The sequence below is a fragment of the Acomys russatus genome, chromosome 23 (assembly GCF_903995435.1).
Source record: "Acomys russatus chromosome 23, mAcoRus1.1, whole genome shotgun sequence".
Taxonomy (NCBI): Eukaryota; Metazoa; Chordata; class Mammalia; order Rodentia; family Muridae; genus Acomys; species Acomys russatus.
The window spans coordinates 6,894,516-6,965,803 of record NC_067159.1 but is presented as its reverse complement, the minus strand read 5'-3'; the positions used below and the strand labels follow the sequence as shown (position 1 = coordinate 6,965,803).

Below are 71,288 nucleotides of genomic sequence, written 5' to 3'. Positions count from 1 at the left end.
TGTGTAGCCTTGGCTGTCCTGGACTCACTTTGTAGACCAGGCTGGCCTCAAACTCACAGCGATCCACCTGCCTCTGCCTCCCGAGTGCTGGGATTAAAGGCATGCGCCACCACGCCCGGCTTGGTTTTGATTTTTGAAAGGCGCTCTTTGGGCAGTACGCCACAGATAAGGATTACACATTGGGTAATCAGCTTGTTCAATCTTCACTGTGTCCTTCAGAGTGGCTTTTTCTTCTGTTGCCCCTGGAGTCACCTGACTGATGGCAAAGCCTGGAGTCACCTGACTAATGGCAGAGGAGGGGACTCAGCCAAACACAACACAGGAAATATCTACAGAACTGTTAAGAAGTGTGAAAGACTTTAATGTTTTTTCTGACATTTACCTGTGGTCAGACCACCTAGAACCCTTCTCTTAAGTCTTCTTATCTTCCTGCTAACCCTGAGGCTCTCAGGCCCTAGCAGAGAACATAACAGGCAGCAGAGAGGGCAAAACAAACAAACAAACAAACAAACAAAAAACCATGATAAACTACAACGGAAACAAGGGAACTCTGAAGAAGGAAGCAAAGCATATAGGATTAAAAACATGACTACTAGTGGCAGATTGAGGTTTAGGAAGAAAAGAATAGTTCGGAGGGTCAAAGTATTTCTCTGGCAGCCACAAGGTAGGGGCATTGGTTCCCCAGAAGAGGCATTCTCACGAGAAATTGATGAAAGAGACTCTTGGAGAACGAGGTGAGGAAGCCGTCGGCTGACGGATGCCGAGCTCGGGCGGGGAATGTGCTAAACTAGACTCTGCACATTTTCTAACAGCAAGCTCCTGTTGTCCGTGTATGCTCGCGTCCATCTCCTTCCCAGAAATGAGAACAGAATGGAGATCTTGCTCACAGAGCCTGAGTGAAGACCAAGTGTCATGCAAGTGCTTTCTCAGATGCTGATAAATCAGTCACTTCCAAAAGGGAACAAAGAAAGTAAAATAGAAATCGCAAGGCTGTTGTATCTTTGGCTTGAAACAGGATGCTACGGTACAAAACAGAACACACTGGACTCTTTCCACCCACAACTCCTTTTTCGGAAATTCTATCCTAATCTAAAAAAAAGAAAAAAGAAAAGAAAAGAAAAGAAAAAAACCATTAATGAATATTCCTAATGAAGCCCAACCAGCAACCCAAACCTCAGCTTCTTAAATCAAACATTCTAACATGATGTACAATCCAGAGATGTGCTCATGTGATCCTCATGCCAGGATAATGGTAAAAAATACTGTCGTTGTTTTTCCATAATTAACCATCATGGTCCTAAGAATCTAAACTATGTGTGCACAACTTTTTTTTAAATGTAGCTGGGTGGTGGTGAACACCTTTAATCCCAGTACTCAGGAGGTAGAGGGGGGTGGAGCTCTGTGAGTTTGAGGCCAGCCTGGTCTACAAAGTGAGTTCCAGGACAGCCAGGCCTACATAGAGAAACCCTGTCTCAAAAAACAAAAACAAACATTTGTACACACATATTAAATGTACATACAAATGAGATGAAATTCATTTAGCAATAGTCAAATCCAAGCACAGGAGTTTCGCACAGTGTTTATTGGCATTGTGTGGCTCACTGGCAGGTTAAGTACAAACCAAGCATTGTATATATTCCGAATTGAGGCCGCAGTGGCACCATACACTGGTATGTACTTGAATTTGAATCAAATTTTGCCTGTTTGGCATTTGGAATCCTACTCTTGCCAATTTTTTTTCGTGACTCAGTTCAGTTACATGAGCCACAATTTAAGAAGCTCATATATAGAATGCATAGCAGAGGTTATTTTGGGGGGAGAGAGGAAAAAAAAAACTAAGATGAGAACGGAACCAAAGTTTGTTTGACTTGCTGCAGACCTCTGCGAGGTTGCTTCCTGAAGCCTTGTGAATGCAGATGGTTTGTCAAGCTTCTGATGAGTTGAGAAAGCACATGTGCAAAGGAACAGATTCAGGAGCACAGAGCTCTACAGCTAGTGGACAGGACTGTGACATTAGGAGTGGACCAAGAGGCTGGCCCTGAGGAGACACAACGGCCAAGGGTGCACCATAGCACTGGTTAAGGAAGTAGCTAGGCAGGCAACAGCTAAACTGGAGCCAAATAAACCAAGACATTTAAATTAGGTATGAAAATAAGAAGAAATGGCAATGATATGTCAAAACTATCCTGAAAATAACTGAAGACATAGGACTAGATGGTCCCAAGCAAAGGGCTGGAGATGGAGTTAGGGGAACACTCATTCTGGTGGCAGTAAAAAAACAAAAAACCCACTTGCACCTTAATAAATACAGCATTTGGTTCAATAAAGGCTTATTGGTGGGCTCATATGACAGGCTCATTTTTATGAGTTGTCTCAATTCAACAAAAGTTTGAGTACTTGGGGTGTGTGTGTGTGTGTGTGTGTGTGTGTGTGTGTGTGTGTGTGTGTGTGTGCTCAAAACCATTTGCTTAGTATCATTACTGTACATGCATATAGAGCCAAGATGCTTCCTGACTGTTTATGATAGGTAAAATCTTGACTTTGGCAACATTAGCACTTGAATCCAGCCATTAGAAACAGGTTTCTCTTACTAGAGCTCAATGGATCCTTCATATTTAAGGACTGGGATATTCATATTTTATATAAAAAATATCTCACCTCCAAAAAACAAAGTTCACGTTCTCTTGTTTAAATTGTACTCAACAGTTTTAAGGATTGTTTTTTTAACTAAATTTTTTTTCCTGTATAGACTTTAAAATAAAAATGAATAATATGGCAAAAGCTTGGAGTACGCAGAGAGTGGCTAGGTTGTGGGTGTAGCTTAAGGCCTAAGTAGTAGAATCTTTGCCTAGCAAAGGCAAGGTCCTGGATTTACAATCTGTGTGCAATAAAGATAGAATCTCAGCCAGACCAGGAGGCACAAGCCTATAATTCAGCTACTTTTGAGGCTGAGGCAGGGGGATGGCAAGGTCTGCCTGGGCAACTTAATGATACCCTGTCTCAATTTTTAAAAAGAAAAGAAATGAAGAAGGAAAGAAAAGAAATGAAAGGAAAGCGAGGGTAAGCAGTAATAAAACTACATTTTGAGACCAGCAAAGCTAAAAACCGCTGTGGTGATCCAAATGGGTGGTACCTAGCTGTGTTGGTTGGTTTTGTCAACTTAATACAAGTTAAAGTCATCTGGGAAGAGGAAGTCTTAATTGAGAAAACACCTCCACCAGGTCAGCTTGCAGGCAAATCTGAAGGTCATTTTCTTGATTAATGATTGGAGTGGAAGGGTCTAGTGCAGTACAGGCAGTGCCACTACTGGGCAGGTCCTGAGTATGTCCTCCCTGGCCTCTGGGAAGGTCCTGAGTATGTCCTCCCTGGCCTCTGGGCAGGTCCTGAGTGAGTATGTCCTCCCTGGCCTCTGGGCAGGTCCCGAGTGAGTACATCCTCCCTGGCCTCTGGGCAGGTCCTGAGTGAGTATGTCCTCCCTGGCCTCTGTTTCGGTTCTGCCTTGAATTCCTGACCTGCCTTCCCTGAATGATGACTGTGACATAGGCATTTAATCTAGACAAACCCTTTCTGTCCCAAGTTGTTTTTGGTCAGTGTTTTATTTTGGAGGCAGGAAAGCAAACTAAAACGCCCAGTGAGTACTGGACACCGTCCAATGCTATGTCCATGGTCACAAGAAGAATCGCATCTACGGAGCCTTGACAGAATTCACAGCAATGACTAGGGTAAAAAAAAAACTGAGATACAGCTACAGGCAGCAAAATCAACTAACTCTTCAAATAAGACACAAGACATTTGACACAATTACATGTACATACAGTGCAAAAGCAGATTTTAAAAGTATTGTTTAGTGAAATAAAGCAATGCAGAAAACCCAAAATGTATTGAGATAATGTGGTCTTCTGTCTTTTGGGGGGAGTTAGGGCGTTATTGGTAGGAAGGACACAAGGGCTTTCTGTGCAGTTGGCGTGTGTGTGTGTGTGTGTGTGTGTGTGTGTGTGTGTGTGTGTGTGTGTGTCCAGACAGGGTCGCATGTAGAACAGCTGAGGGTAAGCTTGAATTCCTGATCCTCTGCCTCCCAGGTGCTGGGAATATAGGCATACACCCCTAGGCCTGTTGTATAGGGGCCTGGGGATTAGCTCACAGCTTCCTGCATGCTATGCAGTCATTGGACCATCTGAAACATATCTAGAGCCCAGCAATCTTACTTCTTGATCTGAGGGGTACATCTATCAGTGCCTCTTTTATTACTAATTGTGAAGTTGGTGCCTATGTTTAAAACATTTATTGTATATATGTTATCTTTTACAATTTTCTTTCTTTTTGTTTGTTTGTTTTTTTGGTTTTTCGAGACAAGGTCTCTCTGTGTTAGCCTTGGCTGTCCTGGACTCACTTTGTAGACTAGCCTGGCCTCGAACTCACAGTGATCCACCTGCCTCTGCTTCCCGAGTGCTGGGATTAAAGGTGTGCACCACTGTGCCCGACTCCAATTTTCAAAAGTTTAAAGCATTAAGGTCAGTGGATCACTTGGAGGCAGGAGTTGACAAGTAACAAGGGCACAGACTGCAATATTTGCCGGTATGTTGTTTGAACTTTCAGTTCTACAACTGTGTGCTGTGTGGCTTTCCTTTTTTTGTGAGTATGTGGTGCTGAGGAGTTGGACTTGGGGCCTCAAGTGTGCTAAGCAGGCAGTCTGTTGCTAAGCCAACAACTGAACTGTGCATCTTCAAAATTTTGTAAGTTACATCTATGTATTTGTTAAGTCAGTGGGAGGTGGGAATGTGTGGCATGGCAGGCAGGAGCATGGAGGTCAGAGGGCAACTTGCCGGAGTCAGTTCCCTCCTCCCATCGGGATTCCAGACATCCAACTTAGGTCATCAGGCTCGTCAGCGAGTGACTCTACCTACTGAGCTGTCTTGTCACCTCAGAACTGTATGTCTTTTGGTAAACTGTTTTACTGCCTATGCCTTAGCATTTACTGTATGTTAAACATTGTACAAATTATGGAGGGTACCAATATGACCAGAACAAAATATGAACATTGCCTTTGCGAAGTTTCAATTGGAAAAGAAGCCATAAATAAGTTACAAATTGGCATTGTGGTGAGTGCTATACAAAGTGGAAATCATACTAATGAGTAATTATCCCCAATGATTTAATCTATTCAGGTAGATAAAGAAGGCTTGTTGGGGCTGGAGAGATGGCTCAGCAGTTAAGAGCACTAGATGTTCTTCCAGAGGACCTAGGTTTGATTCCCAGCACCATAGCACCTTACAACCATCTGTTAATTCTAGTTATAGGGACCCAACATTGTATTCCAGCCTCCATGGGCACCAGGTGCTCTTATATACATATAGACAAAATACTCATACATACATTTTAAATAAAATAATATTTTAAAAGGAAGAAAGAAAGTGTTCCATGGCTGAGGACACAGCTCAGTGGTAGGGCATTTGCCTGGTATGTGGCGGACTCTGGATTCAATCTGCACCATCAAGAAAGGAGGAGGAGAAAGGAGAGAGAGGAAAGGATACAAAAAAAGCCAGGTTGAGATAGAAACAGTCATTAAATGCTAGCCAGGTTAAGAGGACCACAGGGCATGTCTAACGTATGAGAAAATGAACAGCACACATACGAAAGACACTACATTTAGCACTGGCATTAGAAAAAGACACAAGCAGCGCTGCACTTGCATCTGCTGTCACAGCAGGTCTGCCACAGCAGGTATGAGCATTGTGCTCTTCCTCACAAAGTTACCTGACCAAACCAGAAACCAGACCCGAGGGCCACAGAGACATCACAGTAGACAAGGATATGTCACCAAGCCTGAGGTCCTGAGTCCAATCCCCAGGACCCACATGGTGGAAAAAGGAAACCCACTCCCCCAAGTTGATCTCTGACTTCCATACTCTTGCTGTGATACGTGCATGTGTGTGAACACACACACAAACACACACACACACATATATACATAGACACACATACAGACACACACACATATACATACAGACACACACACATATACACATAGACACACATGCATACACACGTACCACACAAACACTCATACACAGATACAAACACACACACACACACACACACACACACACACACAATGTAAAGATGTAAAAAGATAACAGACTCTGGAAAGATGGCTCATAGATGGCTCCCTTGCTGCTTTTGTCGAGGACCCGGATTCAGTTCTTGTCACCCACACAGTGGCTCATGACCCCCTGTGACTCCAGCTCCAAGGGATCCAACTCCCTCTTCTGGCCTCCGAAGGCATTAGGCACCAAATGAATATATGCACATGTAGGCAAAACAATATTCATACACATAAAACATAGATATTTCTTTAAGGAGTAGGGTGTGCTTGGTGGCGCATACCTTTGATCCCATCACTTGGGAGGCAGAGGAAGGTGGATTTCTGTGAGTTTGAGGCCAGCCCGGTCTATAGAGTGAGTCCAGGGCAGCTAAGGCTACAAAATCACAATAAAAATTCAACAACAAAACAAAAGAAGTCAGGACTGAAATCAGAGCTAAGAAACTGGGTTTTGTTTTGTTTTGTTTTGTTTGTAAGGGGCGGTTGTCACACAGGAAATCTACATGTAAGTATAAATGCCATTTGTTAATTGCCACTAAGGCAGTTAGCAGTGGCTTTGTGTTGTAGAGTTAGTTCTGAACTCGCAGGAACATCAAGTCCTGAGAAAACATCGAGAACTGAAGGTGGACTGTGGCAGTGTCAAGTGGAAAACCTTCCAGCTGAGTGGCAACTCTCTGGGCCGAACTGGTAATCTGGCCACACTCGCCGACACCTCCTCTCCCAAAGCTGTTTTTCTGGTGTCTCAGCTGAACCTTTAGGTGGGGCTGAGAGTGAAGCTTTTATTTTTCCACTGGAGGACATGAGTCAGTGAACAGTGAGGTTCCACTTAATCACCACCCCAAAACAGGGTTCTTAAAAGTCAGGAGCTAGAAGAGCAAGATGATTAATATAGAAGCCGGACAGTGATTTACCCTGGAGTGGGGTGAGGGGTGGAGAGCCTGTGGGGAAGGGACAGTCGGGGACCTTTTGGAGTCTGACAATATTATATTTCTTGATCTGGTTGTGACTGCATTGGCGACATATTTATAATTATATTCACACATTTTGCGTCGTTTTCTAAATACCTGTTATGGTTCATAACTACAAGCAGCAAAAGAATACAAGCTATGAAAAAATTCTTAAGCTGAGAAAAACATAACCAGATTTATGTTGTTATTATTAACAGAGCCCTTGGGGCCCCTGGCACAGTGGTGCAGGTCTGTCTGGTCCACATAGTGAGTTCCAGGCCAGCTGGAGCTACATAGACATACCTTGTCTAAGAAAATTAACTGAAGGTGGGACAAGGCTGGAAACAGAAAAAGCATTTAGGAGGTGGCTGCCTCAGTTTGGTGGGAGATTATAATGACTTCTACGAAAGGTTAACTATTAGAGATGTAGTCTGCTTTGTTTCGAAAAATACAACCATAATGAGACAAAGTTGGCGGTGCCTCTCAGCTCACCTTTCCCTCTATCTCTTCATGAATTGGCTCAAGCACACAAAAGGCAGGCATGTATCTAAGCAGACACGTGGACAAGTGTCTCTACCCTGTGCCAAGTCTACCCTGAGGACTTGTGGCAGAAAGAATACATATTTATGACACCGTGACCTTATGCAAGTCAAGCTGGCATAATATCTTAGCATCAAAGTTGAACTGCTATGAGCTAGCCCACTGTGATGGTTAATCATGATGCCTGTTCGGTGAACACTTCACAGTGTTTTCCCTTCTTATGTCTGGTGCTAGAATGCTAGCTCTGGAGGACAAAGATGTTTTGTTTACTGTTGTATCCTAGGATGAAGACACAAAGTTGGTACACCATAAGCGCTCAATAAATATTTCTGAATGATCTCTTTTTTGAGACATGGTCCCTTTAAATTGCCTGAGCTAGCCTTGAACTTGAGATTCAACCCACTTCAGCCTTTCAAGTAACTGGGACTCTAGGCACCTCCACAGCACCTTGTTCTCATTTAATTACTATAATTATCAATGTATAATCATCACAATAATCCCATGAGGATAGATAGGACACAAATTATTATTCTCAGCTTGTAAGTTACAAAACAAAGATTTAGGGTGATTTTGGAACATATTAAATACTTAATAATTTGGATGATGACCAAATCCATTTTCTTCATTTTTCTTAATTCAGAGCTGAAGGGCTAAGGCTTAGCATTCTTATAATTCTGAAACATCAACTAGAGACATTTCAAAACACAACAGGCTGGCATGGTAGTACACACATGCCTTTGATCCCAGCACTCAGGAGGCAGGGCAGGAGGATCTCTGTGAGTTCGAGGCCAAGCCTGATCTACCTAGTGAGTTCTAGGCCAGACAGAGCTACTCATTGACACAAGCAAAAAACAAGCAAAACAAACAGAAAATCAAAACCATGACAGGGGTGTCAGATACCACATCACCTGATGTGCCTGGCACGGAGCGAACATGGCTCCCTCGGAGGAGACTCTTTGCTCTTCTGGATCATCAAGGCTCCCTGCTCCCATTCCATGTTCCTCACTCGTCTCTACTCCCTAGTCTACCCCGTCTGCTTCTCCAGACTGGGTTAAAGTTAAAGAAACATGGTTATTATTTTTTAAAAAAAGGGGTGGTGGTGGTGGTGGAGGGAATGCTTGTTCCAATCATCAACTTGCTGTTACAAAGAGGAAAGGAGAAAAAGATGGCAAACGATCATGTTGGCGTTCTTCAAAAACCTGTCATCTAAAAGTACCACCCTACACGAAAAGTTACTCTTAGTCTCTTTATTTATTTATTGGTATCAATCAAAATTAGTAATTTGAAGCATAAATCATAATGCAAATGCTTTATCCAGGTGCTCAAAAAGCATTAATATTCCTAAGTCTGCCTGCACCTTCTATAGGATTGTTAGGCTCAAAGGAACCAGCGAGCCCAACGTTAGAAACCAGCCTATCTGGAGAAAACTCTGAACACAGAGATACAACAAAACTCAGAGAAGTTCTGCTCTTAAGGTTGTCTTCCCTTCCTCTGCCCCGAGCTCTGATGCTCCCATTGTGCCTACAGCGGTTGAGTCTAGGCAGGCTGGACCACAAGAGAGCGAGAACACTTTAACTACAAACTCACCAGGAATTCATTGGCGAACTCCTCATTGTTAATTTTCTTTTTCTGGCCCACATTCAGCAACTGCTGCAGAATTTCTCTTTGGTCCATGCCGCAGAGCGAGAGTCTGTGAGTGGATTATGGGAGGGCATGTCAAATATGTGTCACGGCCAAGACACCACCAAGAAGCCGCCGCCGCCGCTGCTGCTGCCTGAGCACAGCACGCTGGAGGCTGCGGTTTTACTGACTTCATCACAAGCCCTAGAGGAAATTAGTACGAAACTGGCTTCTGTGGTCACACAACAAAGCCATCACCTCCCTGCAGGGCCCTAGCGCCTTCCTTTCTCAACAAAGAACCCTGGCTACAGTTTAAATGTACCAAACAAGAGGCTAACCAGAACATAAAAACTGTGGTCTGCTTAGCTCAGAGACTGTTCCACTCTGTCACCTTCAGACAGTGCTCACCTCTCTTTTGCTTCCCAGAGAGCAGACAGAGAGTACAGCTCTAACCAGGGAGTTCAGCTTTCCACATTCCCCCAGTGAGCACAGAGGCCTGAGTGACACCTGGCACCCCCACTGCAGGAACGAGACAGGCACTGGCAGCCACCTAACTTCTACCTGGACTCTTCTCCTGCTAAGACTCCTGTAGCTATCAACGCAGCAAACCTTTGCCGGCCAAGCAGAGGTTGCAGTTCAGAACGTGTTGAGCCTCCCACTTAGGCCTCACGTTTTCTTTTTGAGGAAGCAAAGTCCGTTGCATTTGGGCCTGCAATCTCTCCCAGGGCTGGGGAAGTGCTGGGCCCCCGGTTGAGGGAAGTGTGGGTCTCTGTACCTCTTCGGACCTCCGGTAGCTCTGTAAACACAGAGAGCACCACTGTATGTAGGATGAGACACACCTGGTAGGCGGTTAGCACAGTATCCCCAGCATGCAATGGTAGTGCACAGCATACAGGAACAAAACGGAACTAAAACTAAAATCCCCCTTGCTGAGAGTAATATAGATTCTAGGTCGGAATGTCCCGTGGGACTTGAGCATAGCTACTTAGCAGGGTCCCAGCTGAAGGAACTTGAGTCTAGGAGTTTGAGAAGAGACGCCTGAGCAACAAAGTGAGCGCTCTCTCTCTCTCTCTCTCTCTCTCTCTCTCTCTCTCTCTCTCTCTCTCTCTCTCTCTCTCTCTCTCCCTCTCTCTCCCTCTCTCTCTTCCTCCTCCTCCTCCTCCTCTTCCTCCTCCTCCTCTTCTTCTTCTTCTTCTTCCTCTCTCTCTCTCTCTCAAACTGAAAGACAGAGGGGGTGGAAGGAAAAAGGAAAGAAGGAGAGGAAGCCTAAAGAACGGATTCTCTTGAAGACGTTTTGACATTTTTATCCTCCAGCCACGATCTTGGAAAAGATCCCGTGTCAGCGAGCCAGCCATATTTATGGCGTGTGTGCCTTGACAGGCAGGCTGTTCCAGAAAATGCTTCCACGTCTCCATTTGCATAAAGTATCTCTTCAATGGGTACAACTCCACCCAAGATCGAATTCAGTGTGAAAACACCCCTAAAGGAATATATAATCTTTAAAGGAGGAAGTTCAACAAACAATATGGCGCAAAATTAGTTTCAAGTAAGAAAACTGGGAAAGATGTAGTCTAGACTCCCTCTGTTTAAGATATTAGCAATCCTTTCTGGATTGTTCCAGAAAAATCATGATTTTGAACACAAAACATGCTGCATCCTCTTCACTGAGCCCTTGGTAGGCAAGCTGAAGTTCATATTCCAACTAAAGAATTACAGTTACAGTTCACATAAATTCAAATTAACCATAATTCTTCAGCAATATTTCCTGAGAATAGGACAGTATCTCTAAGATTACGCTCATCTAGAATTACAAGGAGATTTCTTGCTAGTGTAAATAATGCCGTATTTGACTTGTTTTATTTTGTTTTGTGTTGTTTTGTTTTTCGAGATAGGGTTTCACTGTGTTAGCCTTGGCTGTCCTGGACTTGCTTTGTAGACCAGGCTGGCCTTGAACTCATAGCGACCTGCCTGCCTCTGCCTCCCAAGTGCTGGGATTAAAGGCTATTTTAAAACATCAGAATATGGGAAACTTCAAAAAGAATACAAAATTCTTCAGGGCGTAGTGCAATATACTTGTAATACCAGCACACGGGAGGTGAAGACAGGCGAATTGCTACAAATTCCAGGCCTATCTGGACTATATACCAAGACACTGTCTGAAAAATAAAATAAAGTAATTTTCAAATCCCGAGTTAACTATAGATAAAAATATGAAATTTAGGGGCTGGAGAGATGGCCCAACCCATTAAAGGCTAGGCTCACAATCAAAACAAAAACAAAAATAAAAAAGAAAGAAAGAAAGAAAGAAAGACAAGTATTAACATGGTTTGTTTTTTTCCTCAGGTGGGGAATCTAGGTTTAAATACATGTGTATCTTTATGTAGATCATAAAAATAGAAAGAGGAAGAGATCTTTTAAAAGTCTGTTATTATTGTATCTCAATAATACATAACGGGTTGCATCATGACATTTTCATACCGTGCTTCATGTATTTTGACCCCATGCTCTGCCCACTCACCCTGTTCTCCTCTTCTCCCAATCCTTTATTCTTCCCAGCTATACCCTGTTTCCACTTCCACGTCTTTTTTTATTTTTTAATCCCAGTGAGTTTTATCAGGGTTTGCTTACAGGAGCACGCACAGCTTAGCAGGGTCTGCACACTGGAAAAAAAAAATGTCTCTCCCTCCCCCATCAACCATGAACTGCATACAAATCTTCAGGCTGGGGTGGGGCCGCACGAATCCCTTAGCCTTCTGGGACAGAGTGTTGGCATGTGCGGTTCTGTGTAGATCCTGTGCAGGCAGCAGAGCGTCTATGCGGTCGAGAGTACAACACCCAAAGCAGAAATCGGCATTCCCCACCCTTTCGACCCCTTCCCTGGGCTCTTACATTTCTTCTGTCCTTTTTTTTGGCCAGACTTATAGTTCCACTCATATGGCAAGGGCATCAAACCCAATGAGGAAGCTGCTGGTGACCCACTTAACGGATGTGCCGCTATTGTACCAGTAGGCCCGTAATGTCCTGCCAGTAGGTACTATGGCACACAATGTCCACAGCTGAATAGCAATGTTGGTGACAAGTCTCCCCTAGCAGCCTGCGGAATGCTGTTCAGCACTGTGAGGTTTAGCCAACAGGAAGGATGCTTCTTAGTACCAGCCTGATTACAGTGTGTCCTGCAACCAAAGCCTGTGGCAGCGAGGTCTTAGTTCTGGTGCAAACCCAGCAGCAGTGGCAATTGCTTGGTGTGTGTGTGTGTGTGTGTGTGCGTGTGCGCGTGCACATGTGCATGCTTGTGTGTGCAGTGAGGATCAGAGGCCTCCCTGTCCAGCAACTCATAGGGAGTAGCCTGCCTCTGACCATGGATTTTCATTTTATAATCTATGGTTTCAGGGGCAACTTTACTCGCCTAGGTAGTCATATCTGTTAAAACTGCTTTATCTTATTACTTGGTTTCTTTATGGCGTTTTTTATACATTGTTGGTTTTAAAAATGTTTATTTTTGAAGTATGGTGATGTGCGCCTTTAATCCCAGCACTCAGGAGATAGAGGCAGGCAGATTTCTGTGAGTTTGAGGCCAGCCTGGTCTACATAGTAAAATTCTGTCCCCACCCCCCAAAAAATAAATAAATAAAACTAAATAAGTTTGCTGATGGTAAAAGTAATATATATATATATGTATATATATACATTTATGGGTGTTTGCTTGCAAAGATATGTCTATGTGTACACTATATGCATGCCTGATACCCAAAAAAGTCAGAGATGGCATTGGAGCAAGAATTACAGATGGGCTGGGCAGTGGTGAAACATGCCTTTAATCCCAGCACTCAGGAATATCTATGTGAGTTCAAGGCCAGCCTGGTCTATAGAGTGAGTTCCAGGACAACCTGGGCTACACAAAGAAACCGGGTCTCTAAAAAAACAAACCAACCAAACAATAATTACAGATGGCTTCAGGGAATTGAAGCTGAGTCTTCTGGAAAAACAGTCAGTGCTCCTGGCTGCTGAGCCACCTCTCCAGCACATACTCTGCTACCTCTGGGTGGTTCTCTCCCCCCCCCCAACCTCACCCCCACCCCGTTCCTTCCCCCTCCCCCCCCCACAGCTCCCTCCCCTGCCCAACCCTGCTTAAGTGGTCCCACCTCATGCATTCTACTCCTTCCTACTTCTCAGAGAATCTTTTCGCCCTTCTCACAGCCCCGGTCTAGTTTCCTGGGCTCCAAACACTCGTTCCTGCACACGTAATAGCTAAAAGCCGGGGAATTTGCATATGACAGAGAACATGTGATACTCACCTTTCTGTGTTTGAATTACCTCACTTAATAAAATATTTCCCGGTTCCATTTTCCTGCACATTTCACACTTTCACTTTTCTTTGTAGCTGAACAGAACTCCAATGTGTAGATAGCCGTGCTACGTTTTCATTACCCATCCATCAGCTGATGGGCATCTAGGCCGGTCTCATTTCCTCGCTATTATGAATACAGCAGCATTAAACACAGGTGTGCAAATGTCTGTGTGGCAGGATGTCCAGTCTTCTGGGCATATGACAGGGAGCAGGATAGCTGGATCATAAACAAGTTCTATTTTTAATATTTTGAAAAATCTCTACGGAGTTGAGAGATGGCTCGATGGTTAAGAGCACTGTCATCTGCTCTTCCAGAGGTCCTGAGTTCAAGTCCCAGCAACCACATGGTGGCTCACAACTGCTGTGCCGAGATCGTGAGACCCCCCAAAAAAAGACCACCAGGACTCAGTACCGATGCAACATACACGAGGACCTTCAATTTTTTTCCCAACTCGAGCCGGACTCTGACAGTCACCAACACAGTGGTACCCAGAAAGAGCCCCATCTCTGAGCTGATAGCTTCCCACTCCTCCCAGTGCCCCTAAGCGGGGGAGTTCCGGCCTGGCAAGCACCTATTGGGTGAGTAGCATAAAGGGGTTTAATGTCTAAAGGTGACAGGCTACAGAAAAAGGCTCCAAGACCACCCTTGGCTTAACTTTCTTTGTTCTCTCTGTCTCCTGCCTTGCCCAGGGACGGGTCTGGTTTCTTATTAACCCTATCTCCGGTGGGCAGGAAGGAATGTGGCCATAAAACCGGGTCTTTTATGAACTCTATTCTCTGGTGGGACCCTTCAGGTCAGTACTAGGCAACGCTTTCTCTGATGGGACTCTTCTTTGCAGCTGGTGAGATTATCTCCTGTAGACCTGTTTCTTAACCTTTGCCCCAGTAACCCTAAAATCCAATTTTATTTCCTCTGGTCTCTCAGCAACCATCTGTAATGTGATCTGATGCCCTCTTCTGGCCTACAGGTCTGCATGAAGATAGAGCACTCAAATTCAAAGAAAATCTTTTTTAAAAAAGAAAGAAAGAGAAAAAAAAAAAAAAAAAAAGGAAGGAGGAAGGGAGGAAGGAAGGAAGAAAGGAAAGAAGGAAGGAAGGAAGAAAAAGCCTTTATACTGATGTCCACAATGGCTGCACCGGTTTACACTCCAACAAATGAGTTTCCCATCCCCCACATCCTTGACAGCATCCCCACATCCTTGACAGCACCCCCACATCCTCCCCGGCACTTGTTGTTTTCTAAATAATAGACCTTCTAACTGGTATGAGACAGAATTGCAAAGCAGTTTTAATTTACATTTTCTTGGTGCCTAAGGATGTTGAACATGTTTTAAAATATTTATTGTCCATTTGTATGTCTTTTAAGAGCACTCTGTTCAATTCTTTAGTGGATTTTTGACTGGGCTGTTTCATCACTGTTTAGTGTTTTAGGTTCTTTGTATATTCTGAATATTATGTATTCTTCAGATGTATGGCTGATAAAGATTTTCTCCCATCCTGTAGGCTGTCTCATCACTTGATTAACTGTTTCCTTTGCTGTACAGAAGTGTTTAATCCCATGACATCTCATTTATCGACTGTTGGCTTTATTTCCTGAGCAACTAGAGTCCTACTCAGAAATAATTTTCCTATGTGTCTGTCTTTCTAAACCTTTGTATTTATTATTATTGTTGCATGTGCCATGGTGTGTGTGTGCAAGGGTAAGAATGCCACATTAGGCATGTGGAGGTCAGAGGACAACTTTTTTGGAGTTGGTTTTCTCTTGGGATCAAACTTAGGTCACCAGGTTTGTGAGGGCAAGCACCTTTACCAGCGTGTCATCTCACCAGCCTCTGACACCTATACTTTGAAGTGTTTTTCCTATTTTTTTTTAATCTGATAATTTCATATTTTCATGTCTTGTGGATTCTACTGCTTTCCAAGCCCCAACGAATCCTTTCTCCCTTCTCATTTTCCCTGTCAGGCACCTGTACTCTACTCACTCACTCACTCCCACATAAATGTAAATATTATAGTTAAAAGCTGAGATCCGCATATGAGAGAGCACATGGTATTTGTCTTTCTGAGCTTGAAATACCTCACATATTATAAAGCCTTTGACTCATTTGGAGTTGATTTTTATGTAGGGTGAGAGATAAGGATCTGGTTTCATTTTTCTACATGTAGGTATTCAATTTTCCCAGCACTCTTTGTAAATATGCATATACTGGTATCTTTGCAAAAAAAAAAAAATAGTAACAACAACAAAACAAACAAACAAACAAACAGGTGGGATTGTGTCTGGATCCTCTATTTTACTCTATCAGTCTATGTGTCTGTTTTTGTGCCAGTCCCATGCTGTTTTGTTTACTATGGCTCTATGGTATAACTTGAATTCTGATACCTCCAGTATGACTTTTTTTGTTAAGGATGGCTTGGTGTACTGAGATCTTTTGTGCATGAAAACAGAACAGAAGATTATTTGGGGAGAGGAAATAGACAAACAAAAGGGGAGATGGGGGTGGGAAAGGCAACAGGAAAGGATGGATGAGAACAAAGTAGAATGGCATGGGTATAAAAATGCCACAGTGAAACCCATCACTATGTACACTAACTTAAGATACTAACTTAAAAAATGAAGTATAAAAGAAAAGAGTCAATTGTGTGTGACAGGATTAATGATGCTAAAATTATATTATTTTAACTAGAAAAAAAAAATAACAACAACAAAGTCCAATAATTTGCTCGACAGTTTTACCTACTACCTGCAGAGTGCAAAGGAGTAGGCTGGGGGTTGGGTTTACCACATAAGGAAGCCAGAATATGGCACAAAACCTGCAGCAGCATCTCACAACTAAACAGATAGGCATGAATTTTGGTTTAAAAATATATATATTCTAAACTAACTTGCTTAGTGTGGAGTAACAAAACAAAGTTCTCAGAGGGAAATTATTTTCTGTTTGGGTCAGTAAGAGATAATGTTGGCATAATGTTCTTGTGGACTGTGTGTAGTTTACCCTTGTTCATTCAAATGCTGATTTCTCTACCCCAAAATCTGGACATTGCATTCTGATGTTTATTCTAAGTATCTCCTGTTTCAAGTTTGTGTAAACATGTCACCATTTGTTCTCTGTGTTGTCAATAAAAACAAACTGACCAATGCTGAGCAGTAACAGAGAATAGGGTGGGGCATCCTGGGCCAGTGAGGGGAGGAGAAAAGAGCAGGAGGGGGAGGATGAAGCCAGGAGGGTAAGACAGGAAAGCACCAGGAGGAATGAGCCAGACCTAGGGTATGAGTAAAAAGCAAGTATAAAGTGGGAAATCAGAACAGGAAGAAGCTATACTAGCCTAAAGGTTTAGAATAGAGTAATTATAGCACAGCATTGTGCTCTAGGCTAATTAAATAGATCCTAGCCTCTCAGTGTGGTTATTTGAGCATAAAGCTGGTTGAGGAGTAACCACTGATTTCACTAAAATAATAATTCAATATTAAATATTAATAATCCTTTAACATGATAAGGTTTAAAAATGTCTCTGTTCTTTTATAATGCCCTTACTCTATCAAAATAAAATATTTGTTAGTTTATCTACTGCCTAAAAAAGAATCTCACGACACCTTAATTTTATCTCACCATGATTTTTCTCTTATTCTAAGTCCCTAAAATACAAGTTTTTGGCTTAAAGCTCTTTTCCTCAAACAAAGAATATATCTTATTAACTTTTTCATCCCTTCCTAGGAAAGAAGCTAGATGCAAGTAAGATAAAGCTGGACTGGAGAGATGGCTTAGCAGTCAGCAGAGTTCAGTTCCTGTCACTCACATAGGTTGGCTCACAACTGCCTGTTAACTCCAGCTCCAAGGGGCTCTGAAGCCTCTGGCCTCCATGGACACCTGCACTCACTTGCACACACACACACACACACACACACACACACACACACACACACACAGATGTATTAATACAACTGACTGAGTCCATTTAGTGTTGCTTGTATGCGTGATTTCAGGGCTGACTACTTGGTATTGAATAACCAGTTAGGAGGCCTGTCCTCAGCAGGAAGACTACTTCTCCAGCCCATAATTCTTCCCTAAGGGTAGCACCCAGAGAGATTTCACTTTTCCATGTTAGTATGCCTGTCGGTGTTGTCCCTCCTCAGGTCTTGTTTAGGGAACCATACTGTTGAGGTATTATGGGCACACCTCCTCCCTTGCCATTTCCTGGAGACTCCATCTCACAGCAGGTCCTTTAGCTCTTACAGTCTTTCTCTCCTCCTTCCATGATGTTTCCTGAACCTTAGGTGCAAGGCTTGTTTTGTAGATGTACGCACTGGGGCTGGGCATCCCATGATCAACTGTACAGATTGTTTTTTTTTTCTTAAAGCATGCGTCAATTCTCAAGTTTCCTATCCCATAGAAGCTAAAGGTGTAGAAACACTGTGAGAAAATGAAACCTCAAGCCCTGCTCAGCTATAAGCCATTTCCTGAGGAGACCATTGAAGCAAGCAGAAATCAAACGGAAGGAGAAAGCAAACAAACAAACAAAAAAAAACTTGTTTAATTTTAACAGATCTACTTAATTTCCAGAGATGTATCGATACTGAACAGCAACAGGGCTATAATGCTACTGGATCAAAGCAGTGCTGATTCACGTCTATTTTGTAGGAAGGTTATGAGCTGCAGAAGGGAGCAAAGGTCACACAGAAAATGTCAACAAGTATCTAAAAGAGTTTATGAATTTGCCACAAAATACTTAACCCAGTGCAGCCTAAGCTGTAACAATTCCCGAGCAATACAAGACTCACTGTGAAAACCAACTCACCACTGCCCCCTGCCTCATGCTCAAAGGAAGAATTCAACAGAGTGACTTCCCTCACAGGCACTTGTCCCAAGAGAGGACTCTGTCAGTTTAAAGGGAAACTTCAGTGTCATGGAGATTAGGAAGTGCATTACACACACACACACACACACACACACACACACACACACACACCCCTCTCAGGGATGAAGATTAGGACAGGATAAAACAGTCTGTAAGAAAAACAAGTACCCCAGTACCTCAGAGCAACCTTCTCTCTCTCTCTGAGGGGGGGGGGTGGAAAATTCACTCATTCAGTTTTAGCTTTCGTTTTGCTCTTCGTGTCTTTCCCTGCGCCCCGATGCAGCACGGGCTGCGTGTTGCGTTGCACAGCCCTGGGTAAGCATTCTTTTGGCCATCAGGCTCTATTGCTCCTCTCTCCTTAATGTCTTCTTCATTCCTGTGTTAACCACCACCCCCAGTTTCACATCTGTTTACTTGCTCTTACGTTATCTTCTTACCTGCGTTATCTCTCCCGTTCCAGCATCTAGTAGTGACTGCTGGGTTGAAACGATTTAAATGCCACTTTAATGCTACAGAACCAAAGTATAGGCCGGGGAGATGACTTAGGTGGTAAAGTGTTTGCCCCGCAGGCCTGAGGAAGACCTGTGTTTCGATCCCCAGCACCTGTATAAACACTGGATACTGTGCCATGTGTCTGCAGTCCTAGCACCAGGGAGATGGAACAGATGAATAATAGATCCTGCCTGGTTGAGAGCTGAGGTGGCGAGAAACCCTGTCTCAAAGAACAGATTGGATGGTAATGGCGGAGGATGGCTGATGCCAACTTCTGTGCAGTCATGCACACCTGCACAATCACATACGTGTGCAATCACCACACACACACACACACACACACACACACACTTCTTTAAAGAATGAAAATGATTAGGAGGCAATGGGAACAAATGTGCTTAGCTTGTCAGTATCAGCTGCCCTCCTCAACAGGCCTCACCCAACCTACCCAACCACAGCACCCACAGACTGTTCCATTCCACCGCCACTTTTCTTCTTGTTTTTTACCCATACCCCCCAATTTTCACCAGTAAAAAAAATAATAAAGCCATCACGCCTACTTACTCTTTCTTCCGAACTCTTTCCTGCCCCATCTCAGCACCGTCTTCTCAGTCTGGATCCCTGTAATAAGACTGCCTTCCAGCTACATACATTTTCCAATTTCATATTTCTTATTCCTCGTAAGTTTGAGAGTTTACTCCAAAGAGAACATGTGAAACATGCCCTGTACTTCTAGCTTACCAAAGGCAAGGACACTGTCTTCTGTGCATTTGTGAAACGCAGTGTTTAGCATGGTTTGGGGTATGCCTACAAGTCTGGAGGATAAAGTGTGTTCTACTATGTGGCACGGAATCCACCCTGACATGAGCATCTCCTGAGCCAGTGTCCCAGCTCTGCTGCCTGGCACGGGCCACACTTGCACCTTCTGGGTGGGCATTTTCACTGTGCCAGGAGCAGATGGACCTTCCCTGCAGGGAGGCCCTGGGAACCAGGCAGACAGTAACTTCCTCCCCAGGAGCAGCTGCTCAAGCAGCAAGGCTGCTACTGTGAAGGGAACCACGCCCTTACTAAAGCTCGGAGTCAGGCTCAAAAAGGCCACAGTAGACACACGGTCTTTTTACCTCCAGGACAGACTAGTTTCTCCGTTTATAAACAGACGCAGAAGACGGTTCTAAAATCCCTTAGATGAAGCTTCTCCGACTTGTCATGTTTTCACATTGTTTGTGCTGGGAAAACCCCTTAATCTGTTTCTTGTTTCTGAGAGTGCATCAAGCTCTCCAGCTACCACTGCAGACAATCACCTGCCCCACGCACTCCAGAGAGTCACGCTTTGCCTCGGTTTCAGAATACCAACAGGCAAAGGTCAGCTGATAAGTCTTTGTAGTTGAAGTAATTCACCTTTTCTTTTCTTTCTTTCTTTCTTTCTTTCTTTCTTTCTTTTTTCTTTTCTTATTTATTTATTTATTTATTTATTTATCTTTGGTTTTTCAAGACAGGGTTTCTCTGTGTAGCCCTGGCTGTTCTGATCTCGCTTTGTAGATCAAGCTGGCCTTGAACTCACAGCGATCCGCCTGCCTCTGCCTCCCCAATGCTGGGATTAAAGGCGTGCACTTACCACTCCCATTCTTAAGAGAAAGTGTTCTTCTTGGGGCTTGAGGCAAAGAATATTTGAGCGAGAAATCTCATCTCGATCACTAATTCATTCGATAAACATTCATATTCTCCTTATACGTGCAGAAAAATTCAGAGGGAACTGAGGGGCATGAACAACCACTGGAGTTAAGGGCCCTTTCAACTAGCAGTGATGAGCACACTGGTAGCTATGACTTAAGAGTACTCGTGGAAAGAAACACAAAAGGAAGAGAAACAAAAGTTTCTAGGAAAGCCTTTAGAAGCTGGCTATGGTGGTAAATCCTCTTAGAACACTTAGGAGGCTGGAGCACAAGGGTCATGGGTTCAAGGCCACCCCTGCCTACATAGGGAGTTCAAGGCCAGCCTTGCTTGCATAGGGAGTTCAAGGCCAGCCTTGCTTGCATAGGGAGTTCAAGGCCACCCCTGCCTGCATAGGGAGTTTCAGGCCACCTCTGCCTGCATAGGGAGTTCAAGGCCACCCCTGCCTACATAGGGAGCTCAAGGCCACCCCTGCCTGCATAGGGAGTTCAAGGCCAGCCTAAGCTGGGTAGCAAGATCCTGTCTTAAAAAAAAAAAAAAAAGGTTTGAGGCAGCAAAATGCATGTGGAGCTAGGTGATGAGGGAGGACACCTTTAATCCCAGCACTCATAGAGATCTGCCTGCCTCTGCCCCACTCACTGAGTACTGGGACTTAAGGCCTGCGCCACCATCTCCTGGCTACTGTTCATCTCCTTTGAGATAGGGTTTCTTGTGGTTTGACCACCTGGTTAGGCTAGACCAGCGAACCCCAGGGACCCTCCAATCTTTGCTTCCCCTGTGCTAGGATTCCACTTAAGCATCAGGTTCCTCATGCTTGCAAGGTATGCATGTACTGATTGAGCCATAGCCCACGCCCCCAAATCACCATTTAATAATGAATGTATCACTTATCCCCATCACCTTTTGTTTTGGTTTGGTTTTTTGAGACAGGGTTTCTCTGTGTAGCCTTGGCTGTCCTGGACTCTCTTTGTAGACCAGGCTGGCCTCGAATTCAAAGATCTGCCTGTGTCTGTCTCTCAAGTGCTGTGCTGGGATTAAAGGCGTGTGCCACCAATTTTTTAACAATGAATTTTGCAATTTTTAATTATGTGTATGTATGTGCACATATAAATGCAGATACCCACAGAGGCCAGAAGCATTGGACCCCTGTGCTGCAAACTGATTTCAGGTTCTCTTAACCACTGAGTCACATCCCTAGACACTTATGCCCTCTCCTACCCACCCAACCCTATACAGATGGCACTGAAAAAAAAAAAGAATTAAATTCATTGGGTTTGTTGAGGAGAATCATGATTTATAAGGCTAGAAAAGACAACTTAAATCCAGCCTGAGGAAACATTTGGTATGTAGTAGGATAGCAACGAAAATTTCTTTAAAAACAATTTTACTGAAGTAGTATTGGCACACATCAAACCACTGTACAATCAAGATAATGAACACAACCACCATGCTCCAAAATTGCTCTGAAGGATTTTTAAAGAGCATGGCAATCAAAACAATGATTTTAAGAAGTGTTTTCTGATTTCCTTTTAAAGAGTAAATGTTGGGTCAAGAGTGATGTCACAGTGGACAGAGGCACTCGCCACTAAGGCAGGTGGCCAGTATCCAATTCCTGGAACCCACAGGATGGAAGGAGAGAACTTGTTCCTTCAAGTGTCTTTCTGAGTCCCACAGGTAGGTGATGGTACACGTGTAGACACACACACACACACACACACACACACACACACACACACATTAAAAAACGAGTAAACGTTCCTTTTGATAACTTTTTTCAAAGGTCTCATAATCATCAGTATTATGCTAGACTTTAAAGTGAATTGATTAATTGATTAATTAATTAAATGTCTAGAGAGATGGCTAGGTAGTTAAGAGTACTTGCTGCTCTCTTCCAGGGGAGAGCCGGAGTTCAGTTCCCAGGCCCCTCATCTGCTGGCTCCAGCTACAGGAAATCCAACGCCCTTTTCTAGCTTTGGTTGGTGCTCACACGATACATGACTCATAGACATAAACAGAAATACAAGTAAATCTTTCAAGTGAATTACAGTCCGAACACTTAGAAGACTGAAGTAAAGGGGTTGCATATGAAGCTAGCTTTATCCACAGAAATCCTTTTCCAAAGAAAGAAGAGGGAAAAAATATTGTAATGTGTGTAAAAATGGAACAACGGATACAGAAACTCAAAGTTTCTTTGGCAGTAGATAAGACAAGGGACAGATATGACCAAGTCTGGTGGCAACAGATGGGACACGGAATAGGACAGGGCTGCAAAAAAGCAATCAACCAGGGACAAGGAACTCTACCAATAGTCTAGACGGGTGCCAATAAAACCTAGGGAGTTGCTGGGCATGGTGGTAGCACATGTCTTTAATCCTGTCACCTGGGAGGCAGTGGCAGTTGGATCTCTGGGAGTTCAAAGCCAGCTTAGTTTACACAGAGAACCCCTGTCTGGAAAAACCAAACAACCAAACAACAACAATAAAAAACCTCTAGGAAACATTGAGACAAAAAGGGAAGAACTGGGCTGGAGAGATGGCTCAGAGGTTAAGAGCACTGTCTGCTTTTCCAGAGGCCCTGAGTTCAATTCCCAGCAACCACATGGTGGCTCCTAACCTTCTATAGTGAGATCTGGTGCCCTCTTCTGGTGGGCAGGTTCACATGCAGGAAGAACATTGTATACATAATAATCTTTAAAAAGAGGGGCTGAAGAGATGGCTCACAGGTTAAGAGCCAGAGGTCCTGAGTTCAATTCCCAGCAACCACATGGTGGCTCATAACCATCTATAATGAGATCTGGTGCCCTCTTCTGGCCTGAAGGCACAGATGCAGACAGAACACTGTATACATAATAAATAAATCTTAATTTTAAAAAAGAGGAAGAACTAAATGAAATGATTAATTGGGTGATTTAGAGGGCCATGGTTTTGCTGTGTGGATGGCAATCTGGGAGATTAAGAGATAAAGCAGCATACAGAGATGAGCAGTAGGCGCCATGAGATGTCTCAGCAGCTTGCTGCCGTGTGTAACAACCTGAGTACCTCCAAGGTATAATGCTTCATTTCTGGTTTTCAACAATTCTATAGCTACTAAATAATCTATTGTACAGAAATGGAAATCACAGAGGAATTAGGTCATTTGCCCAACATCACACCAGTAACCTTTAGTAAAACCAGACAGTTCAGATCAGGCGGTCTGAGTGATTTCTGCCTAAGGGGTAAAAATATCACAGAATTCACCATCTTGAATCCATAGTAAAGTAAAAGACAAAGAAGCAAAAGAGTTAACCTTACTACAGAGTAACAAGAATCTTATTTCTGAATTACTAAACTATTGCAATTTGTCTAGGGGTATAGGAAATCAACATAATTTTATAGAGTAAAACTATTCTAACAGCAGTACGTCCCCTGCACTTGGCTAATCAAACGAGGGGACGTGGTCAGCCTTGTTCATCTTCTGCCAAAAGTCCCCAGGGCTCTACTTGATGTTCAGTTGAACGTGCTTTTTGGAATCGGCCTTGATTATTGTCCTCTGACTTGAGAGATAATTAAGGACGCGGTGAAACACACACACACACACACAGATGCTAGAAATCATAAGCTTTGCTTTCTGTCACTCTTCCTTGTAAGGCCAGTAAAACACACACTGTCTGCCAACTGTCTGGGAGTCACAGAGGTTTCTGATTGGCTAAAGACCACCGAGGCAGTATGCACTGTACAAGGAACGACTCTGTAAAACTAAGCTCTGCTAGAAGGAGTTAAGTGTGAGAGGGCTCGGTGGGTAGAGATGCTGGCCTCACCTCCAAGCATGACCACTTGAGTTCAGTACCTGGAACTTGCCTGGTAGGAGAGAGAGCGCCCACGCCTACACAAGTTGTCCTCTGATTTCCACATGTGTGCCCTGGCATGGGCCCACACCCCATACTTAAATATATTAAAACTTTGTAAAGGCTTGAGTATCTTAAACCTATTACTGTTTTTGCAGGAATTGTCAACACTATAATAGAGTGTTAAATGCTCAGTTTTGCTTTGGAACAGGGGTCAGCAAACTGTGTCCACAAAAGGCCAGCTAGCAGATATTAGCGACTCGGTGGGCCATGTGCCGTGTCCTGTACTGATGGTGAGCTGTGCCACAGCAGCATGAAGGCAGCAGTGGATAGCTGAGCATTGCTACACTCCAGGAAATTTGTATTTACAGAAACAGAAAGCAGGGGCTAAAGAGATGGTAAAGGTCCTTGATGTGAAAGAATAGGACCTGAGTTCAAATCCCAAGAGCCATCTAAAAGGCAGGCAGTAGACATACGTGCCTGTAACCCCAGCCTGGGGGAGGTTGCATACTAGTCAGCCTAAACGAAACCACAAGCTTCAGGTTGAGTGAACTGACACTTGAGAGACATTTTCCTGTCTTAAAAAAATAAGGTGAGGAATGATAAAATATGCTCAACCTCTCCTTCCAATCTCCACTTGTGTGTTTGGGAGTACATCCTCAGTGCACCTATCACACACATCAAATGGACAACAGGCCAGATGTAGTCTGTGGTGCGGGATGCATCAACCCCTGCTCTGAAGAGAGGTTCTCACACTGCCTGTATCAGACTCAGCTGTGCAGTTGAAAATGTAGGCCCTAGTCACCCTTAGGAAACCAGACGGTAATGGCAGGTTCTTGTGATGAGCAGTTGACTGAGGTCCATGAGTGCTATGCAACCCATACCACGGAAAGCTCAGTAGTGTTATTGTTGGGTGTCCACCAAAGAGGAATATGAGTTACAGCTAATAGAAAGTCTTAATTAGCTGGCCAGTCTTAATTATACTGAGTGTTCAGATGTTCAGGAATCAGGAAGCCTGATCTAACTGCCTCAAGAGGCATGTGTCCATCGGTCTGTCAGGTTAGAGTCCATGGCTCCTGGGGCACTGTGAGCCTTTCAGTTCCTGGGAAACTGAGGCACTCCCTCAGGCAATGAACTGTTCAGCCCCACCTGTGTTTCTCTGCATTCCCTAGAAGTCAGCAAAGCATATAGAGGCTTGACAGGACGATTAGTCTCAGAGATTAATCTTGTTTAGCCTGGCATAGCTTGCAAATGTCATAGCCTCCCGGCAACTACGATCGTATTGATCCCGGCAGCCTACATTGTATTCTGTTTCTGAAAAAGGGATAAGACATCTGATCGCTTGCAATAAAATTGTCTCAGCCTCAGTCTTGCTATAAGACTCCTCCATCCTGGACTGGTTTCCATTTCTCACTGATCACATGGGGAGACACTGGCTTGGTAAGTTAAGTGCTGGGACTTACATTCACCATTCCAGTGTGGCAACCAGCCTTCTCGGGGTGAGCTTTTAAGCACAAAACATATTCTGGGCTGATATATGTACTGTCTGGTTTTATGTCAACTTGACAGAAGCTAGACTCAGCAGAGGAGGGAGCCTCAACTGAGGAAATGCCTCCATAAGATCCTGCTGTAAGGCGTTTCCTTAATGAATGATCAATGGGGCAGGGCCCAGTTCGTTATGGGTGATGCCTTCCCTGGGCTGGTGGTCCTGGGTTCTATAGGAAAGCAGGCTGAGCAAGCCAGGGGAAGCAAGGCAGCAAATGGCACCCCTCCATGGCCTCTGCATTAGATCCTGCCTGCTGGTTCCTGCTGTCACTGCTTTTGATAACGAAATGTTATATGTGACCCTGAGAGAAACACCCTTTCCTCCCCCAGGTTGCTTTGGTAATGGTGTTCCATCACAGGAATGGTGACCCTAAGACAACATTCTTCAGTTAACAAGAACCATGTAGCCAGAAGTAGAGCTCCCAAAGCCAAAAAGCAAGGTTAGTACACTAAGACTTTCCCTGAACTAAGGACTTCGATGTTTTCATTTTGGCAGGTGGTGCTACCTACATGCTGAGTTTTATGGCCTGAGTGGTACATCCATCATGGAGTCAATTGTGCTAAGATCTGGGGGCCTACAAAGGTCTTGGGGGTCCTCCTACATTCTCCACTGGCCTTAGGGAATGAGTCAAACTGTGGACTCATCCTACTTTAAAGAGGTGTAGTTGGCCCCAAGGACCTAATTTACTGAACTGATACATAATTGGCCATATAGTTTAAGATGCAGGGCCCTGCTATTAATCCAGCCAGAATGAGAATTAAAAACCCAGCCAGTGGTGATAACAGAGCAGCTAGCTGGGGGGCAAGGAGTGACCAAGAGAATAGAGATTTGTATCAATTGTTTGATTAATGTCTTTGTCTCATTCTCTTTTTGAAGTTTTCTCTGACCATGACAAGATGTTCTCTAATTGCTCCTGATCAATTAGCTCAGAAACAGGTTTCTTCCAAAGCCAGACACAGTCCCCTTTGTCTCATGAGAAGTCTAACCTCTCCAGTTTTGCAGGACCATTTCTGTAAAGGAATCTAACTGTTATTTTAATTCAGAAATAAAAAACTTTTAATACCTCTTGGGTTGGAAGGCATCAGAAGAGGCGTAGTCAAGCCATTAGTATGTGCCCACCAAAGAGTCTCAGTAATATTGCCGTAACTCAGATGAATTAACCCACAGGCAGAATAGCAGGCATCAGAATAAGGGGAAGTGTGTGGGCTGTTAGACAGGTTCAGGCCACTGTAGGTCCGCCAATGTGAATTTGGGCTGCCCCCGGTTACAGTGGGTTTTGTCAATCAGTGGGCTGACAGTCTGGTTAATTCCTACCCCTATGTAGTTCAGGGGACGGGGGGGGGGGGGAGGGGGATGGGGGATGAGGGATGGGGGTAGGGGTGGAGGATGGGTGGGGGATGTGGGGGATAGGGGTGGGGGGGGGGGGATGGGGTCTAAGCAAAACCGACCATCCTGGCCAATGTATGGCTACGAATGATTGATTAACTAAGCAGTGGAACTTGTCAAGAATTTAAAATAGGCATGGGATTTCTCAGCATCCTGGACGGCAGGAGGTCGGACTCTGACCCTCTGTGTGTTTAGAACTTGGGTTATCTTAGGGGACCTGAGCAGGGTTAGTTTCAAGTAGATTTATCCCCAGGGTCCCTTCCTGTAGCCTAGAATCTGATTCTCCAGGTTTTCCCTGTTTCTCAAATGGAGGAAAAACTTAACAGGAAGCATGAGTCCCACAACCTCAACTATTGCAATAGAAACCTCTTTGCTCCTAATAACTAGGGGGCCAAGCAACAGAGTATGCACATAGCTGTAAACTCTGAATTCCTATCTCAAAGAGATAAACTCCTGTGTCTTTCTTTCTCCAGTACAACCAGACACTTAAAATAAACATCAGTGAGCAAAGGTCAAGATGAATATGGATTGCTCATCTGTGGTCACGCTAGCTAATGCTTTCTCTGCATCTGTTTTCCTCAGTTCCCAGGTCCAGGCCTGAGGGTAGTGGTGGGTAGACCATAACCCTGTATTCATACCAAACACAAGTCTCATGAGGAGGCCGAGGGGCAGGGAGTAGAAGGGCCTGGTGCCCGAGGAAACCTTAATTGTAATGGGTCCCCTAGTCTTGGAGGCAGCCCATTTGGCAGCAGCGTCTATGGCTTCTCCAGCTTCTGCTTTCTTGACCTGGGTGTGACAGATGACCTGGGTGTGATGGACGACCTGGGTGTGATAAGCCCATGGATCCAGCTACCTTCACAGCTGTCAGAGTGAAGAGAATCACCATGTGGTGCCCTTTCCAAGTTGGTTCCAGTGCCCTTTTGGCTTCCCACTTAACCCAGATGCTATCGCTGGACTTGACCAAGGAGAAACTGGTGGTGGACTTGGAGGCCAGCTGGGTCTCTAGGGTAATCCAGTGAACAGCCCGTATGGAGAACTGGAGGGCCTGTAGTGACTCGAGAAAGGGATGTTTAGAGAGTTCTGCCAACTGCTGCTATGAGCCTGGGAAGCAGTTGGAGAAGTCTTCCAAACACAATCTCATAGTGAGTTATTTCCCTCCCTACACAACAAACGAAGGTGGTCTACTCACCCTTTACTGGACTCTAAGGAGAATTTTGTTAGGTTTTTTTTTTTTTTTTTTGTCCTATTTTTGTTGTTGTTATTGTAATGTTGATTGTTGTTTGGTTGGTTTTGACCTGCCCAGAATTCTGAGGTCTATATGCACAATGAAGTTTTTAATCCATGTCTAAAGCTGTAGCTATTAATGGAAAGGTTTTGGCTATGGAAATTGGACCCCACTACTAGGGGAGGCCAAATCAGGGGACTGGCTATTTGAGCAGTTTCAGTCCAGGTGCAGAAAAGCATCTATAAAGACTAGCAAGTATTTTTATCCCCTGGGGCAGGCCAGGTCTTGGTAAAGCCAGTGTTCCCAAAGTTCACTGAGTGTTAGTCTCGCATCTGGACTCCTTCCTGGGTAGATGCTCTCTGCTTTGGATTTACCTGAGCACCAACCTGGCATCTAGCTGAGACACCCCATTTTAGGCCGTGTAACATAGGCATAACACTGATCTCTCTATTTAGGCCAGGCAGGCTACAACATACTTTGGTCTGAGCAATCAGAAAGTAGCCTGGTGAAGGTCAGCTCCCAGCGTCCTACCAGCAGTTTCTAGGAGAATGATCTTCCCTCTGGTGTCCACCAACCTGTAGGCTGGAGCTGTCCACTCCTTCTCTTGGTTATGCCATGCAGTCTTGGGCAGCAGCAGGCTGGGATATGCCATCAGAATATCAATAGGTCCTGCTAGTCTTAGGGCCTTTTGCCAGGCAGCTAGGCCAGAGCTCTTGCCTCAAGGGAGTTACCTTTTTTATGTTCTTGAAGTAGACCAGTGGAGGATAGCAATTCATAGGAGCAGCCAAATAGCCTAGAGGGGACCAAGACTTCTGTCTTTGTTTTTAATGTTCTTTCCCCCAGTGGTGATCTTTCTCTATTGATTTTACTGTGGACATGCACAGTGGTAAAAGCATAGTGACCGTGTCTGTGCAAGTGATGCACTTTGCTTTCCTCTCCTGAGAGCCTAGATCAGATCACCCTGTTCTCCCCGCTAGGCTGAGGCACCTGTGGAAGTGACTACCGTAGCTTCTGCGTACCTCAGGACAGTCATGGATGAGCATCTGCAGGTCTTCACCAGAGAAGAGTCAACAGTCAGTAAAAAAAACAGCACTGGCTAAGTTGAAGAAAGCATATTTTAATTGTCAAAAATCAGCCACCCAGTCTGCCAGAACAAGTGATGTGTAGTCTGGGAACAATCCCGCTTCTTCAGCTCTCCACATTTTCCTAGGAGGAAAAGGGAGAAGCTTAATCCAGAGGCCGGTCCTTAGGAGCTGTCTAAGAACCGGGAGCATCTGTGGATACCTCCAGGGACTACCACGACTACAATTTCTGTTGATCCCAGAAATGGGAAGGGTACTCTAAGATAGTGGAAACCCTACAAATTATTAATATATAGGCTTAGTGTTTGTTTCCTAATGAGAGAAAATGAGAAAGGATGAGAATTTGGGTGGGTGGAAGGTGCAGAGATCTTAGAGGAGTTGGAGGAGGAGAAACTGGAATCAGAATGTAGTGTATGGAAAAAAATCTATTTTCAATAAGAAAAATAATTTTAAGAAAGATAAAGGCGCTGGGTAGTGGTGGCACATGTCTTTAATCCTAGCGTTTAGGAGGCAGAGCAGGCAGATCTCTGAGTTTGAGGCCAGCCTGGTCTATAGAGCAAGTGCCCAGAGAGCCAAGCCGATGTAGAGAAACCCTGCCTCAAAAGACAGAGAGAGAGAGGTGGAGGTGGGGTGGGCTTAGAATACCCCCTACAGCCAATTCTACAATAGATGAGACAAGCTGGTCTTTTGTTTTTATTTTTGTTTTCTATTAAGAACATTTGGGGGGGGGGCAGGCGAGGTAGCTTTAATTCCAGCACTCGGGAGGCAGAGGCAGGTGGATTGCTGTGAGTTGGAGGCCAGCCTGGTCTACAAAGTGAGTCTAGGACAGCCAAGGCTACACAGAGAAACCCTGTCTCAAAAAAACAAGACAAAACAAAACAAATTTTCATACAATGCATTTGGATGACATTTTTCCCTTCCCCTAACTCCTTCCAGACCCTCCCTACCTCCCTAACCACCCAGCTTATGTTCTTTCTCTCTTTCTCTCTCTTTAAAAAACAGGTAAAAACCAAGAAACACATACACACAAACACAAAAATAGAAAGCAAAACATAAGTAAAAGACCAATAAGGGAAGAAAAATGCCTAAGCAAAGCAAAATGAGACAAACCATCGGGTTTGTTTTGTGTTGGCCATCTTCTCCTGGGCATGGGGCTTTCCCTGAAATATAGTTAATATACCCAGAGAGACTTCACTGGAAAAAACTAATTTTTCCTTTGCCAGCAGGTGTCATTTGCAGTTAGCTTCCTGCTTAGGTATGGGAGCCTGTTCCACTGTCTCCTCTCAATGCTGGGGTCACAGGTGGCTTAAACCTATGTATGCTGCCATAGACTCTGTGCGTTTATATATGCATCAGTCCTGTTGTGTCTGAATGATGCTGTTTTACAAACTGCTTTTTCTTTTAAAGATTTACTTATTTATTATTTATAAAGTAGTCTGTACACATGCACACCTGCATGCAGAAGAGGGCACCAGATCTCATTACAGATGGTTCTGAGCCACCATGTGGTTGCTGGGAATTGAACTCAGGACCTTTGGTGCTCTTAACCTCTGAGCCATCTCTCCAGGCCCCTACACATTGTTTTTTGCTAGGTAATATTGATTATTCTGGAGGCTGGGAAACGACTCAGTAGGTAGAGTGCTGGCACAAGCATGAAGATATGAGTTTAAATCCTTAGAGCACACACACGTGAAGAGGGATGTGGCAATGCACATTGGTAATCCCAGTGCCCAGCACAGCAGGATGAGAGGCAGAGGCAAAATTCCCATGAGCTCATGGGCCAGCTAGCCTCCTAGATGCAGTGGAACTACAAGAAGACTTTGAAGCAAACAGAGTGAAAGGCAAGGACTGACATCCAGGATTGTTCTCTGGCCTCCATACATGAGCTGTGCCATGCACATGCCTGAACTCAGGAGCACACACACACATATCACAGATATACCACACACACACACACACACACACACACACACACCACACTACACACACACACACACACCACACACACACACACCACACATACACACACACATATCACAGATATACCACACACACACACACACACACACATACCACACACACACACACATATCACAGATATACCACACACACACACACACACACACACCACACTACACACATACCACACATACACCACACAGCACACACACACCACACACACACACACATACACACACACACATATTACAGATATACCACACACACACACACACACACACACACACACCACACTACACACATACCACACATACACCACACAGCACACACACACCACACACACACACACATACACACACACACATATTACAGATATACCACACACACACACACACACACACACACACACCACACTACACACATACCACACACACACACACACACACACCACACTACACTACACACACACACACACACACACACCACACATACACACACACCACACACACACACACATACACACACACACATATTACAGATATACCACACACACACACACCACACACACACACACCACACACACACACTACACACATACCACACACACACACACACACACATATCACAGATATACCACATACTCACACACACACACACACACACACACACACACACACCACACTACACACACACACACACACACATATCACAGATATACCACATACTCACACACACACACACACACACACCACACTACACACATACCACACACACACACACCACACATACACACACCACACACACACCACACATACACACACACCACACACACACCACATACACACACACACCACACACACACCACACATACACACACCACACACACCACACACACACACACCACACACACATACACTACACACACACACACCACACTACACACATACCACACACACACACCACACACACCACACATACATACACACACACCACATACACACACACAGCACACACACACACACACCACACACACAGACCACACACACACACACACCACACACACAGACCACACATACACACACCACACATACACACACACACACAGACCACACATACACACACACACCACACACACACCACACATACACACACATGACACACACACCACAAATACACACACACCACACATACACACACATGACACACACACCACAAATACACACACACCACACATACACACACATGACACACACACCACACACACACCACACACACACCACAAATACACACACACCACACATACACACACACACATACCACACACACAAAGATTATTCTAAGTTTCCTTAAACATATTAAAGATGTCAAGGAACAAAGACTCAGAAATTTACCAGGAAGCAGAGTAAAGCCAGCCTGAGATTCCAACTCCACCACCAATGTGCTTTAAGGCTGATTATGTATAGATATAGAGATAAAAGCTTCATAGCCAGTAGCCAATATTTCAGGCAGCACTGTCCAACCCCCACAGGCTGAGCTTGTTTCCTTTTTTTCATGGCAACTTACAAAACGGTTCATAAGTACTTATTTTTTTATTTCTTTTTTTAAAAAAAATATATTTTATTAATTTATTCATATTACATCTCAATTGTTATCCCATCCCTTGTATCCCCCCATTCCTCCCTCCCTCCCATTTTCCCCTTACTCCCCTCCCCTATGACTGTGACTAAGGGGGACCTCTTCCCCCTAAGAGTCCTACGTATTAAAACCAAAACAGCGCAGCCCAGTGAGGGCTTCCCAGGACTCACCCATCCACCCTGGCTCTGGATGAACTCTCGGATGTCTGTGTGCCCGTTGATCATGGCGATCATGAAGCTAGTCACCTTTCCTGCCACTTCAGGAGACTTACGGGTCACATACTGAAGAAGTTTCACTGTCACTGCCAGAAAGGCTCTTCCAAGACCTATGGTGGGATTCTGATCACACCAGGCCTGGCTGAGCGACTGTACTGTGCCCTGGAGGATGTCTGCCTGAGGAGGGAAACAGGTTCTGTCAGTATGACGCCAACAGTACTGGAGTCTGCAAGAAGTGCTTGAAGTGGCGAATGCAACACTGGTAGCGTGAGGTAATACTAGAGGGCAGATGGACAGATTTCATTGTAATATTTTGCTATTTTAATAGTAGAAAAACATTAAATAACCCATCAAGCTCATAATTTCAGATATCATTGGGTAGGGTGAACAAAATAGTTTGAAAGAAAGCTATTAATCACATGATAGTGAACAGCTCAGACTGTAAAGGCATTATTTCCAGGATTAGAAAATGCATAACAGGGGCTGGAGAGATGCCTCAGTGGTTAAGAGCACCGCCTGCTCTTCCAAAGGTCCTGAGTTCAATTCCCAGCAACCACATGGTGGCTCATAACCATCTGTAATGTGATATGGCGCCCTCTTCTGGCTTGCAGGAGTACATGCAAGCAGAGCACTGTATACATGATAATAAAAGATTAATCTTTTTAAAAATGCATAACAATAACAAAAAAAAGAAAACGCATAACAAAGTCTAAAGTTAAAACAAACAACAAAAAAGTATTCTTTCTCCCCTCCCAAATAAATTGGTACAAAAGCTATAGGCCAAGGTAGATCTTTGGGTTATAAAAGGGCCCAGTACTGGTCAGAACAGAATGTCAAACTCTAAAACACAAAAGTAAACAAAAACTCAAGAATAAGCTTTGGAAGATACCTATATTGAGGGGCTTTGTTTGGTTGGGTCTTTTTGTTTGTTTGTTTTGTTTTTTTTCTCTGTGTAACAGCCTGGCTGTCCTGGACTCCCTTTGTAGACCAGGCTGGCCTTGAACTCACAGAGATCCATCTGCCTCTGCCTCCCAAGTGCTGATATTAAAGGCCTGTGCCACCATACCCAGCTTGTTTGTTTGTTTTTACATTACATTTATGTATTTACTCAGTTAGTGTGTGTGTGTGTGTGTGTGTGTGTGTGTGTGTGTGTGTGTGTGTGTACATGCCATAGTGCGTATGTGTTAGTCAGAGGACAATGTGCAGGAGTTAACTCTTTCCTTCCACATGTGTATCCCGGGGAGCAAACAGCAGCCCGCAATATTACCCATGGAGTCATCTCTTACTGGACCTATGTCTTAGTTTCTAGGTATCAGTTTTCACTGAGAGAAACCAGAGTTCCCTGGAGAATAACTGACTCCCAGCTAGTATAAGACCTTCTGCTGGAAAGCAAGAAAATTTGAAACATGACAAAGAGACAAGTCACACAGTTCTGTCAACAAGACAGGACAAACTCAAGTTTATTCAGGGATATTCAGCATTTCCCATAAGCTTCAAATATCAAGGTCTAAAATATAAGAAAAGACTGAGGGACCAATACAGACCACAGGAGACTAGAAAAGATAACTAAATGCCACACATGAATCTGGCTTGGATATTTTGCTCTAAATTTTATTGTTGGGACAAGTGACAAAAGTTGAGTGAACTCTAAGGATCCAATACTACTGTTGTGGTTCTATTTAAAAAAAAAAAAAATAGAAGGAAGTATGAAAGTATAAAGAGTCCTATTAACTCTTCTCAAACGGCTGGAAACATATTCTCTATACCATACTGCCAACTGGAGTTTGAAACAGTTTCAGATGTCTTCTCCCCCTGGTTGTTGGCTTGCTGTTGTTGTGTTTTGTTTGTTATTATCCAAAATATAGAAAAGGGGGGGGGGGGAGTAGAGCCAGCTCCCAGCCATCTGTGCGATCCTCAGGGCCAGCAGCTGGAAGGAAGCTTCTGTCTGAACGTAAGGTGCCCAATAGGAAGAATAAAGCATGCCTCTGAGATCAGTCTGGGTCCAAATCCTAGCTTCGACATTTACAGAGTAAATGTCTTACTTGTTTCTTTGTGCCCCCCTTTCTTTATGTGCTGAAGTGGTATCAAGTCAGGAAGTACATGTTGCAGGCCTATTGTGCATAAGGCACAACTCAAAATTATATGAATACAGCAAGGAGGAAAGCAGGTTTGATATTTGCTCTTATGGTGTTATGTGCTGATTCAGAGAGGTTGTTTTAACAGTATCGGTTTCTATAATAATTCACACACACGTGTAATGATTAAACAGTGAAATGCAGTCACGTGAAGTAATGGCTGTGTGCTGTTGTGACATGATCAGCAGCAGCTACTGGAACACCATCTCATGGGCTTTACATGGAGTCCGAGTGCTACTGCCAGTACTCAGAGTTTTGATGAAAAGCCATCAGTCTTCTTTAAGAATTTATCTCAAATTGCATCCCATGTCTAAACTATCTAATATTTCTGAGTCTCACTACTGGACCCTGGGATATAAAAGGAGAAGCCTACTCTTACAACATTAAACTTTAAAAAATATGAATAATGGGGCTGTTGAGATAGCTCAGCACTTAAAAAATACTTGCCATACTAGCCTAGTGGCCTGAATTCAGCCCCTGAAACCTACACAAAGGCGGAAGGGCAGAACTCCACAAAATTGTCCTCTGGCCTCCACAGATATGCAGTAATACATATATCCCCCTCCTCACATCATAGGTACAATACAGTAATAATAATAATAATAATAATAATAATAATAATAATAATAATAATAATGATAATGATAATATAATAGTAATAATTTCTAAGAATAATGAACTATGAACATGATCTATGCTCACTAAGGGCAGCTCTGACACAGCCTATGAGTTCCTTCTATAGTACTGGGTTTTTAGTTAATGTCTAAAGAATTAGCAATCAGGGGACTGGAGAGATGACTCTGCAGTTAGGAGCATTGGCTGCTCTTCCAAAGGACCCAGGTTCAAATCCCAGCACCCACATGGCAGTTTACAACAGTTCCAGGGGATCTGATGTCCTCACACAGAAATACATGGAGGCAGAACACCAATGTAAATAAAATAAAATAATAATTTAAAGAGAATTAGCAATCACACTTCCTTCTATAGCTTACTGAACAAACATAAAACCTCGAAATCTTCACAGAACATTTCTATTCCTAGTATACAGAAGTAGAAAAGGAAGGAAGGGAGGGAGGGAAGGAGAGAGAGAGGGAGACAATTAAAGTTTGAAATAGAACAGAACAGCATCAGTATTTTTAAAAGGCAAAAATCTGACCTGTCCTTGAATGGCTTGTGCAATTACACTATTGGCAGATGCTTCCAGCTCTTCATTGAACTGGTCCCCCAGCATTCGAAGGCGGCCAGCAATAATAGCCACATCAAAAGAGCAAGCCTCTCCTGCAACACAGGAAACAATCTCACCATGCTTAAAGGAATGGCTAAGGTCCTAAATCTGGGCAAAAGAGAAATCTTCTCAAGTGTCATTTTTTGGGTTTTCAAGACAGGGTTTCTCCGTGTAGCCCTGGCTGTCCTGGAACTCCTCGCTCTACAGACCGCACTGGCCTGGACTATATTCTCAAATCTTTTCAACAGTTTTGGCATTGTTTGTTCTCAGTAATATAGGTCAGACAATCTTCTTTATTGATAAGCTCTTTCCTGTCCAACGTTGTGGAAAATTTAGGACTTGTGTTTTTAAAACTTAAAAGGAAATAGAGGAAGCCGACTGTGATTCTATTCCCACCTACACTCACCACCTCAGACTAAGGGGCCTTACCTGAACATGGTTCCTCTGGTTCGTCTGCATCCAGTAGGCTCCTGTTAGCAGCCTGCAATGTTGGGGTCAAGAAGTCCTCGAGTAGAGCCTTCATGATGCATTCTGTTTGCTCCTCAAAAGTCTGAGGGTTCTTCATCTTAGACATTTTCCAGAGAGCAAGTGGCTTTCGGCTCAGCAGGAGGTTAGAGAACCTGGCAAACCAGTTGTGCCCGCCCACTTCTTATTGCTTTCTAGTTGGAAAAGTCCTAGAATCATTCCCATTAACTTTACAAAACTGCTCAAGGGGGTGGCCCTTCTCTCAAGACAAGACTTTTCAGTTCCTTATCTCTGAACCACACCCTTGCCAGTACATAAGATTAATGAATAGCTAAACACATAGAATTGAAGAAGATTCTCTTGAGTAATTTGAGAAATACTTCCTGTTAGGCTCTGTGTCTGAGGTAATTTAAAGGGAGGTTTTTGAAGCCGTGAGAGGCCAACATTCAACTTCTGATTAAGGGCATCCCTTTGGTACAATTAGACAAAGGTTACTTACTGAGCACTTATGTATCGAAGACTATATTTGGTACTACAGATAACACAGGAAAATGACATGGGCACAGTTCCTTGTGAAAGATTACACTTCAGCAGAAATGGCAGCTATTGACAAGCCACATAGCCTCTTGTGCTCTTAAGATACAGAGGGTTTTGTCTGGAGAGATGGCTCAGAGGTTAAGAGCACTGGCTGTTCTTCCAGAGGTCCTGAGTTCAATTCCCAGCAACCACATGGTGGCTCGCAACCATCTGAGATCTGGTGCCCTCTTCTGGCCTGCAGGCACACATGGGGGCAGAATACTGTATAAATAATAAATAAATAAAATCTTTTTTAAAAAAAGATACAGAGGATTAGGAAAGAATAAAAGAGAAGCAGGGCTTGTGGGCTGGGAAGACATTCTGAGAGCAGAAACATCTGAAGTTAGTTCTGAAGGATAAGTTGAAATTCATTAGGCTAAAATAAAACAAAATAAAGGAATAAGATTGCTGTGTAAAGGATGACAAAGATGAAGACCAGGAAGATGAAGAACAAAAAAATACCTGCTTAGGTGCTTTGAGGAATTAGAGTAATAACAAACTATTTCAAAGGGAAATTATACACATTGAAGTAACATTATATGAAATGACCTGACACTATCTGGTATGTAGTAAATGTTTTCAGCCCAAGGCTTAGTGACCGGGAAACGGGGATTCATTCTTTAACCAAAGTTTGTCCTAAAGGGTTCATTGTTGTTTTAGGAGATCCCAGGATTGAACACTTGCCTGCAGTGGCTGCCTGCTTTACAGAGGGAGTTCTAGGACCGACAGGGCTACATAGAGAAGCCCTGTTTCAAAAAACCAAAGAAAATAACACTTGAGAACATTTCTCTTTGCCCAGATTCAGAAGACTTCCCATTCTTTCAGCACAATGGTGCCCCATTCTCAAATCTGGGGTTAGCTTCATCAAGGAGGCAGCCTACAGCCAGCGGTGGTGGGGCTGATGCACCAAAGTGACTTCATTTTGTCAAACATTTTCATTTCTGTATTTGGGTGACCTACTCTCGAATACTTGGCACGGAGATACATAATTGCCAGTTAGCTGGAAAATAAGAAAGTACTAAAAGATCAGACACTCCCCTGGACTTCTCAAGAATTATTCCTTAGAAGTTAATCATTTGTAGGTTGATACTGGACTTTAGTTCAAAGAATAAGCAATAGGGTGTATGCCAAACTAGAAGCCCATTTACTTGCTTTCTCGCTCACTACAATCTGTAAAAGGTTCTTTCCTACTTGTGCTTGGGACTCACACCTGACCCGCTGTGTCGGTGAGAGTGTGGGCCCAGTTTAACCTGAACAATCAATAAATGGAACATTTGTGTGTTTGCATCTGAATCAGCTTCTAGTGTTGATTGGGGTTTCATTTAAGGCCGGCACTCGGGAAGCAGAGGTAGGCAGATCGCTGTGAGTTCAAAGCCAGCCTGATCTACAAGAGTCCAGGATAGCCAAGGCTACACAGAGAAACCCTGTCTCAAAATCCCCTCTCCCCCAAGACAGCCTACAGCTGGAGAGGTGGCTTTGAGGTCTCAGTCCTGGCTGCATCATTCTAACACCAGCAAACCCAACACCCAACTTCATCTTTCCCAGTAAAATTAACAGCTTTAACTGTAACAATAAGAGATTCAAGCATAAACAGTAGGCCAGTTATCCAGAATGGGATTTCTAGGCTGTAATATAATCAGAGGCAATATTCTATTTTCTGCCCATGCTAAAGATAAATAAATAAATAATACACACCTGTTAAAATGGCCAAAATCCAGAATGGGACACCACCAAATGCTGGGGAGGATGTAAAGTGACAGAAACTCTCACTTACTCTTGTAGGAACATGAAATGGCACAGACACTCTGGAAATCAGTTTGCTGGTTTATTTAAGAAAAACATTACAGCATCTGTATTACCATGTAATATAGGAAGTGCACCTTGGCTTTTACCTAAAGAAACGAAAATGTTATGTGCACACAAAAACCTGCTTGTAGATGTTTATGAATGCCCTGCTTATTTTTAGGTAGGTTCTCAGGTAGCCTGGGCTGGTCTCTAATATACAGTATGTAACCAATAGTTACTTTACTGTCTCTACCTCCCAGGTGCCAGAATTATATCTCCTACCATATTTGCTTTATGTGGTGGAAGACACCCAGGGTTTCATGCACACTGGGGAAGCACTCTACCTACTGAGTTACATCCCCAGCCCTGTGTCTGGAAGCTTCGGTGGACGAGTGGGTAAATTAACTTCAATACGTCCAGACAATGAAATATTATTCAGCCTTAAAATGATGAGGTGGAATTTAAGTAACCCGACTTAGCTACATAACTGATGAGGTTAGTTCGACAACTGTAACAAATGTTCCACTCTGACTGGGGGTGTTAGATATGCCTGTGACATTCTCAGCACCCCATACAGGGGTTAGGTCCTCCCACATGCATCATTAATCAAGAAAATAACCCTCAGATACATCTACAGGCCAATCTGATGGTGGTAATTCCTCTGTTGAAGTTTCCTCTTCCCAGATGACTCTAGTTTGTGTTGAATTGGCAAAAACTACCTGTGACAGTCAGTTTCTATTAAGTTGTTTTCATAACTTTTTTGTTTGTTTGTTTGGTTTGGTTTCGGTTTTTGGTTTTTGAGACAGGGTTTCTCTGTGCAGCCTTGGCTGTCCTGGACTCGTTTCTGTATGCCAGGAGATCGGCCTGCCTCTGCCTCCCAGAGTGCTGGGATTACAGGCATGTGCCACCATGCCCACTTGTTTTCAAACTTTTAACATCAGATAATCCCTCACAGTTTCAGTGCCTGGATCAGTGCTTCTAAGTTGGTTTTGCTGTGTGGACCATGGATATGAAATGAAAGCTACGAGTGCGCTGTGGGCCTAATGCGTTTCCAACTAAGAGAAACTAAGTCTCACTATCTGTTTTTTTTTTTTTCCTTATAACAAGTGTATTAATAAATTAGAATATAAAGTTGACTATACTATGCTATACTAAAGTATAGTATAGTGTATGACTATGCTATAGTAAAAGAACTTTGTTCTTACTCCTTAACAAAGAGAGGGAGAGGGGGAGGGAGAGGGAGAGACAGCGATAGCCTGAGTACACAAATGCCCTCGGTGGAGATCCTAGGATATAACTCTCTTCACGGCAGAGACAGCCATTGGAAATTTAAGAATTCTACTGAAAAACATTTATGACATACTCCCAAAAAAGTACTAAAAACAAAACTGAGGGCTGGAGAGATAGCTCAACAGTTAAAAGCACGTGCCGCTCTTGACGAGGTCACACATGCAGTTCCACGCAAGCCACGTGGTGGCTCACAATCCGTTTCCAGGAGATCTGGCCCCCTCTTCTGGTTACCACAGGCACCAAGCACACATGCAATGCACATACACAAATTCAGGCACAACATTTATCCATTAAATACAAATAAATCGTTTGGGAGTGGGTTCGAGACAGAGTTTCTCTGTGTAACAGCCCTAGCTGTCCTGGACTCCCTTTGCAGACCAGGGCTGGCCTCGAACTCACAGAGATCCACCTGCCTCTGCCTCTGCCTCCTGAGTGCTAGGTTTAAAGGTGTGTGCCACCATGCCCAGCTTAAATTTTTTTTTAAGAACAAAAATGTACAGTAACACCCAAATAGTGTTAAACAATTTAAGCTCATACATTAGAAGTGGCAGAATCAATTTTTTTTTTTCCGAGACAGAGTTTCTCTGTCTAGCCCTGTCTGTTCTGGAACTCTCTCTACAGACAGGCTGACTCAAACTCAAAGAGCTCCACATGCCTTTGTCTCTCCAGTGCTGGGATTAAAGACATGCACTATCACTGCCCGGCTATGGCACACACCTTTAATCCCAGCACTGGAGAGGCAGAGGCAGGTGGATCTTTTTGAGTTTGAGGCCAGCCTGGTCTACACAGTAAGTTTCAGGACAGCCAGAACTGTTACACAGAGAGACCCTGTCTCAAAAACAAACAAACAAACAAGGAATGCACCACCATTGCCCAGCTAGAATAGAAAACTTAAATCAGGTCTATGGTTGGAGAGGTGGCTCAGCAGTTAACAGTATATTTTGCTCTTGTAGAGGACTTAGCGTCAGTTGTTTCCAGCACCCACATGCCAACTAACAATCACCTAGAACTCCAGCTCCAGAGGATTAGACACTCTTTTCTGGCCTCCACGGGCCTGTACACACACGACACACAGACATAAATAAAACTTTATAAATCTTTATTATTTTCATGTGCATAGCTGTTTTGCCTGCGTGTATATCTGCACCATGTACATGCCCAGTGCCTGAGGAGGTCAGAGGATGAGGATGTCAGATCTTCTTGACCTGGAGTTACAAACAGTTGTAGACTGCCATGTGGGTGATGGGGAGCAGCCTCAGGTCCTCTGGAAGAGCTGCCAGTGTTCTGAACTGCTGAGCTTCTTTTCCAGCCCATTAATAAATCTTAAAAAGAAAAAAAAAAATGTAGCAGAACAGGGTCTGGAGAATGGCTCAGTGATTAAGAGCACTGGCTGCTCTTCCAGAGGACCCAGGTTCAATTCCCAGCATCCACATGGCAGCTCACAACTGTCTGTAATTCCAGTTCCAGGGGATTCGGCACACTCACACAGGCATACATACAGGCAAAACACCAATACACTTAAAATAAAAATAGAGCTCTAATTTAAAAGGAAAGGGAAAAAAAGAAGGAACTAAGAAAGGGGAGGGGGCTTTGCAGACGCTGCTGCCCCCTGTCACTGCTTGCTGCAGCCATGGTCAACCCCACTGTGTTCTCCGACATTTCTGTCAATGGCGAACCCCTAGGCCACATCTCCTTCGAGCTGTTTGTGGACAAAATTCCAAAGATAGCAAAAAACTTTCCTGCTCTGAGTACTAGAGAGAAAGGATTTGGATATAAGGATTCTTTCTTCCACACAACTATTCCAGGACTCATATGCCAGGGTGGTGACTTCATATGCCATAATGGCACTGGTGGCAGGTCCATCTATGGGGAGAAATTTGAGGATGAGAATTTCATCCTGAAGCTCACAGGTCCTGGCATCTTGTTCATGGCAAGTGCTGGACCAAACACAAACAGTTCCCAGGTTTTTATCTGCATTTCCAAGACTGACAAGCATGTGGTCTTGGGAAGGTGAAAGAAGGCACGAGCATTGTGGAAGCCATGGAGCGCTTTGGCAAGACCAACAGCAAGCTCACCATTTCCCACTGTGGGCAACTCTAACTCTTCTGACTTGCAGCCATCTTACCCACCAGACAATTCCTTCTGCAGCTCAGGAGAGCACCGCCGCCCCATTTACTTGCAATGCCCTGTAATCTCTGCTCTCACTGAAGTTCTGTGGGTTCCATATTTTCCGCATTCCCTTCCAGGCTTAGCTTGATTGCAGAGTTAAGTTTATGATCATGAATAAAAAGTAAATAAGTTAAAAAAAAAAAAAAAAAAGCCAGGCATGGTGGCGCACACCTTTAATCCCAGCACTAAGGGGGCAGAGGCAGGTGGAGTGCTGTGAGTTCGAGGCCAATCTGAAGTCTAGGATAGCCAAGATATCACAGATCACAGAGAAACCTGTCTTGAAAAACTAAAAAAGGAAGAAGAAGGAGAGGAGGAGGAGGAGGAGAAAAGGAAATTTGAAATGAGGCCTGAGGCTGGAGAGATGGCTCAGATCCTAAGTACCTGTCTCACAATGCTGGAAAAGCCGGGTCTGCATCCCCAGCACATAGGTAAAGCGCTGGGCACAGCATGCGCCTGTCATCCCAGCACTGGAAAGGCAGAGACTAAGGGAATCCTGTGCGGCTTGCTGGCCAGTTGGTTTAGATGAATCAGTAAGCTCTAAGTTCTGTGAGAGACTGTTTTAAGAAAATAAGGTGGAGAACAATTGAGGAAGACATTTAACATCGACCTCTGGCCTACACAGCTATGCACAAGCACACTTGTGCACACACACAAACACATATACCCAGAGTAAGTAATAAAAAATACAAGTCTGTCTTACCTCAAACTCAAGCTTTTCTTACGATAGTAAACCACCTTTCCACTTCACTAATGATATATTACGGTTAAATGTCATCTTTAGAATATAATCCCAACTTCTTTGGATTATATTGTATAATCAATGTGATAAGGCCATAGAAACAGAGTATAGGGTCTCAGGGATATTGTGGAATAAAGTTCCATGCCTTATTTACTCCTCTGGACCTTCAATGCAAACCATCTCTTCCCTGAAACCCACTTTCCTTCATCCTTGCAATCCTAATTTTAAAAAAGATTTATTTATTATATAGTGTTCTGCCTGCATTTGTGCCTCCCCACCAGAAGAGGGCACCAGATCTCATTATAGATGGCTGTGAGCCACCATGTGGTTGCTGGGAATTGAACTCATGACCTTTGGAAGAACAGATAGTGCTCTTAAAATCTGAGCCATCTCTCTAGCCCCTGGAGTACTAATTTCATCCTCCTATTTGCTATTGGAAAATGATGAACTCAAAATGTTTTCACTGCTGTTTGTTTTTTCTTTTATTTGCCACTCCCTAACCATAACAACTGACACCAGTCCCTCAAAGCCTTGTGTTATTAGAGCAGTGGTTCTCAGCCCTCCTAATGCTGTGTGTGACCCTTTAATACAGTTCCTCATGTTGTGGTGACCCCCAACAGTAACTTATTTTCATTGCTACTTCCTAACTGTAATTTTGCTACTGGTAAGAATCACAGTGTAAATATCTGTGTTTTCTCATGGTTTCAGGCAACCCTTCTGAAAGGGTCATTTGACTCCGAAAAGGGGTTGCGACCCACCAGTTGAAAACCACCGCATTATAAGATCCTGGCCCCAAACCCATATTCCTTCGTCCTCAGTACTGAATATATATGGGGAAATCCTCAGGTGTAGGCTCTTTTGATATGGAAATCTCTACCTTAAAAAATAACCATATTTAATCTCTCTCACATACCCAGTATCTGAGGAAAAAAAAAAATAGAGCCCCCATTCAAACAGAGGGAACAGAGATATACAACTGTCACTGGCGACGGCCAGCTAACACAGAAATGAGCGCCTCGGCAATGGTTTTCATGAGTTCTCATCTACAGGAGCTGCATAATCCTCACCCATCAACTAGGACTGAAATTGAGCCACTGTTCTTAGAAGATAGCATCAGGTGCCCTCGGGATTTTAAGAGATAAGCAAGCATCTGCTCATACTATACCGTTAAGCCACATATTCACAGAAGCTAAACAGAGCTCCTAAAGTGAGGAATATTAGGAGTTAACAGGGCCATGCTACACTTGAATGCTCGTCATGTTGTTACAAATTAGCAAAGCCGAGGGACTGGAAAAATCAGCACTTCCCTGAGATCATCTTAAGAGCACACTTTCCACCCGGCGGTGGTGGCGCACGCCTTTAATCCCAGCACTCGGGAGGCAGAGGCAGGTGGATCGCTTTGAGTTCAAGGCCAGCCTGGTCTACAAAGCGAGTCCAGGACAGCCAAGGAGGATACAGAGAGAAATCCTGTCTCTAAAAAAAAAAAAAAAAAACAAAAAACAAAAAAAAAAAAAAACAAAACAAAAAAACAAAACAAAACAAAAAAAAACCACAAACCAACCGCACCACCACCGCACCAAAAAAGTACACTTTCCAGGGGCTGGTGGGGTAGCTCAGTGGGTAAGAGCACTTGCCGAGCAAGCCTGATGACTTGCGTTGGATCCTCAGAACAGCAGGACAGAACATCCTTCCAAAAGCTGTCTTCTAATCTCCACCAGCACCCTGTGGGAGGTGTACAACCCCAGCCCCATCTGTTCACCCCAGCCACCACTTCCCCCCAACGAATAATTACAACTTTTTAAAGATTTAAAGTACATTTTCCAGGTCAGGTACAGTGACGCACATCTGTTAACTGCAGGAGCTAGGACTCAAGAGACAGCAGGGCTGCCACAGAACAGGATACTCTGAAAAGCACCAGGCCACGCAGGGCTTTATAGCAAGAGCTTGTTTCCAAAAACCAAAATAAATAAATAAAAATACATCTTCCAAAAGCAATTTTCTGGGGCAGGGGCGATGGCTCAGAAGCTGAGACCGTGTTGCTCTTTGCAGAGGACCTGGTTTGATTCCTAGCGCCCACAGGGTAGTTCAAACCTGTCCAGAGTCCAGTTCCCGGTCAGCTGGTACTCCTGCCCTCCAAAGGCACCAAGCAAACATGCGACATAAAACAAACATAAAATAAAATGAATAAATATAATATTAAAACAACCAAAAAGCAATTCTCTGGGTTGTTCAGCTACCTTATTTATATAGCTCAGGCCTGTTTGCGTAGGGATGACACTGCCCACAGTGGGATGAGCCCTCCTACATCAATCAGCAATCAGGAGAATGCCCCATGGCCATGCCCACAGGCTAATCTGATGAATTCTTCCCTCGAGATTCTCCTTTTCCAGGTGTGTCAAGCTGACAAACGAGAAGAGCTATCACCTCTCCCAAAGGTTTATATTGCTACTTTTAAGAAATCCAGGCCCACCAGGTGTGATGGCGCAAACCTTTAATCCCAGCACCTGGGAGGCAGAGGCAGGCGGATCGCTGTGAGTTCAAGACCAGCCTGGTCTACAAAGTGAGTCCAGGACAGCCAAGGCTACACAGAGAAACTTGGTCTTGAAAAACCAAAACAAAAAACAAAAACAGCCTGGTCTACATAGTGAATTTCAGGACAGCCAGAGCTACGTAGTTGAGACTTAGTCTCAAAAACAAAACAAAACAAACAAAAAACAACAAAATGAACAGGAAGGAAGGGAAAAGCAGAATGAGCCCTGGCCTAGATGGAATATTCCATTACTTTCTAAATAGTGAATAGAATATCACAGCACATACTTCAAACCTCAGTGACACAATGTGATTAGTGTAGGGGCCAGCAAGATGGAACAGTGAGTAAAGCTGCTTGCTGCCAAGCCTGACGTCCTGAGTTCAACTCCTGCTACCCACATAGTGAAAGGCAAGAATTGACTCCTGTAAGTTGTCTTTGACTTTTAAACACACACCTGACACTCCCCACCCCGCACCCCGATACGCATGCACAAAATAAACACTTTTTTTTTCAAGACAGGGTCTCTCTGTGTAGCCTTGGCTGTCCTTGACTCGCTTTGTAGACCAGGCTGGCCTTGAACTCACAGCGATCCGCCTGCCTCTGCCTCCCGAGTGCTGGGATTAAAGACATGTGCCACCACACCTGGCCTACAAAATAAACATTTTAAGAAGACCACCAGTCTAATTACTTGTAGCTATTCATTCAATAAATATTCGCTAATAAATATTATGGTGACTATATTGTAGAGACATAAAAATAAGACTTTCGCTGCCCTTAAAATTATTCAGCTGGAAAAAAATAAATTAAATAATTCAGTTGGGAAGACTCCTTAATAAACAGTTCCAAAATACAGGTTCTTTTTTATTAAACAATTCAATACTATTTACTGTTCACTCTATGAAGAACCTGTTGAGAGAAGTCTTGAGTGAAAAATTATCTATTAAAATAATTTATCCAGGCATGATGACGTGAGCCTTTTTATCCCAGCATTTAGGAGGCAGAAGCAGGAGGATCTCTGTTGAGTCCAGAATAGTCTACATATTATAGTTCCAGGCCAGCCAGCAGTATGTAGTAAGACCTTGTCTCAAACAAAACAGAACAAAACAAAACAAAAACCAAAGTCCACTATGCAACTGCTGTGTCTAGATAAAAATCCTTGAACTAAGCTGGACGGTGAGATGCTACCACAGCCCTCAGATATGTGCCTTAAGCTCAGTTTGTTATGTCCTCTGCTTTACTAAGTACATACCACTTTATGTCACCTATGGGACTACATGTACATTTCTCTTACAAATTAAAATCTGATAGCAGGGCTGGCGAGATGGCTGAGCGGTCAAAGGGGATTACGACCAACTTTGAAGCTACCCAGAACCCACAATCTGAAGCTAACGTGTCAGCCCGTACACTCTGGACATTTATTTCTGCATGCCAAGCCAAGTGGGACTCACTGATGTTTTATTTTCCCCTTTCTGGATAGTTTGGTCTTATTATAGCTTGCCCTCTTTCTTTTGCACCTATAGAACGAGTGATATCACTTGTATAAAACTGTCAAGCATAAATAAAATAAAAACTGAGCATAAGCAATAAGAAAACAATGGCTACAGAACTTCTAGAAGTATCCTAGGAACTTAAAATTGTTGCGCTTAACATTTTTTATTTGAGGGAGAGGGGTGCACACGCACTTGATGTGGCACATGAGTGGAGGTCAATCACATTTGGAAACCAGTTCTCTCCTTCCACAGTGGTGAGTCTGGGGTCACCAGGCTTGGTTATAGGTGCTTTACCCACTAAGCCAGACCATTTAAAAACACCTTTTTTTTTTTTTTTTTTTTTTAACTTATTGCATGCAGTGGAGCATACTTTGTACCGTGGCATGCATGTAGATGATTGTCAGAGAATAACATGTGGAAGTTTGTCCTTTCTTCAATGTGGGTCAGAGGTATCCAACTCAGGTTTACAAGCTTGGCTGCAAGTACATTACCTGCTAAGCCATCTTGCCAGGACTTTCCCCCCCCCCTTTTTTTTTTTCCCTGACAGTATCTCATGTATCCCATACTGGCCTCAAACACCCTATTATAGCTGATACTGACCTTGACTTCTAATCACCCTGCTTCCACCTCCTGAGTACCAGCATCACAGGCACTTTTGTGTGGTGTTGCAGATCGGGCCTGGGATCTGTGCAGGCTAACCAAGTACTCCACCAACTGAGCTACATCCTCAGGTCCTATGCAGAGGGGACTGCTACAGTTATTTTTATATAACTGTGTTTGTTTTTTTAATTTCTCTCTTAACTTGGCTATCACACAAATAACTGAGATTATATTATATTATTTTAAAAAGCTTCACAGGGCTGGAGCAATGGCTCAGCAGTTAAGAGCACTGGCTGCTCTTCCAGAGGTCCAGAGTTCAATTCCCAGTGCCCACATGGCAGCTCACAACTGTCTGCAACTCCAGTTCCAGGGGATCCAACACACTCTCACAGACATACATGCAGGCAAACACCAATGCAAATAAATTATATGCACGCGTGCGCGTGCGCGCGCGCACACACACACAAGAAATAAGCTTTACAACACAAGAACCGAGCAGTTATTACTCTATTCTTAACCCTCTAAGCTAATTTAACTTCCTCTCAGTTTACATCCCATAGATAATGCACTTTGTAGCTTTCCCTGTTCCAGCTCCTTCCTGATGTCTCTTGAACCTCTCCCATGGCTGAATCCCCTACTTCCTCCTCTAACTCCTCCTCCCCAGGCTGGCACAAAGTCCAGCCCTATTCTCTCCCCAGTTCAGTGACTAGCTATAAACTGCTTTATTGGCATGTCAGGGGACAACTGGGGAGCAGTGCTTACACAACATTGAGATAGGAGATTCTCAGAACCAGGTATGAGGGCAGTGTACAGAGATCAGCACTGCACTATACAGCAGCCTTATGCTTACAGGCGACCTTCATTCACACTGTACCAAGGTGTGCCTCTGTATTTTGTTAATTGCTGAACGTACGGGGAGCTAAATGCTAACAGATTCTGGTATTGTCAACGCTATTGTCCTCAATGATGTGTCAAAATTATTCCCCAGTTATCTCTGATTAGTTAGTAGAGAAGCTGAAGGGTCCATGACTATGCAGAGCAGACAGTAGGTGGGACTTCCATCCCAGTCTGGGGAGTCCCAGGTAAGAGATGAGAGAGAGAGAAAGGAGAAGAGTGATGGGCCATGAGTAGTTGGCATAAGGACAGAGATGGAGCAGGAGCAGCTGGGGCCAGACTAGATGGCAGGTAGCATGGGGCGCACGGCTGGGATGTAGCCAGGATAGTATAAGCGGGCTAGAATAGATCGGTATTTGGCCAGATGTAATGCTCTACAACTTATCAATAAATGTAATAGGCCTCCATCTCATGATTTGAGAGCTAGAGTAGACATAGAAAAAAAAACCTTAAAATCCAACACCCCTCATGGCAGCTTTGACAGTTTGAAACAGATCCCTAATGAAGGCAGTGAGTATCACAGAAAAACAAAAGGTCGTGAAAGAGTTCACAACTAAGAAAGATACACTATGCATTGAGACATGAGAGTGAGGAACTGTTCTAGGCAAAAAAATAGATGTTAGCCAGGCACAGTGGTGCACACCTGTAATCTGAGCACTCAGGGAGGCAGAGGCAGGCGGATCTCTGTGAGTTCAAGGCCAGCCTGGTTTACAAAGCGAGTCCAGGACAGCCAAAGCTACACATAGAAACCCTGTCTCAACAAAACAAAACAAAGACAAGAAAAGAAACAGAAATAGATGTTAAGGCCAGGGTATGAAAGAGCACTCAGGGAACTGCAATAAACCAGTTATCTGCTTTCTTCTTTGGTAAACCACTTTGTCATGAGTGGTGAGCCATGACACTGAAGAAGTTCTTTAAATGACACATGAAGGACTTTTGGATACTAACCTAAAAGGCATGCCTCAAAATACAAGAAAAATTTGCTGAAGAAAAACAGACTCTCAAAAAATGATGATAGCTACCAATTCCCAAAAAAGATAGGTATATTTAATAAATAATTCAATCCTTAAAATGATGAGAGAACCATCCCCAACTACCTCCATCCCATCCTGCTCCCTCCTCAACACTACTGTAGACATATTCTCCTTTTAAAGTGGGACCAGTCTCTGCGAGGCTTGAAGGGAACAAGGTAGGAGACGTGGGTAAACGTAAGAGCCGCGATTCCCAGGCTCCCCATTCTCTTTTGCATTTGATACATGGACTTACACGCACTTTATGAGAAAATGAAGGAACTCTGCCAGCTGTTCGTCTCACCCAAGGCAAGCAGCAAGACTCTTAAGATTTTATGTCTCCAATTGTTCCAATCACAGTTTCTAGGACAGAAACAAAACCATGCAGTGTTTCAGCCCTCGGCTCAGTCTGCTTCACAGAGATCTGCATTTCTGCCTCCTCAGTCTTCAAGAGCAGTTCCGTTAAGAAGAGACAGCCAGTGTCATCCTGAGCACTGAGGTAGGCCTTCCAGGGCTGGGCGCCAGCCCTGCTCATTGCGATGGTCTGAATGTTCACTACTTTTAGAGCCATTTGTACAGTGTCAGGCTGGACTTCTCCCTGCCAAGGAAACGCCTGCTGATGAGTAACTTTGAGGCTAAGCCATGTTTTCTCAAAACACTCAGCAGTAAGTTGCAGATTGGGGACCAGCACGAGCGTGTCAGGGTCAGGAGGGTCTTCTGCTCCTTCTTTGTTCTCTTCAGAAACCAAGTGTCCTAAGAGAGTCAGAAAGTTTGGGTAAGAGAAGCCCTTAATCAGCATTTTTACTTTACATCCCAAAATACCTGAGACGTGTTGAAGAACATGGTGGTACCTACTTGTGCTCCCAGCACCTGGGGGCGGGGTAGGGATATTGGAAGCAGGAAAATCAAGGTTTCAAGGGAAGTATTCACCCAGCTCAAGGCCATATTGGCTGTCTCATAAACATCAAAACCCAAACACGTTTATACTGTGACTTCTGTCTTCAGATAAATGGCTTAAATTACCAATGATGAACTCCATTGCCCACAAAGGATTCAAACTCAGGCAACAGTCTGAAATTTAGCTGCAGAATTTTACTTTCTACCAGTCACCGCAAGGGGTGGTGGAAAGCCGTACCATGACAAGATGTAAGGTAAACATTGTTTTTACCTGATGTGACCAAGGACGCACTGGGAGGACGCTTAAGGCGGTGGCGCTCTGCCTTCTGGCATTCAGAGATAGTTGCCCAGCGGGCTTTGCCATACACTGGCACCAGTGTGTTGAAGTCTGAAGCCCAGCTATTCACTGGTCGTTCTGCCTGATCCTCCAAAAGTCCAAGGGAAGGGTCAGATTTAGGACTACACAGGATCTGCTTAACTTTATCAATGCCAAGTAACAGGAGGCGGTAATAGAAGAGCCCTCGGTCTCGGACTGCCATGTCCTTTTCTTCCTCTGAGAGAAAACAATCAATTGAGTTAAACAAACAAACACCCTACTCGCCTCCAACCTTTGTGACAAGTATAAGAGGAGAAAAAAACAGCGAACAAAGTAAGATACTTTAGAAAGTATCATTTTCTTCTCACGTCCCAAACATGATTTACCAAATAGTGAAAGCTGTGAGAACGTTTGGCAAGAGTCTCAGCAAGTATCACCCTCTGAAAAACCTACCTATGCAGTAGTGTAACAGACGTCCCAGCGTGTCCTGGCACTCAGCAGGGCGCGAGAGGAAAAGGCGCATTAGCGCGGTCAGTAGCTCCATCTTAACAGCAGGAAATGTCTCTGACTTCACATTTTCTACAAAGTCCTCCAACACATAAGGAGCATTGCGGATTTTTTCCCCATGGACCCCAAGTAACCAAATAAGTGCCTGTTTCCCCTAGAAATAAGAAAATAACCGACGCTGAATATGCGGTTGCCCAAACAGAGGAAACAGGCACCCGATCTGCTTTTCCCCTACCGCCAGCAGCTAAACTGTGCTCTCTCTTTGGTATCAGCTTGCACTGTACATCCTGCTCCACTACCTCTCCAAACTAAAAAAGAATGAAATCCTAATGCACACGGGCTTGGGACTAGGGATGCAGGACAGTGGACAGAGTGTTGACTTAGCAGGCATGAGGCCCTGAGGTTCATGCCTAGTACCACACACACAAAAACTGGAGGTGATGAGTCACATCTATAATCCCCCCACTTAGCTGATAGAGGCAGGAGAATTGGAGTGCAAAGTCAACTACATAGTGAGTTTGAGGACAGCCTGCATTATATGAGACGCTGTCTTAAAAACAAAAACAAAACAACAGCAACAAAACAAAAAGAGAAAGAAATGCCATAATGCATAAAGGGAAACTCAAAATTTTTGTTAGCCAATGTTGATTAAGCAATAAACTAGGCTTTCTCAGTTTTGGGGCCTTTTGTCTAATTTAAGATTTACTGTTTCTTTTCTTGCTGGTTTTGCTTTGCTTTTTTCAACTATGTAGGCTTGGCTATCCTGGATTCACTATGTAGACCAGGCTGGCCTCTAATTCACAGAGATCCACCAGTCTCTGCCTTCCAAGTGCTGAGATCAAAGGTGTGTGCTGAGGTTTCATGTCTCCATAAAAACTACTGAAAGAATTTCTTGAAACATTTTTATGAAAATGGTTTTTAACTTAGAATATACACCAGAATCATCTGTGAAATTCCTTAAAAGCCCATCCATCTAGGTCTCCCATACCTAGATACTTAATGCAGCAGACTTTGGGGAGAGGAAGGAAACAAGTTTCTGTAAAAATTCCAGACATAAAATTCCAGAGGACAGACATGGTGGAGCACATCTTTAATCCTAGCACTCAGGAGGCAGAGGCAGGCCAGTTTGGTCTGCATATCAAACATCACAGCACTCAGGCTATATAGTGAGACCCTGTGTCAAAAATGAGCAAACAAAAGAACTATCACCAACAAAACAATTCCAAGGTGTAAATCTCTGACTCATCACTGTTCAAGAAGACAATGGTATCAAAGAATGTGTAATTGAAACGATAGCTCAGTCTTCTTTTTATAACTCAATGTGCTATTCATAGCCCAGAGACACTCAGACATAAGCAAGCTCGAGTTCCTACTCAACACGGGATTTGCAAATGAGTAATTAGGTTCCATTTCAGGGCTAGAGAACATCTCAGTGGTAGAAGTGTTTACCTAGCCCGAGTTCCATCCTTAGCACCACAAAACCAAACCAAATACAGCCTTATTTCAGAAGGCAGCATCCTGTGGTCCCTTATGCGGTTAGAAGTAAAAAGAGAGCTACACTCTACCTCACTGTCTTGAATGCTTTCTTCACAGCCGGGCAGGGCCTGACACACAGCTTCAGCACACTGAGGGCAGAGCCAAACTAGGTCTCGGAAAGCCTGCACCACCACTGCAACAGCCCAGGACACAAGACACAGTATTAGAGACCCCATGCAGAAAGGGAGCTTAGGAAGAATTGGGTAGTATTCACAATAGTTTCATGACTGAATTTCTATAAAATAGGTTTTGGAGGGGTAGGCTCTTCCTGCCTTCATTCCTTTCTTTTTTTGGTTTTTGGAGACAGGGTTTCTTCATGTAGCCTTGGTTGGCCTCAAATTCACATAGATCAGCCTGCCTCTGCCTCCCCTAGTGCTGAGATTACAGGTGTGCACCACCACGCTAAGCTGGAGGGGTAGTTATCAATTAATTGAAAATGGGCAATATGCTTGAATTTTACACATATCAAATTGACATGAAGATAAGTAAATAATCCTAGAGGATCAGTTTGTAAATATATTGTGTGGATGAATGTGGGGTAGTGTAGCTGACAGACACTGAACACAGTACTAGCACTCACATAAACCTGAGACTAAGGTCTTCCTAAATGTTGTGTTCTAGGACCCTTCCTTGCCTCACCTGAGCCCAGCCTCGGGAGCTGGATGAAGCAAAAAGAAGGGAAAAGGTAAGTGAGCTTCTAGGACCTTCATTATCCCAGTACAGCCTTGTCACTCCTAACAGCCAGAAGAGTCTGCCCTGAGAAATCTAGAGAGCCCATGCTTCTCTGAGAGCAGCAAATGATGCAAAAACAAGTTTTACGTATTTGAAATTCATTTAACAAAAAGAGTTTTAAACAACTACTGTTAGCTAGGTACTTGACAAAAAAAGAAAAAGAAAAAGAAAAAGAAAAAGAAAAAGAAAAAGAAAAAAAGAAAACTTCTAGGAAGGCAGGCATTACCTGTAGTGATGTGTTCTTGTCGAAGTCCCAGCAACTCTGTTAGAATCTGCACACATTGGTCTGTGTAAGTCTTGGCGATGCTACCTACAGAAGAAGAGGAAGGAAGGTGAAATTCCAGTATGTCATTCAAATTCACTTCCTACTAGTCAAAGACAAAACAAGGTGCACACCTGTAATCCCAGCACTTGAGAGGTTGCAGCAGGAAATTCTCAAAGTAGAGGCTAATCCGGGCTACCTAGCAAGACTGGGTGGTGGCGGTGCGCGCCTTTACTCCTAGCATTACGGAGGCAGAGGCAGGCAGATCTCTGTAAGTTCAAGGACAGGCTGATCTACAGAGCTAGTTCTAGGACAGCCAGAGCCACACAGAGAAAACCCCGTCTCAGAGAGGAGGGGAGAAGAATAACAAAGAAAAAGACAAAAATGTCTATGATGGTTAATCGTCACTGTCATCTTGACTGGATTTACAAGCACCATGGCAAGACACTTTTGGGTATGTCTGTAAGAGCGTTTCCACAAAGGTTTATCTGAAAAGAGGAGACTCATCCTGGGGTTTGGGGATCCCCAAAAAGGAAAAAGTGAACACAACACCAGCATGCATCCTTCTCTGCTCCTGAATGAAGATGCAATTCAACCAGCTGACTCAACATGCCGACCACAACAGACTACAGCCCCTTGGAATGTGAGCCAACAAAAAACCTTCTTCCCTCCTTAAGTGGCCTATAATCAGGTATTGTGGTCACAGGAACAAGAAAAATAATTAACACAGTGACCAAAGGTATCTTTAAAAGAAAAAAAATTCTAATTACAATGAAGTAAGAATCTAAGTCTGCTGCCCAGGGAACAATGTTTAAAATAAATCCAACGTTTTTTTTTTTTTTTTTTCAACTTACCAAAAGAAACTTCCTGGAAAAGAAAAAATTCCCATAGCAGAAGGCTGAAAGCAGAGTAACAAAGAATTTGAGTTTATGAGAAAAGTATGGGCTGCAGTTCTTTTGGTCTCTTTGTTGGAGACAGGGTCTCGCTACATCACCTAGGGTGGCCTTGAACTTGTGATTTTCCTGCTTCAGTCTCTTGAGTGCTGGAATCACAGGCACATAGGACATTTGACTAAGGCACCCTTCTGGCTGCAGCACACCTAAATAGGAATACTTCTGCTGGAGATGCGTGTCAGCTATCTTCTAAGTTTAAGACCTTTTACTGTCTTCTTTGTCTCTAGTAATTTTATTTCAAATATGAGGGTTCCTTATCCTTATCCACTTAGTTACAGCCCTCTCAAGCTTAGTTTGACAACTTTTCATTTTTTTGAAACTTTCTAGCCTTTTAAGTCCAGAGCTGGGCATTGTGGCGCACACCTTTGATCCCAGCACTCAGGGACACAGAGGCAGGCAGATCTCTGCGAGTTCGAGGCCAGCCTGGTCTACAAAGTGAGTCCAGGACAACCAAGGCTACACAGAGAAACCCTGTCTCAGAAAAAAATTAAATAAATAATAAAAATATAAGTTCTGGGCAAGGTGTGGTGGCATATGCCTTTAGTCCCAGCACTTGGGAAGCAGAGGAAGGCGGATCTCTGTGAGTTTGAAGCCATCCTGGTCTACAAAGTGAGTCCAGGGCAGCCAGGGTGACACAGAGAAACCCTGTCTCGGAAAAAAAAAAAGGTTCAGACTGAGCAATCAAAGTTTAAGAAATCTTCTCACGTACTCTGGTGCCTCACATTTGACCATGTCCCCTGGAGGGGGAGACCTGGTGGCACTCAGAGGAAGGACAGCTGGTAGCCAAGAAGAGACTTGATACCCTATGAGAATATACAGGGGGAGGTAATCCCCCTCAGGAACAGTCATAGGGGAGGGGAATAACGGGAAAATGGGGGGGGGGGGGATGGGAGGATACAAGGGATGGGATAAACATTGAGATGTAACAAGAATAAATTAATAAAAAAAAAATGGAAAAAAAAAACCAAAGTTTAAGAAATGACTATGTGTTGGTCTACACTTGGCACTATAAACAGCCCGTAGTAGAAGCAAAGGACTTTTAATCAAGACTGATAGGTTCCACTCAGTTTGGAAATTATAAGATCTCTTGGCCATTTAGTAACCTTTTTATAGCTAATTTTCTTCATCTTTAAAATAACCACTATTCCTGACTGCCTTATAATACCATCAGATGATACTATGAAAATATTTTGGATAGAAAGTAACATAAGGACAATATAAAATTTAAGTATTATTGGTCACTTTTCAAATTATCTGAACTGTCTACCTTTAGAAACATCTGCCTTGATTTAAAACAAAACAATCTTTTCCTGTGCATGTAATCACTGGCCAAGCAATGACCCAAAATGCATGATACTTTGTCTCTGAAGCTGGCTCCCTGACTACAGCTCTTTAGCTGGCAGACCTGAGGTCCCAAGAAAAAAAAGCGGCAACTTACCTATAGCAAAGATGGCGGCCTGTGAAAAGTCGGCGGACACGTCAGTGCAGTACCCACGGAGCTCCTCCAACACCTGCGGCACGTTTTCATCGTTCACCAGCTCGCACAGCACCTCCACTTTCTGTAGCTTGATGTAGTGGGGCTCCGAGTAGGAGCAAAAAAACTTTTTGTAGTGACTGCTGAAGTGGCCTGGCAAACTATGCAAGACCTGGCGGACATGACAGAGAGCAGCAAAACAGAGCTCACGGCTCTCTGAAGAACAGGCGGCTAGCAAGGGTCCCTTGACGCGTACCAGCACATCAGTTTGTACATGGGGGAACTTTTTTGCCAAAATCAGAAAGAGTTTGGTGGCTCCCATCACCACAGCTGTGCTGCTGCTCTTGAGATAACTGTCCAACAAGTTGAGAATATCAAACAGTTCCTCCTCACTGCGGGGTTGGTAGCGGAGCAGGAAGTTCAACACTTCAGCCTGGCCCCACTGGTCCAGTTTTGACATTCTGTCCAAAATGAAACAAAAGTACTAGGTATGTATGTATGTATGTATGTATGTATGTATGTATGTATGTATATGTATATGTATTTTCAAGACAGGGTTTCCCACTGCTCAGGGAAAAGCACTAATAACAAATGGAAGATTTTCTACAACTGCCATGAGCCAAATCAAAACACAGGGGGAGGGAATTCTTAAAATAGATTATGCCATGATCAAATTCCTCTTATAATTAACAAAAAACAGGCTTCACACAGGACAAGGTGGTACACACCTTTAATCCCAGCACTTGGGGAAGAAGAGCCAGGTGGATCGCTGTGAGTTTGAGGCCAGCTTGGTCTACAAACCAAGTCCAGGACAGCCAAAGCTACACAGAGAGACCCTGTCTCGGAAAAACAAACAAACAAACAAAGCCAACAACAAATAAATAGGCCTTACATTCTACAGCCAAGGTTGTTGAGATGACTCAGTAAGGAAAGGCATTTGTTATCAAGCCTGCTGACCAAAGTTCAATCTCTAGCACTCCCATAGTGAAAGAATGACTCCCAGAAGCTGTCTCTGACTTCCACACAGACGCCATGGCACATGCTTGCATGGAACGAACACACACACAAATAATAATGAGTTGTTTTGTTTTGTTAATTCTAAGAAGCTGGAGAGATGGCTCAGTGGGTAAGAGCGTGTACTACTCTTCCACAGGATCTGAGTTTGATCCCTAGCAAACATCCTCATCAGGTGGCTAGCAACCACCTGTGACTCCCACTCCAGGAGGATCCAACCTCATCAGGTGGCTGGCAACCACCTGTGACTCCCACTCCAGGAGGATCCAACCTCATCAGGTGGCTGGCAACTACCTGTGACTCCCATTCCAGGAGGATCCACCCACTCTGGCCTTTGGCATCACCTACTTTCATGTGCACCTGTCTGTACACACAGGATTACAAATTTAAAAAAAAAAAAAAAAAAAAAAAAACTAAAAAGAAATTCCAAGACAAGTTGATGGTATGAGTGGATACTTATTTAAAACTAAATATATATATACCAGATACCAAGTCTCTGCATTAATTATTTTCCAGTACTATAACATGAACCCAGGGGTCATACACACCAGCAAGTATTTACTGCTGAACTAGATTATAGATTTTCTATATTTTCCCCAAGACTTATTCATTTTTATTTTATGTGTATTTTACCTACATTTCTGTGTACTATGTGTGTGTCTGGTACCCTAGGAGACCAGAAAAAGGTGTTGGATCTCTGAAACTGTAGTCACAGGCAGTTGTGAGTCAGCCTGTGGATGGTGAGAACTGAGCGTGGGTCCTCTGAAGAGCAGCCACTGAGCCATCTCCCCAAAACAGATAAATAAATAACTTACTTTGGGGGACACAATAGTAACTGCAGAGCAAATATATCTCCACAGCATGTTTCTACCATTTTTACATATCAAGAAAAAGTAAGTCAGATAAAAGAAATTCTCTTGGCGAAACATGAGACAATTAATAATTGTAGTAAACTTGAAGTTACTTCTGGGCTGGCAAGATGGTTTGGTGGGTAAAAGTGCTTGCTGAGTAAGCTTAACGATTTGACTTCTATTCCTGGAAGCCATGCTAAAGTGGAGAGAGAGCCAGCACCTCTGGGTTGCCTACTGCCCTTCATACTTTTCCTGGGGCACGTGTATCCCCAAACCCCCGTCAGCACCACTCCCATCGTGCACAATGACAAAGGAAGAGCTGTCAAACCTATTGAGGAGATGGTGGGCAATGGGCTTATTAACCACAACGCCTCCTTCCTGCTTTAAAATTTCCTCTAGAGACCTCAGACAGTTCACAACCACAATGGGATCCTGGTCACGCAGAAGACTGTATAGCTCATTGACTAGAGCGCCATCTGAAACAGAGCAAAGATGACGGATAAAGAAAAACTTAAAGTCACAGTGACGGAACCAGAGGAACAGCCCTGGCCAGACAGAGCTGCATCTCTGCTAAAACAAAGAACAAAGGGCAATAACAAGTGGCATCATTTTGGGTATGGGAGGAAATGTATAAAGCAAGAAATAAGTTTCTTTCAAAGAACGAAAAGAGGAGCTAAAAGAAAGCAACCAGATGAAATAAAAACAGGCATGCAGCCAAAGCTATGCAGAGAAACCCTGTGTCGGGGGAAAAAAAAATAACAACAAAAACAAAACAAAACAAAACAAACAGGCACACATTCTATTTAGAGACATGCAAAGTAATGGAGACACATTATTTTCTACCAAGCAACATAGTTGCCCCCCCAAAAAAAATTAAAATGCATAATAACACAAATAAATATTGAGCATAGTGGAGCATCTTACCCACTTCAGAGTCTCCATGAAGATTATGCATCTTGGCACAGCCAAGGACTGCCACCCTCCTCACATACGAAGCCTTATCCCGCAAGCCGTTAAGGACAGGCTGCTGGATATATTCCTGCACACCAGGCATCCTAAGAAACACATCCTCGAGTCAGTCAGCCAGATCCTGAAATACTAGTTTTGACTTAATTAAGTCCTTCTTCAATTATCAGAGATTTAGTTTAAATATGATTTGACAGTTCGTACCTATTAGATCACAACACATTGGAGAAAGCCTTTATCAAGTTAAATAAGGCATAATTTGACACTTCGTTTGGAAAAGTGCTACACACCCAGCACAAACTGTTACAGTAATAACTGATTAATATCTATACCTAAAACTCAGAACTATTTTACCAAGATAAAGGAAAAATCACCCTTAATAAAACCATAAGATACAGTTTAGAAAGTCAAAGTAATGGCTGAAAATCTGAGTGCAAGGCAGAACAATGCTTGCCTCAGTACTGGGGAGCTTAAGCTCTCCTTACTAAAAATCTGCTTTACAGCTGTCTATACTCACCAGCCACTGAGGACCAGCAAGGAAGCACAGCGCTCACCTGAGGCTGCACATGCTCCGCAGCGCCAGTCCTCTCACCATTGGGTTGGGGTCTGAGCAGTCTTTGCAAAGTGTATTGATGGCCAACAGCGCCAGATCTGGTTTCAAAGGGGCATATGTGCACATATACAGATAAACCAACTTTTTCTGGACAATATCTACAGTGGCACTGGCCTTCACCATTTCCATGAAAACACCAGACATGTCCAAGCCCTGAGTCATGTGCCTGTAACAAATACACAAAGCAGAAAGAAGTAAAACACAGAATTCCCAAGCTGAAGAGGACTTTTATTTATGTATGTTCTGGTTATCAAACTAAATTATGATCTCCCAGAGAAATACAATTGGGTCTATTTTGTCTAGTACATCAGGCAAAACTTACCATCATGGGCCTGCAACTGCTGCTCTATATCCTCAACCCTGTGAATCCTTAGTACATCCCAATAAAATGATAGAGTGATGGTACATTTGACTTTTACATTCCAGAGACAGGACATGAGGACATCATCTTTAAGAAGGTAAAGGTGCCAGGTGCAGTGGCACATGTCCGTAATCCCAGCACTCAGGGAGGCGGAGGCAGAGGCAGACAAATCTCTGTGAGTTCGAGGCCAGCCTGGTCTACAAAGTGAGTCCAGGACAGCCACGGCTACACAGAGAAACCCTGTTGTGGAAAACAAAACAAAGCAAAATGGTACAGGTTGGAGGGAGGGCTTAATGGTTAAGAAGCATTTCGTTGCTTTTGCAAAAGAGCTGGGTTTAGTTCCCAGCATCCATGTGGTAGCTCATCTGTCACTACAGTTCTAGGAGACCTGATGCCTTCTTCTGACACACACGGGCACCAGGCATGCTCGTGGTGTACTTCAATAAACAGACAAAACATTCATACACACAAAAAGTAATAATATTTTTTTTTAAAGCCGGGCATGGTGACGCACACTTTTAATTCCAGGGCTTGGGAGGCATAGGGAGATGGATCTCTGGTTAGTGCAAGGCCAGCTTGGTTTACATAGTGAGTTCCAGGACAGCCAGGGCTGTCTCAAAACAAAACCAAAGCACTGAGAACAGGCGTAGCCTCAGATGTTTGGGAACTCAAGATCAACTAAGAAGCCAGCTAAGAATATCACTGATTAAAAAAAAAAAAAAAAAAACCAGTGTAAGTTCTTGAGTTAGCGCACAACACACAGACCACTGAGATCCACATCCACGTGCCACTGTGGGAGTCAGAAAATGTTCCTCACCGAGGACTTTAGCTCACTAGACAAATGTGATTCAGTTAATAACACATGCTACAAAGCATGAGCATTTGTTCCTTGGGTAACATGATTAAAAAAAAAAAATTGAACTTCATTTCACTGATTATTGTTTCTAAGGTTGTGGAACCAAACTACTACAGTCAGCTAAGATGTTTGTTAAAAACACAGTTCCTGGATTCTGTCCCATCCTAATGAAATCAGAATCGATTCCGGGATCACCCTTTAAAAAGAAAAAGCACCCCAAGGGACTTTTGTGTCCTACTAACATTTTGGAGCTACAGCCAGATTAGTTATGTGTTCAAAAACATATACAATAGGAAAAAAAAATCCTAACTGAAGTGAGGTGACAAGGCCACATATTAATAAACTACCACAACAAGGTTTTGGTAATGACCGCCTTAGCCAACACTCCAGTCTTAACAACATTAGATAGATATTTTGAATTATGCATACCACCTGACACGAGATGTTAAGGAGAGTGTCGCCAAGGCTGTCTAGCATGCTTAGCAGGATGCCTGATGACATTCACATAAGTCACGGAACCAGGAGTCGGCGGCATAACTGCTAACGCCTGAGACATGACGGAAACATCTCGACTAGGTGAGACGGTCCGCAGGGGAGACTGACATGACAGTCCAGAAACGCTGCCATGTATGACGATTCATTTACTTTTTTCAGAGTGGTTTCTGGCAGAGCCCTGAAGGGGGTTGAGGGTGGGGAAGGTGGGGGGGGGGGAGGGTGGGAGTTAGGATTCTAAGGTAGGCTGGTGATACCTAATGACTCGCTGGATGACATTCCGGTAGCGCAGCCTATCAGCCTGAATATGAGGGTTACACAGAGCCTTCCTCAGTTCCTTCACCACGTCCTCAGAGCCAAGGTATGGCATCTTCGCGAGCAGCCACGGGACAGTTTCCAGAGACCAGCAGGGAACTCGGGGGCTCCTTCTAGCCCCGATGTGGGAGCCTGAGTAAAGGAAATGTCAGGGAACACACTAAAGGCGAGATGTCACTTTTGCCGGGCCCTTCCCCAGGGAGGAACGCGGTCTTCTCCCCCGATCTAGGCCCTTCAGGAGCCGCGCCGAGCCCCGCAGGCCGTTCGCTCTGCCCAGCAGATCGCCTCGACTATCTCTAGGCCCCAGTCAGGCATTCGGTACCCCGACCAGCGAAAGGCCAAAGACATAGCACAGCCTCCTGCTCGCTTCTAGTTCTAGTAGCTCAGGCCAACACACAACACCCGACTCAGCTTCCTGCGGAAGTCCCGCCCCCTCGCTCTGAACCTCACCGAGCAGCCGCCCCCAGCCGCGCGGAGCGCCGAGCGCCAGCTGCACCGACCCTTAGGACGCCCTTCCGCCCCCCCCCCGCCCTCCCCACTCGCTTCTCGGCGCAGGCGCGCAGCTCGCCGTGCGGGAGCCGCGGCCGACCATCGGAAATCAGCTACCTGGGTCTGTCTCCAAGCCGCCGCCGCGCGCGCTTTGACAAAGTGCGGGCTGGCGCTGAGCTCCCGCGCGCGCGCGCTCGCGCAGGGGTGAATGATACTCTCGGGGGCATCTCGGGGGCGGCCAACTTCTTTTCGCTCACTCTGTCTACTTCTTCCATTTCTGCGGTGGTTTCCCCTTAAGGGTTTTTTGGCCTTGACTTACGTCCCCGTGTCGTCGGGCCGCTGTCGGAGAAGCCTCACTCTGGAGTGTTGTTCCCGCGAAGACCTCACTGGTGACTCCCCAACTCTGCCACCATGAACGGGGTCGTAATTCCCCAAACGCCCATTGCTGTGGACTTTTGGAGCCTGCGCCGCGCTGGTACCGCGCGGCTCTTCTTCTTATCCCACATGCACTGTGACCACACGGTGGGTCTGTCTAGCACTTGGGCACGGCCCCTCTACTGCTCCCCCGTTTCTGCCCACCTCTTGCATCGTCACCTACAGGTATTGGGGCTGGATTTAGCCTCTAAGACCAAGTCCAGGAATCTGGGTGGGGACTTCTGATCTAGCACAGCTTGGGGATCACACAGTGGTCACCGTGAGGACTGAATTCTTAACAAATTTGGCGTTGATCCCAGAATAAAACTGGTCTCTAGCTGACTGGAGAATTTTAGCTGTAAATTTAGACAAGGAAATTATCCTTAACTTTTCATAAACGCTAGACCAGTGTTTTCCTAATTTGCTTTAGGAATCCACCAGACTGTGTAGCCCAGTAACTCATCTAATATGCTAGATAAAAACACATTATCCAACGTCTTCTCATCTTGCCTGATTGTATGAGTCCTGACTGTCTGACTGGATTTTTTTTTTTTTTTCTGACAGTTGTCTCCCACCCCTGCCGAGATTATTATGACAGGAGAAAGTTTGAGAATCTTTATCCAGACTGTTTTCAGATTCTGAGTTTCAGTCTGTACGAAGGGTGGGGAATGCCAGAAGAGGGCAGAAAGATTGCTTGGAAAGCCCAGTTACAGCTTACATGAGAGTTGTTCAGGACTTGGTCAGCTTTTCTTGATGACTGTGAGTTCCTAATCCAGAAGAGGAGTCTGTGGTTGCTAGGGTGACCAACTGTTGTCCTCAGGTGTCTAAGCAGTGGATCCGAGCCCTGGAGGTCGGAGAAAGCCATGTATTGCCTCTAGATGAGATCGGGCAAGAAACCATGACTGTAACTCTTATAGATGCCAATCACTGCCCTGGTTCTGTCATGTTTCTCTTTGAAGGTTACTTTGGAACAATCCTCTACACAGGTGAGCCTCCCGGGTGGGGTCCCTCCCACTTCCCAACTGCCTTCACTCAGAAAAGCAGGCCTTGTAGCCTCATCCCATATAGGCACAGTGACCCTTTTCAACCAATTCCTGCTCCTTGACTATCCAAACCTTGTTAAGAGCGTGCAAGTGAAAACACAAGAGCAGGTGGGCGTGGTGGTGGTGGTGACCTTTAATTCCAGCACTTGGGAGGCAGGGAGGCAGATCTCTGCGTTCAAGACCAGCCTGGTCTACATGGTGAGTTCTAGGACAGCCAGCCTATGTAGAGAAACCCTGTCTCTCAAACAAACAAACAAGCAAACAATCCACAAGAGTAGGATAGAGACATTTTGACCAGGAAGCTATGCTGTATAGTTTAGTGCTCATCTGTTGCTGGAGGTGGGAGAGGCTTGTCTTCTATCCTTTGGGGTTTGTTGTTGTTGTTTTGTTTTTTGCCCGCTGCTCCTACCTCCTATATTACCCTTTCAGGTGACTTTCGATACACACCATCCATGCTGAAGGAGCCTGCGCTGATACTGGGGAAACAGATTCATACTTTATATCTAGACAACACCAATTGCAATCCAGACCTGGTTCTCCCTTCCCGACAAGAAGCTACTCAGCAGATTGTCCAGCTTATTCGACAGTTCCCACAACACAATGTAAAGATTGGTGAGTGGCTCCCTTTCCCTTCACTCCTGCGTAGGGAATCTAAATCCTCTTGGTGGTGGTGGTGGTGGCGGTGGTGGTTTGGTTTCTTTGTTTGTTTTTTTGAGACAGGGTTTTTCTCTGTAACAGCTCTAGCTGTCCTGGAATTAGCTCTGTAGTCCAGGCTGGCCTCGAACTCACAGAGATCCTCCTGCCTCTGCCTCCCAAGTGCTGAGATTAAAGGTGTGCACTGCCGCCACCACCTGGCGGAATCTACATTTTTTAAAGGTGCTCATTTGTTTTCAAGTCTACGTGCAGGTCTCACCTTCCTTGTACAACCTACTATGATTATCTTACTTAAACTTGAACCTCGGGGCTGGAGAGATGGCTCGGTGCTTAAGAGCATTGGCTGTGCTTCCAGAGGACCCAGGTTCAATTCCCAGCACCCACATGGCAGCTCACAACTGTCTGTAATTCCAATCTCTGACGCCTTCACACAGACATACATGAAGGCAAAACACCAATGCACATAAAATAAAAATAAACAGAGTATTATAAAAAATAAAAATGAACCTCCCAGCCACCCTGGTGGCCTAAGCCTTTAGTCCCAGCGCTTAGGAAGAGAAACATCTTTGTCTACACAGTGAGTTTCAGAACATCCACAGCTCTGTAGAAAAACCCTGTCTCAACAAAAATAAATCAAACAAATTTTGAACCTGCCCCCTATTCTCACTCCTAAATTCTCAATCTCCTCCTCCCCCCAGCTCTGGCATTAAGTCTAGGGTCTCACTTGTGTTAGGCATGTACTGTACCACTGAGCTTTTTTTTTTTTTTTTTTTTTTTTTTTTTTTGGTTTTCAAGACAGGGTTTCTCTGTGTAGTCTTGGCTGTCCTGGACTCGCTTTGTAGACCAGGCTGGCCTCAAACTCATAGCTATCTGCTTGCTTCTGCCTCCCGAGTGCTGGGATTAAAGGTGTGCCCCATCACGCCCAGCTTAAAATGCTGTTTTTAGTGCTAAGATTACAAGCATGTACCAGCACAACCTGTTTGTACAGTGCTGGAATTGAACCCAGGGGTTTTACAAATGCTAGGCAAGCGCTCTGTCAACCGAACCACATCCTTAGCTCCAAACTTACTCATTTTTTATGGTATTCATCACCTCCCAATGTATTCTGCACATTTTAAAATATGCCATTGTGGGGCTGGAGAGATGGCTCAGAGGTTAAGAGCACTGTCTGCTCTTCCAGAGGTCCTGAGTTCAATTCCCAGCAACCACATGGTGACTCACAACCATGTATAATGAGATCTGGTGCCCTCTTCCAGCATGCAGGTGTACATGGAGATAGAGCATTTATATACATGAAATAAATAAATAAATCTTTTAAAATAAATAATAAATAATTATGACATTGCTTATATCCCTGATCTGTATATACACACACACATGTACACAGAGAGTCATGAACTAACCTCCTTAAGAGGGCTGGAGGGTTAAGAGCACAGGCTACTCTTCCATAAGACCCAGGTTCAATTCCCAGCACTCACATGGTGGTTAAAAACCATCTGTAACTCCAATTCCAGGGGATCCAGTGCCTCTTCTCACCTCTAAGAGCTCTTGCACACATGGTACACAGATATACACTCAGGCTCACACATACATATAAAAAAGTAAATAAATATTTTTAAAAAGAAAGAAACCCTAAAGAAGTAGAAGGAAGTTTGTCAGAGAAGCAGCAGCCAGTGTGATGTGATGTGTGTGTGTGTGTGTGTGTGTGTGTGTGTGTGTGTGTGTGTATGAATGAGACATAAGAAACACAGCCACAAGAAATAAAGAGCCTTGTTATGGTGGAACCTACATTCTAGCAGAAGGAACAGTAAAAATTAAAAGGGATAAACACGGAAACTGTGGACTATATAACAAGACAATTAAGTGGAATACTGTCCCTCTTCCACTTAAAACCATTCAACAGCTCTTCATTGACATTAGAATCAAGTTCAAAATGGCTCAGAAATAGTGAAGAATTACACACCTTCCAAGCTTCCAGGGTAACTACCAAACTTATTGAGCAATAGTCCCTACCCTCAGGATTGCTTAACTATTCATGAAGAAATACTGTTGTAGCCATCTTGACATGTGACATGCAGGATTTCCTCAGAAGCACAGCTGGTTAGGAGAGACCTGTGGTAGGGCTTGGTTAATTTTGTAAATACATAGTAAACTCTGTAGTGTGCCACATATCCAGTAGGCAATAGGGCTATAAATCTGAATAAAATATGGTGTCTGACTTGGAGGACTTCCTGTCTATTAAGGAAGGACCAAGAGAAGGAAAGACATGTACGGAGAGCAGAGCAGAAACCCAGCTACATTTCACCTCAAAAGTGAACTATGAATCATAAACAAGGGGAGTAAATATAAAACAATTTTTAAGGAGTTGACAATTCAGTCGTGTAACTGAAGTCTAAGAACAGCTATTAACTAGCATCTCCCACTTCTATTGCCACGGCCATTGCTAACGCTCACATCTGTGTCCCTTTCTGTGTGCGTACCTGTTGATGGAACATCTACTTCCAACTTCCTATCCGGGTGTCTAACAGTCCTGCCGCATTATTTTTTCATAAAGTCATCTTTTGATCATAGTATTCTGATGATTGAAAATTATCATTTTCCTACCTCCGGCTGGCTGTTCAACAGCCCCATTTCATCTACAGGATTAAGACCTGACTCCTGTTCAGTACTTGGAAGGCCCGCTAATAAATGACCTTGGCTTGCCTTTCTAGTGATGTGTCTCGGTAATCACCTTTACTTTAGTAACACTGAGGTGGGTCCTCTTAAAATGTTTTCTTTTTTGTTTGTTTGTTTGTTTGCTTTTTGGAGACAGGATTTCTCTGTATAGCCTTGGCTGTCCTAGACTCTCTTTACAGACCAGGCTGGCCTGGAACTCGCTCATCTGTCTGCCTCTGCTGGGATTACAGGCGCGCACCACTGCACTTAGCTTTAAAATGTTTTCTATTATACCCTTCCTTTGCTGGTTAACCCTAATCTGTCTTTTAAAATATAGCTCAGCTTCCTTTGAGCCAGAACTACCATCTTCCATTAATTTGCCAAAATGGGGCTGGAGAGATGGCTCAGAGATTAAGAGCACTGGCTGCTCTTCCAAAAGTCCTGAGTTCAATTCCCAGCAACCACATGGTGGCTCACAACCATCTATAATGAGATCTGGTGCCCTCTTCTGACCTACAGGTGTTAGTTACATGCAGTTAGTTACATGCACTGTATACTTAATAAATAAATAAATCTTTTTTTAAAAATTGCCAAAATGACAAACAACGGGAAAGAGGAAACGTACCTGCTGTGTGGTCTCTAAGCCTTTTGGGAAACATGTAGTTGTTCCTTTGGCACATATATGCTAATGTCTAGGCAGGGGGATATTACTGACATCAAGGGACCGGGTGCTGTTCAAGAGGAATGTCCTATAATTAGTGTTACAGTGGCAAAACTGAAGAGTTGACAGTGTTACCCAGCATGCTATTGGCACTGTTGTGATAAAGCTAGCTAAAGGTAAGACTCTTGCCAAGAGGACGGATGCACATGGAGCACATGAAGTATTGTGTGGAGTAAGAGAACATACAGAAGAGGTGCGGGCAGGTGATCAGGACAGTAAGCAGCCTGGGCTCAACTCAAGTGCCCACCTGTGCTGTCTGCACATTTTGTGGGAACCAACAGAACGGGGCCTGGGTTGACATCAAGGCTTAATGAGTACAGATAACTAAATAGCCTCTGGATTGTACAATTGAGTTTTTTAAAATATTTTTTCAAGATTTATTTATTTATTATGTATACAGTGCTTGCCTGCATGACAGAAAAGGGCATTAGATCTCATTATAGATGGTTGTGAGCCACCATGTGGTTGATGGGAATTGAACTCAGGATCTCTGGATGAGCAGTCAGTGCTCTTAACCTCTGAGCCATCTCTCCAGCCCCAATTGAGTTTTTTAATTAAATGGAAGTATGTTCTTTCTGCCCCCCCCCCCAAGAAATATTTAGTTTTCACCACCTCTCCCTAAAAGCAGACCTGGCTTAGTTGCCATCTGTCATTTTATGGAAGCTTTTCCTAATCTCATCAACTGGCCTTTATAACGCTGTGTGCCCATGTGTGACATTACCCTTCACTACACTGTTTCTGAGTCTACCGGTGGATGGTACTCCTGCAGAGCTGAAACCTTCTTAATCTGTCTGTTTCCACAGTGCCTAGCATTAGGTAGATGCTTTCTCTTGTTGAACTGAAAGAATAAATGGATTTTGTGTGTTTCATACTGGCATCTGCTATATAACTTTTTAAATCTGATTTTTTAAAATTATAATTTATTCAGATTACATCCTGATCATTATCCCCTCACTTGTATTTTTCTGTCATCTGCTATATATCTTAAGTGCCTCTCCTTTGTATACTTGCTGTATTGCCGCATGGACGTTATGTATTTTTTTTGCTAAACATTTGGTTGATCAGGAGCCTTTAATAGCTTCATTCTCTTCTTTCTCCCAACCCCTTGAATGCAACTTAGGACTCTATAGCCTAGGAAAAGAGTCACTGCTGGAGCAGCTAGCCCTTGAGTTCCGGACCTGGGTGGTATTGAGTCCTCAACGCCTGGAGTTGGTACAGCTGCTGGGCCTGGCAGATGTGTTCACAGTTGAGGAAAATGCCGGGCGCATCCATGCCGTGAGCCACATGGAGATCTGCCACTCCGCCATGCTGCAGTGGAACCAGACTCACCCTACCATTGCTATTCTTCCCACAAGCCGGAAAATACGAAGCTCTCACCCTGGCATCTACACCATCCCCTACTCTGACCATTCATCCTACTCGGAGCTTCGAGATTTTGTCGCCGCCCTGAGGCCTAGCCAGGTGGTGCCCATTGTGTGTCGACAGCCTTGCAGAGAGTTCTTTCAGGACAGCTTGAGTCCCCGGCTCTCTCCGCCCTTGATTCCACACTCTGTACAGCAGTACATGAGTTCCTCCTCTAGGAAAACAAACGTGCTTTGGCAGTTAGAGAGCAGGCTGAAGAGGCCCAGAATCCAAGGTGTGGTGTTTGAATCCCCTGAGGAGAAAGCTGATCAGGTTAAAGTTGACAGAGACTCAAAGAAGCACAAAAACGAAAGCCTCTCTCCCTGGGCTGGGGACCTTGAAGCACTTTGCCCACGCCCTCTGCAGGCCAGGAAGCAGTTGTTCCCAGACCTCCACAGGAAAGACTATCATGAGCCAGACCTTTTTTGTGACTCCAGCAAGATAGCGCCTGTATTGACTGCCCCGTTGGCATTTTCAGCGCAATTACACCCTATAGATGAGTTTCTCTCTCCAGAAACCAGGGGTGAAGTTGGCTTAGGGTCCCCCTTGATGTCTGTGGGAGGCGATGGCTCACCAGCCAGAGGGAAGCAAAGCATCTGGCAAGGCTGTGCTTCTTCCCTGTCTCACACTGGCAGCGCCACGTGCCTAGCTACCGAGTCCAGGGGCTTGGCGCTGAAATACCTTCTTACCCCAGTGGAGTTCTTCCAGACGGAGTTCTCGCCCAGGAACTTTGACCAGCAAGTGGAAAAATACCATCGAATACAGTATTAATAATCCTATTGGATCAGCACTGCAGTTTTGAAAACAGTGAATGCTGGCTAGCAGCAAAAGTCTGTTTGGTATCTTCCCTTCCAGAACTCTGTGGCTCACCCTAGAGTAGCCCTTCTGAAGCTGTTTATGGAGTCCTGGTGCCTATGAAACCACAACATGGAGTTTTATAGCAGATTGTATTTTTATATTATTTTTATTCTATTTAAGAAACAGTTTTCATTATAAACTCTCCAGTGTTCATAAGCACATTAAAAGTTCTTCGAAGTCCCGTAGCAATTGAATCTCTTCTACTTGGTCTAACCCAGTTTTTCTCAAACTTTTATCAAGCTACAGTTGGGGTTTTTGGTTGGTTTGGTTTGATTTTTTTTTTCTTAGTAGAAAAAAATAAGAGTCTGAATCAAAATAGAAACAGGATTATCTCATTGCTCTTTTGTTTGTTGCATCCTATTCCTCAGGTCCCCTTCATTCTCTCCCCAGGTAAAAGTCTCTGAGGTTTTTTTTGTTTTGTTTTGTTTTGTTTTGTTTTGTTTCAAATTGTAAATCATTGTGTTGGAGGATAAAGTTAAGTAGCCCAAGCATGTTCTAACCCTGAAAGTCACTGGTTGCTGAGACCCTGTCCAGGTAACTTCCTGTCTCTGCCT

The 71,288-nt window shown here is 44.0% G+C and overlaps 4 protein-coding genes and 1 pseudogene across 4 annotated transcripts in view; 2 read left to right on the top strand and 3 right to left on the bottom strand.

Moving 5' to 3' along the window:
* Ptpn22 (protein tyrosine phosphatase non-receptor type 22) overlaps nt 1-9,334 on the bottom strand; it is a 57,664-nt gene extending 48,330 nt beyond the window's left edge. Inside the window, exon 1 of the mRNA XM_051165934.1 lies at nt 9,175-9,334. Within this exon, the coding sequence (XP_051021891.1) occupies nt 9,175-9,261 (87 nt within the window). The 5' untranslated portion in view covers nt 9,262-9,334. The remainder of the gene's footprint in view (nt 1-9,174) is intronic.
* A 20,394-nt stretch (nt 9,335-29,728) lies between these two features.
* Nucleotides 29,729-38,237, bottom strand: Bcl2l15 (BCL2 like 15). The gene is made up of 4 exons (XM_051165930.1): nt 37,236-38,237; nt 36,738-36,859; nt 33,402-33,623; nt 29,729-29,761 (listed from the first exon to the last, which is right to left on the bottom strand). Exons 1-4 carry the CDS (start codon nt 37,378-37,380, stop codon nt 29,744-29,746), a joined length of 507 nt encoding a protein of 168 aa, XP_051021887.1. The 5' UTR covers nt 37,381-38,237; the 3' UTR covers nt 29,729-29,743.
* Nucleotides 38,238-42,552: 4,315 nt separating this feature from the next.
* Nucleotides 42,553-43,022, top strand: LOC127206602 (peptidyl-prolyl cis-trans isomerase A-like; annotated as a pseudogene).
* Nucleotides 43,023-50,572: 7,550 nt separating this feature from the next.
* Ap4b1 (adaptor related protein complex 4 subunit beta 1) lies at nt 50,573-62,572 on the bottom strand. Its single transcript, XM_051165671.1, has 10 exons — nt 62,442-62,572; nt 60,417-60,641; nt 59,821-59,951; nt 59,225-59,372; nt 56,996-57,492; nt 54,569-54,652; nt 53,640-53,743; nt 52,021-52,228; nt 51,523-51,804; nt 50,573-51,107 (listed from the first exon to the last, which is right to left on the bottom strand). The coding sequence occupies exons 1-10, from the start codon at nt 62,552-62,554 to the stop codon at nt 50,680-50,682; spliced, it is 2,220 nt and encodes a 739-aa protein (XP_051021628.1). The 5' UTR covers nt 62,555-62,572; the 3' UTR covers nt 50,573-50,679.
* A 641-nt stretch (nt 62,573-63,213) lies between these two features.
* Nucleotides 63,214-70,647, top strand: Dclre1b (DNA cross-link repair 1B). Its single transcript, XM_051165421.1, has 4 exons — nt 63,214-63,588; nt 64,223-64,388; nt 64,875-65,057; nt 69,596-70,647. Exons 1-4 carry the CDS (start codon nt 63,400-63,402, stop codon nt 70,645-70,647), a joined length of 1,590 nt encoding a protein of 529 aa, XP_051021378.1. The 5' UTR covers nt 63,214-63,399.
* The last annotated feature ends 641 nt before the right edge of the window (nt 70,648-71,288 follow it).

Bases quoted from the DNA above. Each gene is read 5' to 3' on its own strand.
- Bcl2l15 (XM_051165930.1), bottom strand. From the start codon at position 37,380: ATGTCTAAGATGAAGAACCCTCAGACTTTTGAGGAGCAAACAGAATGC. The intron at 36,860-37,235 runs GTAAGGCCCCTT...CCTGTGTTGCAG, and splicing joins ACCAGAGGAACCATGTTCAG to GAGAGGCTTGCTCTTTTGAT. The intron at 33,624-36,737 runs GTCAGATTTTTG...TTCCCTCCTCAG, and splicing joins CACAAGCCATTCAAGGACAG to GCAGACATCCTCCAGGGCAC.
- Dclre1b (XM_051165421.1), top strand. From the start codon at position 63,400: ATGAACGGGGTCGTAATTCCCCAAACGCCCATTGCTGTGGACTTTTGG. The intron at 63,589-64,222 runs GTATTGGGGCTG...TGTTGTCCTCAG, and splicing joins TCTTGCATCGTCACCTACAG to GTGTCTAAGCAGTGGATCCG. The intron at 64,389-64,874 runs GTGAGCCTCCCG...TTACCCTTTCAG, and splicing joins TGGAACAATCCTCTACACAG to GTGACTTTCGATACACACCA.
- Ap4b1 (XM_051165671.1), bottom strand. From the start codon at position 62,554: ATGCCATACCTTGGCTCTGAGGACGTGGTGAAGGAACTGAGGAAGGCT. The intron at 54,653-56,995 runs GTAAGTTGCCGC...CTTCTTCTGTAG, and splicing joins GGCCGCCATCTTTGCTATAG to GTAGCATCGCCAAGACTTAC. The intron at 51,108-51,522 runs GTAAAAACAATG...TGACTCTCTTAG, and splicing joins TGCGTCCTTGGTCACATCAG to GACACTTGGTTTCTGAAGAG.